Here is a 69,414-nt window from a genome sequence, read left to right as displayed (position 1 = left end):
CCAATTGCCAGGCCTCCCACAGTTTCACCACCCACCCCCATTCAGGTTTTTGTTTGAGAGACAGAACCAGGAATCTGGATACCTGGGTTCAAATTTGCACCTGCCACGCATGCGCTTTCTAGCGTCCTGCCAGTGTCTTTCCCTCCCTGAGTCTCTACTTTCTTATCTACAAAATGAGAGAGTTGGACTAAAGGATGTCAACTTTCTCTTTTCACATTGATATTGTAGGCAGCGTCCCCAAATCATTCCCTTTCCACTTCCCACTTTAAATAAAAACAGACATACAGACACAGAAGCAGATTTCCAATGGGGATCTGTGTTTTTTACTTAGACTTGCAGCCTGGATTGTCCTCATTAGAGCCTGAGGCATTCACCTACCCAGGAGTGAGTTCTAGCCTCATACTCTTGGCCTGGGAACCCCGAGTGAGAGTCTAAGCTCACATTCATCCTGAGCAGACTGGCCCAGGCCCCTCCAGATCCTAAGTCCCCTCTCCTCCCTCTGCTGCCTAGATACTTCTCTGTGCATTCTTCATCCATTGTAACCAAACCCAAACTTCCTCTTTTGAGCTCTTCAAGGGCACCAGATGTGATCGTGATCTGGGGAGGCCCGTGGAAAGTTTCTGCTTTGTGAAGATCACTGATAAGCAGCAGGCTCCACTGCAGCTTCTCCCTTCCGTGAGCTGTGTTTCTGCTCTGAGACTCGGGTCTGAAGCTGTTGGGCGACTGTGGCATGAGGGTGTGGGCTGGCTGGAGGGCCCTGCTCCCTATCCTGACTGGCCTGACCTACTTTGGCAAATCAGTGTGTCTAGTATAGTAGCTGTGCAGGGAACACGGGGTTTGGGAAACTTGTGTGACCTTGGGCCAGCCACTGCCCTCACTGGGCCTCAGTTTCTACATTTGTACAGTGAGGGGTTGGATCCAACAGCTTTAAGGAGCCCTGTCTTCATCTCTGCCATAATGAGGCTGAAAGCAAGACGGTTTACCTTATTCTGTCCTCCACTTCTTCCCTCCACCAGGCTGTGAGCCCAAATACCAGGAGGGTCCATTGGGAGGTTTTTGGGGGATTTACCCAACTTAATGTAACTGTTACCAAAAGATAAGTTAACAAAGCAGTTAAGAGCTAGCTGTGGAGTCAGACGTTTGCCGCTAAATGATCTTGAGTGTGGCATGTCTGAGCCTCCAGTTCCACTCATCTCCTAGCCTTTGAGGAGGAAGTGAGGTGATACCTGGAGTGCTCAGCAGGGGACAGCCTGCCTGCAATCAGCTATCAGCACCACCAGCCTTTAGGAGCTAATAAGTGGATCCCAAGATGGTTTCTGAGCTCTGTTGTCAAGAAGTCAGCTGTCTGATGACAGAAGTCATCCAAAGACAAGGAAGTGCCTTAAAAATACGTGCCAAGGGAAAAAATAGCTCTGGGGTGGAAAGGAAAGAGTGATAGGATCCCAGGGAATAGAAGCGGGGGAGGCCCCCTGAGGCCAAAGGGAGCACACAAGCAGAGAGCCCTGCGGTTTCTAGAATTCCAAGAAACCAGGAACGAGAGTTCAAACGGAGTTCTCACCAAGTACACTTAGTACAAGACTGTTCTAATTCCTCAATGTGCAGTTTTCACATTTCAGTTAAGGCGGATTGCAGTCTGGGATCGGCCTCAGTGGGAGGGAGACTCTCAGAGGGTGTGGGGTCGAGGCAGATGAGATTAGAAATGAGGGTTTGTATCACAGGGGCTGTCAGGGCCCTTACCACGCAGGGGGCACCTTTGGAAGTTCTGGATGGGGAAGGTATGCGTCTAGCCACGCACTTGAAAAAAACGTGTAAAGGGAGCATGGCCAGTTGGGAGGCTGTTGTAACAATCTCACTTAGGACCCAAGTGCCTGCAGAACAGATGACACTTTTTCCTTGGAGCTGCGGCAGAGGAGGGAGCAGCCGATGTTCCAAAGCGCAGGTACTCAGGCAGCTTATACTGACCGGATGCCTCCCCCGTGCCTGATGCTAAGGACTTAAAGAGTTAGACTGTCGGGTCCTGATCTTCAAGAGCTGATGTGTGAGTGTCCCTGCCACCCAGCCTTCTCCAGAACACGGTGCTAAGTGACACCGGAGATGGCTTCTGTGGCCCCAGTTCAACAGAGAGAAGTGGCAGGGACTAAATTAAAACTAAAAGGAAAGAGAAAGCAGAAACCCAAACCACCACTGTCTCAAAGCGGGAGAAAAGGAGGATGGTGGTGATGTTCTACGTGTGGAAGGGGCCCTCGGGAAGTCTCACCTCCCTCTCCCACTTACAGATGACTCTGACAGACAACAGTCACAGAGGAAGCAGCTGGCCCCAGGGCACTTGGCATTTCCACAGGCAGACAGGGCTGGCACCTCGCAGTCCTGCCCACCTCAACCTTCTCCCCCCACCTGGCTTCTTGCCCCGGCCTGGGGCTTCTTCCTCAGACAGGGATGGCACCTCGTAGTCCTATCCACCCCGACCTCCCCCAGCCTCCCTTCTTGCCCCAGCCTGGGGCTTCTGCCTCAGACAGGGATGACACCCCGCAGTCCTGCCCACCCCAACCTTCTCCCCCAGCCTCCCTTCTTGCCCTGGCCCAGGGCTTCTCCCTCCGGCAGCCTCACCTCTGGCTCCTGACTTCCACTCCTGCATTCTCCCTTCAGGGTGAACTCTCCTCCCGAGCTCTAGACTGGGATGCTCCAGCCTGGGACTTTGGGGCCACAAGGAAATGTTCCAGGTTGACTGGCTGGGAGAGGGTTGTGGGAACTGCTGCGGCTGCATTTCCAGCTGTTGAGAGAGTAGCAGTAGGACTGCTGGCTGTTGGAAGCCCCCTAACATTTACTGTGCCCCGGGCTTTGTTGAGAGCAACCAGTAAGCCCAGGAATCCTGTGGGAGTAGCTTATCCTCCACAGCTACTACTTTCTTTACGGCAGCACAGGAACAATCACCCTTATTCTCCTAATGACAAGGCCGAGGGACCAAGTGGTGAAGCAGACTGCCCGAAGGTACAGGTAACACATCATGGGGTGAGCTGGAAATGGTCTGAGAGCTCATCCAAACCAAGGCTCCTGTTTCATGAGTTTGAAAATTAACCATGGGATTGCTAAAGGCTAGATCCGGCGTTAGCGCCTGGGTCTCCTGACCCCGCTCTGCTATAGACATCTCCTCCTCCTCCTCCTCCTCTTCTTCTTGATTAACGGAAGCCAGAATTGCACTGAGAACGTGAGGGAGAAGTGGCAAATTGCCCAACCCGAATTTCAGAACCCCAAAGCAGCAAATCGGTGTTTCTAGCCAGCCTCTCAGACCCCAGGTTTCCCCACGCAGATTTCCCCACTTTACAGCTGAGTTAGACAGGCAGGAAATTCTAGTTCCTAACTGAGCCTTCTACTCAGCAGTTAATCTATGGAAGCAGGCAGGCCATCTGGATGGGGAGCCTGGCCAACCACTTAGAAGTGGATAGGTCGCTTGTCCTCTCTCTGCATTGATATCCTCATCTGAAAAATGGGAATCACATTCACAAGGTTTTCTGAAGATTAAATAGGGTGATGCATGTATGCCTCTGATCACACTATCTGAGACATAATGAGAATCCCATAAATACCAACTCTTTGGTATTAATACATAGGCTGGATCCCATTTCCAAAAGGAGATGGACTCGGAGGGGGAGTCTCGACAACCTCTGATGACCACTGAGTCCCTACACTGTGCTCCTTACCCCTCAGGAGCTAAGTTGGGAAAGAAGACAATGAGAAAAATACAACCAAGGTACATAGCAAGGGGTACCTCAGGCAAAGGCCACATAACCAGAGAAGGACTGAAATGGGATCCTTGGAAAAGGGGCTTGTGGGAGACACCTCAAAGATGAGGAAAGAAGCTTTCAATAGTAAAGGATATTGAAGGAGGAAGGAGTTCTAGGCAGAGGCCCCAGTGGGAGCAAAGGAGGTGGGAAGTGGAGGCGACGGGAAGTGCCCTTGGGGCCTTGGACCTCACATGCAATGTATGAGGACGCTGACTGGGAGGGTCACAGAGGCCAGGCTAGAGTGTGGACCTTACCCTCCAGGCCCCGGCCAGCCTCAAAGGTGCAAGGGATAAGAGCAGTGTGAGTAGAGATGTCCTTTAGAAAGACATCTCTGTGGCCAGCGTGGAGAAGGAAACTGGCTGGGAGACCATTGCATAAGAAATCCATTCCCCAGAAATGGAGGGATGAGGGTATGAGCCAGGGTAGAAAAAGCAGACATGGAGAAAAGAGAAGAAAGACTTGGGGGTGTGAGAAACCAAGCAAGCCGCCCTATCTGCCATGGGGAATTGGAGAGGGAGGCAGTTCTACAAAACCAGATGTCATTACCTGGGGCCCCAAAGGCAGGAAGTGCTTTTAAAAGGCGAATGTGAGGCCAGAGGCTTCTGGTACCCACCTCTCAGGTAAGAATTAAAGAAGCCCTAAACCAGAGCCATCTGAGAATGAGCCCTTCCCCCGAGCCCAGCTGTTGTAGCAGTTTCCGGAACATGCATTTCCTTCTGTGGGATGGACTCACCCCTCCCTCCCAGCTACCACCATCTGCCTATTGTGCTGCCAACTGTAGTCAAAACTGCCTAGTGACTATTCCATTGGGATGGCCATGGACCTTGACCTGGAGATAGCCATGGGCAGGGACAGGAGGGCCTGATGGGTGAGCAGGGAAGGGGAGGAATGAACCTAGAGATCCCAAGCCTGTGCTGAGCCAGTAATTCTGTTCTCCCACACATCTTGTGTCCACTCAAAGCCCATAAATACTGTTTGTCACACATGCAGAATTCCAAATCACTGCCAGCCATACCCACGGGGACACACTATGTATATTCAGGATCAGAAGCACACTGCTGGTAACACACACACAGAAATGCACACTGTGAACCACATGGGGCAAAATAAAATGATTGGACCCACAAATAGACTGCTCAGAAATACAGATACTGTCGTCCATCTATGTACTACTGGCCATACAGGTAACTCTTCATCCAAGTATCTAGACTTGCCCCTCACTCACTCACTGAGGGCGTGTATACACTCATACTTTTCTTGGCACACAGCCTTAGTGTATAGCACACAATTCCAGAAATCAGCGGCCTGCCTACTCTCATGTGCATTCTTCAATAGGAGAACGAACAACCAGGCTCTATGGGGGCAGACTTTGCCCCCAACTGCTCTGGCTTGAGCTCTGCTCCTACTTGCAGCCCTGCTCTGAGGAGGTGAGACCAGCTCCTCAGAAAACCAGGCTGTAAGTGGGGGATCAGCCTTCAAAAGGAACAAAATCCCCGAGGAAGTCTTCCTGGAATAGTGAGGCTCCACGTGAGTGAAATGTAAAGAGGCGAGAGGGAGAGATTTTCCTTCAAAAGCCCCCACTCCATTCTGTTCACTTTTCTAGAAGTGTTCCAGAAGCTGGCAGTGAAAGGGTTAATGGTGCCACTGCCAGACACCCCACCTAGGGTTTTGGGAAGCCTGAGTGCAGGGATTTGCCCAAGGGAAGTCAGGGTCACTACCTCTCTATTTTGCCTTTAGCTGTCCCCAGGATAAAACTCCCCAGGTGAGTGAGATGGAAACCCAAAATGAAACTGCTAGAGGTCTCTGACTCTAGCCTTGTTACTGTCACTCTGGTCAGCAGGCAGCAGCTCCAAATCCACCTTCATCACTGCTCTCCCAGGCCTGGTCTCCCCTTGGGTTGTACTGCATTCTCTTGGGCAAATGGACCTTCCCCTCACCGGACCTCAGGCTCCCAGCAGGCCTACTTAGGAGGCCAGTGCAGGGACAAAATGAGATGCAGCATACAAGGAGCCTGGCACGTTGCTCTGTTGTCAGGCTCCATCACCTGCCTTCCCCATTTCCCAGTCTCCCAATCCTAACTCCTCTGGGCTCTCTCCCATCCTGGGGTCCAGGTTAATCGCAGCGCATTATTTGCATAGACATGAGACCTCACCCCTGGGAAATTCCCCCTGGTGACCAGGCTTCCTTTCTGAGGTCAGGCCACATCATCAGACTCAGCTCCTTCCTCTCCAGCTTGCCCCAGCCTCCTGCTGGCTTTGACCCCTCTTATCTGGCAGGTGGAGATCCAGGCTCACAGATTTAGTCTCATCGTGTGACCTGGGGTGCTGTTCTAGAGAATGTGAGTGTAGACGGTGGGCTAGGGGCCTGGAGCAAAACCAGAAGCGGATACTTGAAAACTAGAGGAAAGGCAGCAGGCAGGAGGTGGTAGAGAAGACTAGTAGTGCTAACTCTGTCAGCAACTCCCGGCCTGACATTGGCCCCATGCCTTGCCCTCCCCGGGCCTTAGTTTCCCTTTATGTACAGCCAAGGGAGTGGTCAAGATAAACTCTAAGCTTTGTTCTAGATCGAATGAGCAAAAAAGCCACTTCCTTTAGCAGCACAGTCTTGCAACATTTGTCCTTGGATCTTCTTCCTTTGACAAGAAGCTTGCAACATACTGCCCTGTATCCATTTCCTTTCCTTTCCTTGGAAAGCACAATTTTGCAAAATGCATTCCTGAATCCCATTTTTCAGATCCTGACAGAATTACATGTACATCCTCTCCTCATAGTGACTTGGTTTGAGGTTTAATTTTTCCTTTCATAGCCACTAGGTATAATGTCTTGTGACCCACAAAAAGTGGGATAGAGCTCTCTTCTCTCCAATTCGAAGATCTGGTGTCCTCTTGGTCTCTCATGCTAGTACTGAAAAGGCACTTTCCCTGGAACAAAAAGCAGGACAGTGAGGTCCTGGGACCATCTGCATCAGAACCAACTGTTAGAAAGGCAGCTTTGAGAGCAGGAGTCATGACTTTGAATCACCTGGGGAGCTTTTAAATGAAAACCCCAGGCCACACACCCCATCCTGGAAGATCCTGATATAATTAGCATGGGGCGGGGCCTGAGCCTCTATTTTTACAAAGTTCCTCAGGTGATTCTAACATGCAGCCAGGATTGAAAATCATTGATCTAAGGCCCCACGCAAGACTAAATGGATCAGATGACTCTGGCAGACGCTAAAACTGATGAACCCCTGACCTATGATATTCTTTATGAAATTATCTTAAAGGGCACTTTTTCTATGCCTACAGGTATTCCCAGGATTGTACGAGGGGAAAGAATTGACCCTTCTTCACAGATGAGGAAGATGAGGGACAGAGAGGACTGCTCATGTCACACAGAGTGTTAGTAATAGCACTGGGCCTGGCACCTAGTGGAAGCTTCTAGACTCAAAGCATTTTTGCAAAAGTCATGGATTTGATGCAAGGGTGATCCAGAGAAGTACTAGCAGACTAGGCACCTCCACTGGTCCATGACAGTGAATTCTTGGCTGCTTTAATAAGAGCAAATAATTCTCACTTTGCAAGACCCAGTTATTAAGCTTAGGCCCTCAAACTACGAAGTACTAAGATAACTGCTGAGAGCTTACTAAAAATGCTGCCTCTAGGGCCCTACCCCCCAGAAAGTATGATTTCTTAGGTCTGTGGTAGGATCCAGAAATCTGCCCAGAGCCCTGGACTAGGTCCCCATGGCATGAGGAATTCCTCCCCTTGGGGAGCATTCAACAGACTTGGTGATTTGGGGAAAACCAATGGAGTCATATCCATTCATTTGCTAAATAAATATTGACTATTATTCGACTGGCCCAGTGCTGTTCCCATAATCTCAGTGAAACCAGAGAGGTCAGGGTGGGAGAGATGGGGTTGGGCAATTAGTTAACAAAGGAGTGGACCTGTGAGAGGTTCCCTGTGCATATCCAAATTTCGCCCATCTTTTGAGGTCCAGCGTGGATCTCATCTCCCCCAGGTGAGCTCTGCAGACATGACCTGAGTTTGAGCTCCAGCTGTGTGCTATGTATTAGCTGTTGGCTTAAACCACTGTGAGCCTCAGTATCTTCATTCATAGGACAGTAGTACCAATCTCATAGGATTCTGATGAGGATATGCATGAAACAGTTTAAGGAGCCCTTAGTATCATGCCTAGTACATGTTAATCCTAAATATTAGCTATTAGTGTTATTATTTCCTGACCATCTTGGCCTGCCCTGATTTCTCCTTTCTCTGAACTTTCAGACTTCCTTCCAGTGTCAAAATGGAAGGTCCCTTAGTGATCATCTAGTCTGATTCCTTCACATTACAGAAAGGGAAGCTGAGGACCAGAGAGGGGAAGGGACTTGCCCAGGCCACACAGCAGAGCCAGAACTCAAACTCAGCTCCTCTGATACATAGTCCAAGGGCCTCTTCCTCCTCGATGTCCATTCCACGGCCTGAATAAGGAAGGCAATTGCAGGGACTCCATGGCTGGAAGAAGAAGAGGTGAGAGAGAAGGTGGGAGAAGCTAATTGTGCTCAGCTTTTCAGTACAGAGAGCCCAGAGCTGATCTTCCCCCGGGATGTGCAAGACAGCCACCCAGGGATCCCCAAGCATTCCTAACTGGAGATTCCAGTTCATGTGGCTCCAGTGCCTTGAGCCTCCTCAGCCCTTCAAAGTCCTTCCACCATTTAAGATGTCATGAGCAGGAACCAGTCCAATCAAGGCCTTGTGAAATCAGAGATCTGATGACTACTATAGCCTGTGCAGCAAAAGTATCACATTTAGAGGGAATATTGCAATCTGGGAACGTTAGGACTGAATTACACACTATACTGATGAGGAATCTGAAACAAAGTTTCCTCAAGGAAGGGGCATTCTTCAGTTCCACAGAAGGCTCTGGTTGACCCAGATGGCCTCCTAGGCCACCAGGAGGCTTCCCACAGGGAGCCAGGGACAAAATCTTTCTCCCTGAAATCGAGTCCTGCCACCATCCCCAGTGCCTGTTTCTGCCCCATTGGGGACATGGCTGAGAGAGGCCCTGCAAGCTGCTGTTAAGAGGGCAGAGACAGAGCACCTGACGCAGTCAGCTGAGATGTATTTTTACTCCCTGCAGAGAAAAGGGTCTCTGTGCAGGGAAGTGTATCATCCTTTGCACCTGATCTAGCTCAAGGACTGGTGCTGCTGGTCCTATGGAACTCTCTGTGTTGATGGACATATCTGCACAGTCTGGTATGGTAGGCACTTGCCACACGTGGCTATTGGACATTTAAGAAGTGGCCAGTGTGACCAAGGGACCAAGTGCAGTGTGGGAAAGAGCACTGGACCAGGAGTCAGGAAGTCCCTTTGTTTACTCACTTGGAAAGGCACTTCCCCTGTCTGGCCTTCACTTCCTCATCTGTTGGGCCAGGAGGTCTCTCTAGCATTCCCCATGGAGTTCCAATCTGAAGGATGCAGAAGCAGCAGAGGATGGGATTCCATGGACTCTCCCCATCTCTCACCCCCTATCCTCCACCTCCCAACTCCCTGCTCAACTGAGTATGGCCTCTTGTGACCTGGCCTTGCTTGTTTCTCCAGGCCCATCTCTCTTACTTCCCCCTTGCTTCAAACTCCAAGCTCCACTCAGAGTGAACAATTTTCAGTTCCCTGAATGTATTCTCTCTTTGCATATTCTATTCCCTTTGCCAAGAACACTCTTCCTTGTGCTCTTACTTGGCTGCTTTCAGCTCTCAACTGAAGTCTCAGGAAGACTTCCCAGATCCCCAAATCCTGACTAGACGCTCCCCTGACCAGGCTCCTGGAGCTCCCCATGCTCCTCCTGTCATAACACATCTCTACCACACTTCATTATAATTACCTGTTAGCCTATAGCCCCAAGAGGAATGCTATGCAATAGAATTTTCTGTGATGATGGAAATGTTCTATACATGTAAAGCCTATGGTGATAGCCACACGTGGCCACTGAGCATTTGAAATATGGCTAGCATTACTGAGGAACTGAGTTATTAATTTATTTAATTTTAACTAATTTATTTTTAAATAGCCATGGGTGGCTTATGGCTACCATACTAGACAGGGCAGCCCCAGAGTCTGTGACCTCTGAATGGACAGGAAGTGGGTCTGACTTGTCCATTCCTGTATCCTCAGTGATCTATAAAGTTGCCGTTAAGAACAAAGAAATTCCAGAACCTGAAATGATCAAGAAAGGTCAGCTCATCAGCTCACACCAGCTCATCCAGAGCCAGCCCATCCCCTCCGCAAGCACCTTTGCTATGGGTAATGAACTAAAATCTTATGTTTGTAACGTACTCAATAGTTTTGATGTCTGCAAATCACTCTGTTTTAATTACCACCACAGGACACAGGCCCAGCAGGACTCATTATTCCCTTTTTACAGCAGGGGGAATCACTGAAGCTCCAGAGGGGGAAGTGAGGCTCCGGAGAACCAGCTGGTTAGTGTAGAGCTGGGCTGCTCCTTGGTGGGTAGGTCACTAAGGCCCCCACTTGACACCAAATTGAGACCCAGCACAGAGGGAAGGGATGGGCTTTTCCTTCCCTGTGGAGAGTCCACAGACACTAAATGGAAACAGATGGATTAGGAATGGGGGATGGAGAATGTGGGCTGGGCATCTGGCAGTTTCCTGAGGGCCCTGGGGGCTGGAATCCCCCACCTTTGGCAAAGGAGGAATTAGTGGTCTTTGGGAGAGCCTGGGGGTGGGGCAGGGTGGGCAGACCAGGTTGCTCCTGCCCCTTTCCAGTTCTAGTCACAGAATCATCGGGCTTCCAGCTCCTCCCCAGAACTCCCTCCCCTCCCCGGAATGCTTGACAAGTGATAGCCAGTCTGGGAAGTGACAGGTGGAACTGACAAGGGCCCTGTGCTCTGCCAGGGGGCAGGATGGGGCCTCAGCTGGGCCTTGTGGGGCTGCCTGGCGGCTGGCTCCTCCATCTCGGGGAATTCCCCTCCTGCCTAAAAGTCAGCCCAGCCCAGCCCTCCTTCCTGCAGAAGCACAGTGAGCGCTGAGTCTTCGCAGGGTGGCAGCCCCTGCTGCACCCACCCTTGTCTTCTCCTGCCCCAGGTAAGTGCCTCAGCCCAGTGGCAGGGGGAAGGGGGGGCAGGAAAGCGGTGAGGGCTCACTGCACAAGGGTGCCAGGGCCACCAAATCACCCCCCAGCTCTGCACCAAGAGCCACCTGGCTTCCTACTTTCCTGCCAGCTGGCCTTGGCTGCTCCCTTGGGCCGGTTCCCTCTCCCCCCACCAGGGCTTGGGCTCTGGGCCTCTCTACCTCCTTGCCTGGCCTCATTCTCCTCTTGCCTCTCTCCCTCCATTTCTTATTTCCTCTTCCTGCCCTCCCCTTCTTGCCCCTTCCTCAGCCAGTGTTTTTCTTTCTAGTCGCTGCTAGTTTTTCCAAAGGGAAAGAAAAGTCTAATTTTGTCTTATCCTTCCTTGAAGGGAAGGGATTTAGGTTCACCAGTGTGAATGTGGATTTGTGTTGGTGACACAATGAGAATGTGCATCTGTCTATGTTTGTGGGCATGTGTCAGGTCTGTTGAGGCATACATGTGTATGTCCGTGTGAGTACAAGTTTGCAAGCACATCTATGGGTTTGCCAGTGTGTCTGTGAGTGTTTGGGTCATTATGTGAATGCATGTGTCTGTGTGTGAATGTGAGTTTTTGAGGGTAGGTGTGTGCATGTTTATTGGGCACTTTAGTGGTCTATAGCTAGGTAGGAAGAGACCAGGTGGGAGTCTAGCTCTGCCTCCCTTGGGAACACGATGGAGGGCTTGGACCCTCCTCAGCGCTGGAGCAAATGGATCTCGGGAGGGCTCTCCTCACCTGCTTTCCTCCTAGGGCTGGCTGGACCCTTCTGTGGCTGAAGCTTTGATAGAGGGTCTGAGGCACTGGGAGTGGGTTGCCAGACAGTGGTAAGGCGGCCTCCTTGTTAATCACAAGCGGTCCTGATTTTCCAGAGCTGGTCAGAGGCCCAGCCCAGGGAAGTCCCTGGTGAGGAGGGGCAAGGAGTAGAGAGACCAAGTCACTGTCACAGCAGCTTCTGGGCCAGAGAAGAATGGAGGGAGAAGTGGAGGGACCCTGGAAGAGGGAGTATGAGAAAGGACACGGGGTGAGGCTGTAGGAGGATTGCTCTCTGGGCCCTGTCAGGGCTTCCCAGGATTAGGAAATGCCTGTTTCCCGTGGGGCTGCCTCCCTCAGGGGCTGGGCTTCGTTGCCCACTCCCCACTTCCAGGAGGATGACAAGGAGCAAGCTTGGATCCAAACTTAGATCTGGCTGGACAGCCTGACCTAAAGACAGGGAGGCCAGAGGGACAGGAGGTGCACTAGGGGAAGCCTGGGGCTCCCGGGAACCGTGGGAGGTGCCTGGCCACATATGCTCTGAGGCCGGGAATTTCCCCCAGAGTCACTTGGCTCTTTCCTCTTCACCAGTGGCGTCCTAGAAACACTAGTGAAGCTGGCAGGCCCAGGGCAGCAGCGGAAACAGCTGGGAGGGAGAAGAGGCAAACAGGAAAGACCCTGGAGAAAAAATCGGGAGAAATGCCTCCTAGGCCTGGTTCTTCTGAGAACACTTTGGGAGGTCTAGGGCAAGTTCCTCCATAGCTCTGGGCCCTGGGCTTTGCTGCCTTTAACTCATTCCAGGCCCTGTGGCACGTCATTCTTCCTCTCCACTCAGCATTGGACTCTGCCCCTCGAGTTACTGGTGAGGAAACAGGCAGAGAGGGAATATAAGATGTAAGGGCAGGGCTGTGGCCTGAACCCAGATCTCTATGACTCCAGAGCCCATACCTTAACCCTTACATGGCATGCATGCTCTTAAGGAGGGACAAATTTGTGAGTATGATATGGTTTAATTTACCTTAAAGTGCCTAATGGACATGAAAACTTATAGCTCAGAGCCGGCGGTCCATCCCTCATGCAGTGATTGGGGAGGCAGAGAGAATTAAAAATGCTTCTGAGGCCAGGGGTGGGAAACAGGGACCATACATAGGTTCTGCTCACTTATTTATTTCTTATCGAAAAATATGATTACCTACTACAATTTCAGTCAACATCATGTGCTTGACATGCATTTCTCATTTAACTATCACTAAAATCTCTCTCTCGTGTGCACACATAATATCGAAAAGCACCTAGAATCCACCATGGGTTTTATATTCCCCAGACTGCCTCAGGCTATGGAGATGGGAGACTGGATGGAAGGAAGGGACCCAGAGCTGGGATCTCTCTTTTCCTAATTCATTAGCTGCTCACCTTGAGTTTCATTCACCTTTAGCCAAGACCCTAACTCACAAATTCACCTAATAGAGTGAGGCTGAGCTTGTTGGCTTTAGAAGCTCCACTTCCCATCAGTGGGGTGTGTGGAGATAGCAATGCTCTAGGAGCAGGAGCTATGGGCTCTAGCCCTCAATACTAATCACAAACTCACTGTAAGACCTCCTGCAAGTCCCTACCCCTCTCTGGCCCTCGATGGCTTTATCCCTATGAGAGAAGGGCTGGGTCTGATCATTTCTAAACAAGGCTTTAAGGACAAGCATTTTGAGCTCTGTCTCACTGGCTGGCAAGACTGCATAAGCATCAGGCTTAAGAGGGGAAAGAATTTAGGACTTGTTGCTATATAAGACCTTGGGCAAGTCATCTAACACCTCAAAGCCCCAATTTCATCTGTGAAATGGGGATGACAGTGTTAATGACCTCAGGGTGGTTGGGAGATACCGTGTTATGTCAAAGTGCTGACCTAGCATACGGCAAATGCTCTGTAAATGTTACCTCTTAATGTTTTTAATATGCTGCCTCCATGCCTTTTTAGGCACTTGATTTAAAGTTCAGTCAGTTACAGGTGAATTTTTGGTATGTTTTCTATTTCCTCCAAATGTGGACGTAGGTCTATCTTTGGAGCATCTTTAGTGGAGGTGGCGCCGAGGGAGGGAGTGGCGGAAAGGAGATAGGGAAGTTGCATGGTTTAAAACTAAAACAAAATAAAACAAAACATAGGCCTTTGATTCTCCTCCCAGGTGGGGCTTTATGCAGGTGCTTGTTGTCACTCTGGAAGAGCAAGAAGTTTCCAGCTGCCTGAGTCACTCAGCTCCTGGCTTGGACATCTTCTTCCAGATGCAGGGGTGGCAGGGGGTACCAGTCTAGGTGGCCTATTTCCCACCCTTTCAGGGTCTAGGGGCCTATAGAGGATGTGAATGGTGACATGGAACTTAGGGAGGGGGGCATTCCTGGGTTTACCAGTGAAGTTCTGTCAGGGGCCTGCGATCCATGTCTATACACCACTCTCATTTCTCGAACGCCTACTGTGTGCCAAGCTTTGGGTTTTACTTGCATTATCTCATTTATCCCCATGATCAGGGGTAAGATACAATTTTCTCCATTTTTCAGGGAGGAACTGAGGCTTAGGGAGACCACCCAGGTAGCAAGTGGTTGAGTAGGGGTTAGAACCCAATTAGTTAAATCCATAGCCTGTGTTCATAACGAGCATTGAGTTTCTGTAGGAAAAATCATGACACTGGAAAGACAACATGGTGCAGTGGAAAGAGCACATATGCCTGGAAACCAAGGTCCTGGGTTCCAAACGTGGTGGCATCACTCAATGTGTGTAGCCCTGAAGGAATCGTTTACTATATTTAGGCCTCAGTTTACCTATATGTCAAAGAGGGGATTAAGAACAATGGTCTGTCTCCATGGCTTCTAACATGCCAGGAAGTTCTGAATTCAAACTAAGACTTGAAAGGATAGAGGGGTGGGTGTGGTCATGACTTTGAAGAGCTAAGTTTCCTCATATGTTAAGAAGAATTATCCCAAAATAGGGAATCAGGCAAAAAAAAAAAAAAAAAAAAAAAAAAAGACGACTATGTGACCTTTTCATGTCATACCAGAGCACTGTCCAACAAGACCATCCAGGGGTCATCAGGGATGTTAAGGGGTGAAGCTATTTGCCTAACTTTCGAAGGTCAGACGTCTTACAAAAACAGCTGAAATAGTTGGGAAACAAAATGCAAATTGTTGGAGATGCTACATTTTTTAAAAATACATATCGGTGTTCAGGAGAAGACTTTGGTTGAGCTTAGGAAGATAGCATTCCAGAGGAGGCAAATTGGGAACTGCTGACAAAGAGCAGAAAGAAAACCGATTTGGGGAAGCCTAATGGGTGGGAGTGATGCCTGGGAGCTGCCTGTGAACCAGTCCCAGATTCTACTCCTTCCATACCCTCCCCCGTTGGGGACACTCAAAGGGGCTTTGCTTGGTCTTTGCATCCTCCCCCTCCCCCCCCCCACCCTGCCTTTAAAATCAGAGTATATGAGTACTTCTTTTCATAATTAAAACGAACCAGAATTAATATTGTTTCGAGAATTTGGTAACACTTTTGAAGTAACTCAAGGAATCCCAGAATTTGAGGACACCTTTGAAGCAACTGAAGTCGCAAAGTCTGAGGAGAATCCTGGGGTTAGATTTTAACCTGGGTAGCAGTGAATGTGTGACTTTTCAGTCATAATTGATTGTTAGATCTCTCCAAAAATGAGGGCCTGGAGGAATGAGCTCTCAGAATCTATTCTGAGCATGAGGACCTGTCAATGATTAAGGTTTTATCAGCTCTGGGGAAGTGAGTCTTTGGCAATAGGTTTTTCATAAAGCTCTATTTACCCCCATTTAAAGAGCTGTCCCTTATCTCCAGTACAGGTCCTTCTACTTTTCGAAATTAAAACTCTCTTTAAAAAAAAAAAAAAAATGACGGGCTTAAAAAGAGACCAGAGAAAGCGTTCCTCACGGTTAAACCAAGCTGCTCCTTAAGGGTCTGGGAAATCCCACAACTCTTCGGATGATCTGGCTCACAAATATGCAGACAGGGTGGGAGGCCGGCTCTGGATCTGCCCACTTGGGGGTTTGAATCTTGGTTCTGACACTTACTGTCCACTAACCTCTCGTGCCTGTTAGATTTATTTACGGTAAACAAGGGGACAAACCCCATTTCACTAGGATGGCCCAGTGAAAGAAATAATGTAATGCCTGCAAAATGCTTGCAGGGTCTGGGGGGCAGTAAGTATGCACAAAAAGTTCTTTAGGGAGGGGATCCCTGGGTGGCCCAGCGGTTTAGCGCCTGCCTTTGACCCCAGGATCGAGTCCAGCGTCGGGCTCCCTGCAGGGAGCCTGCTTCTCCCTCTGCCTGTGTGTCTGCCTCTCTCTGCTATCATGAATAAATAAATAAATAAATAAATAAATAAATAAATCTTAAAAAAAAAAAAAAGTTCTTTAGGGAGTCCCTGCAGCACGAATTTCTGGGAGCTGTGCGGAGTTGTCCGGGAGTGCCCTGAGCTCGCGCTCTGGCTCAGCTCCAGACGTTTACGTGCCCAGGGCAAGTCTCCCCGGGCCGCGAGGCAGGGATGGGGTGGTCTCCGCGGCTCGCCCCGGAGGCCGCGGGGGGGCGGGGGGGCGGGGGGGGGGGGCTCGGGGCCGGCCGGCCTCCGGGCTGCGGCTGTTTACCTCGCGGCGGCCCACCCCCGCGGCCGGCCCGCCCCGAGGGCGCAGCGCCATTGGCCGGCCGGCCTGCCAATCGCCGGGGACTTTCCCAGGGGTAGGGCGGCCCTGCCCCCGGCACTTCCTCGTCCCGGCGCGCTCCCCCGCCCCGGCCCCGAGTCCGCCGAGCGCTGGAGGGCCAGGCCTGGACCGGGGCTGGGCGCGGAGAGCGGGGCGGCGTGTGCCCGGGCCCCACGCGCAGGTACGCGGGCGGCCGGGGCGGGGCGGGCGGGCCAGGCGGGCGGCAGGCGCCCTGCGCGGGGGCCGGCGCTGCTCGGCTCCGCGGCCCCGGCGGCGGCGGCGGCGGCGGCGGCGGGTCCCTGCCCCGCGCGGAGGGAGGGCGGCGGCGCGCCTGCGCACTGCGGGAGGGCCGGGGGCGGGGGGGGCGGGGGGGCGGGCCGGCGCGGCGGTGTCCAGAGGGTGCGGGACCCCTCGGGAGCAGGGTGCGCATGGGGTGAAGGGGAAAATCATAAGGTATTGGCCGCTTTCCAAGTGCGGATCTAAACTCTGCGTGTGTTAAAGTCTTGTAGTGGTGACATCTTTCTTTAAATGAGTATTATCATCATCCCCATTTTACAGTTGAGGAAACCGAGGCGCTTGGAGATTGGGGGTCACACGGCTAGGGAGTTGCAAAGTCGGGATTCGAACCCCGGCATTTGGCTCTAGAGTTCCAGCTATACGGTTTCTCTTCAACATACGGTTGGAGGCAGCATTTGTGTGCAGTGAACTTCTGGGAGTGATTTGGGGTGTGATGTTTCTATATATGGGTGAATCTTCCACTGTAGAACGTGTGTGTGTGTGTGATGGTGCATTTGGAAGTGATCCCATTATACCTTCATTAATTGTGTGAGAGATTGTGTTTTGATTGGGGGTGGTTTGTGGATGATGCTGAGGAATCAGCAACATCCTTCCCCCCCCCCCCCCTTGCAGAATGACGGTACAGAGAAATCTGTGGATTCCTAATGCATCATTTTAACTTCACAGTATCACCAAAGTAGAATTTAATCAGCACGTATTTTCCAAGCAGTAGGGTATGATAGAGGGGAATTCAGCATCTGTTGAGAGGTCAGAAAAGATGACTCTCAATTTTTTTTTCTTTACTCCTAATCATGGATACTGTATTAGGAGGCTGGAATATTGATTAGTACAAAGGCATAAGAATCTTGTGTTGTTGTATTAATATCTTTATTTTACAGCAGACAGAACTGAGACAGTGAAAAACCAAGAGCAGTAATGACAGCGTACACTTAATGAACACTTACCTGTGCTAGGCACAGTGCTTTACATTCAGTATCTCATTTAATCTTTAAACAACCCTAGGAGATAGTCACTAACAGTAGCCTCAATTCTCAAATGAGGAAATTGAGGCCCACAAAGATTAAGACTTGGCCAAGATCAGTAAGCCTTGAATAGCATAGCCCTGTTCCCTTTCCACTGACCACGATTTCTGTCCTCTCTGTGTCCTGGGAAAATAATGTAATCAGGAACTGGCACTTCATGGAAGCACTTGATCATATCCCCCTGGGAGCTACAGTTGTGAGTGTTCTGTATTCCTTATACTTCTGTGATCCTGTTTTCCCCCACCCAAGGGGGTCCTGGGTATGGTGAGGCTCTCATGCTGAAGGGTGGTAGCTGCCCCTATGCCCACAGCAGGTCTTTTGGGGCCCCAGGAAGCTGTGGGGTCTGACTCATACCCTTACCCCTAATGCTGCCTATGAGTTGGGGCCCGGATGTCCTGGGGTGAGTCGGGCCGACCTGATTTGAGCACCTCACAATTGTAGGAGGTTGTCTGTCTGTCTCTCTGAATACTACTGGGTACTGTTTCTGCTTGCACTGCAGTTTAGCCACGGCAGCCTGCTTTTGTTTTTTTTTTTTTTTGTTTGTTTTTGTTTTTTCTTTCCAATGTGCCAAGCTTGTTCTTGACTTGAGGCCTTTGTATGTGCTGTTCCTCCTGCCTGGAACACCTTTCCCATTTTTTTTTTTTTTTTTTTTTACATGGCTGGTTCTTCCTGAACTGTTAAGTCTCAGCTCAAATGTCACCTCCTTTGAGGGGCCTTCCCTGACCTTTCTATGCAAAGTGGCCCCTTTTTTCACTTTCTGTCATATTACTATTATGTTTTTATACACTCATCATGCTCTGAAATAATCGTGTTTATTTGCAAATGAGAAAGTATATGTATAGAACTTAGTGCCTAGAATATAATAATGTTTAGTGTTTCCTTGTTTGTTGCCTTTCTCTTTTCCTGGAGTACAAGGGTGAGAGCAGGGACCACTTTGGTGCATGTGCATCCCTGATACAAGATAAGAGTGTTTGAGGTAAAGCTCTGCTGGGTTTGTTCAATGGACGAGTAGCATAGAAGAAACTAGAATAAGGGTGCGTTTCACAGATGAGGGGAACTGGGAAGGTACTTGTCCTAGGAGGTAGTGGCAATGTCAGGTTGAGAACCAGAACTTGCTCCCGAAGGGTTTTTTTTTTTCTTTCTCATAGCCAGCAAATTTTTCCTGATTGCCTTTGTGGCCAGTGCTTGCAGAGGAACATGATGCCAGGTACATAGGAACTATGCACCTGGCTATCTAGGAACTTGTAGTGGAATGGAGAGAAATTGTGCTCTGAATGTGATCTGGAAGGCATTATGTGGGACGCCTGGGTGGCTAAGTGGTTTAGCATCTGCCTTTGGCCCAGGGTGTGATCCTGGAGTCCCAGGATCGAGTCCCACATCAGGCTTCCTGCATGGAGCCTGCTTCTCTCTCTGCCTATGTCTCTGCCTCTCTCTGTGTCTCTCATGAATAAATAAATAAAATCCAAAAAAAAAAATAAATCTTTGATTCATGTGGAGGGCATTATGTGCCTGCAGGTGCCTGGTATAAGTCTCACTGGAGTACAGGACAGTTGGGGGCAGCAGGTAGTCAGGGGGCTTCCTGGTAGAGGGGGTGACTCCAAGGCCAGGCTCTAGAAAGATGGTGAGTGCAGAGTGGAGCCTGAGCACCTTCTGGAACTTAGTAGACTGGATAGAGGATTTGAGGTAAGGCTCTGCTGGGTTGGGGGAGCTGACCAGCTGGACCAGGAAAAACCCTAAGGTCTTTTACTGCCGGGCAGAGAAGTTGTGGTTTCTCCCTGTGTGCAGCATCGGGAAGTGATTAGAGCAGTTGGTTGACAAACAAGCACACATGTGAAGCACCTGAGTGGCTTGTCAAACACGTATATGACTGTGTCCCCAGAGGGGCTCCATCCAGTGGGTGGTGGCCATGCGGCTGCCACCGCCTGTGTGGTGCACTTTGGGAACCTCTGGTGGAGAGCGTGTGCTTCAAAGTTTGGCTCACTTGAGTGGGTGTGGCCCCTCTCCCTCGTCTGTAAGATTCTCTGATGTCATCACTATCTTCTCCAGTGCTGTGAATTAATGAGACAGCACAGGGCTGCTGCTGGCAACCAGTCAGTGCTAGCTGCTGATCTCGTGAGTGATGACAATCCTGAGCATACAAGGGATTTCAGTAGGAGATGGTGGGGACCGTGCGATCTTCCGAGCATTGGGATAACTTGCCTTTAACCCCTCTGCCACCTGTGTCCTCTCTGGATGGATTGTCCTTTGTTCTGTGTCAGATGTCTTTCCATCCATGTTTGGAAAAGCGGACACTTACAAGTGGGAGGGGTGCACCCCAGCAGATGATCATCCAGTCTCGGCTTGACTGCCATCCCCAGGGTCAGGGAGTGCTCTAGCTTGTAGGCAGCGTCTTCCCATGTTATGGATGGTTAGCTTTCATGGGTCCCCCTGGGTGCAGCTTCCTCCTTTCTCACTCCCCTTTTCCCTCATTGCCCACCTGACCACTTGGAGGGAGGGCAGGCGTGGTGCCTTGCAGTAAGAGAGTGCACTGGCAGGAGGCCTAGGTTTGCTTCCCCCTATGTCACTGTCATCCTATGCAGCCTTGGGCAGGCCTTTTTCGTTTGCTGGCTTTGGTGTCCCAGCTGCAGAATGAAGGGATTGCACTGGCTGGGGTCTTAGAATGTTCCCTCTCAGCTCTAAAAACGCTGTTGCCCAGTAACTGGGCTGCCGTTTCTCTGGCTCCATCCAGTCCTGAGCTCTTCCTACTGGGCCAGGCCTTTCTGTGCCCACCCTCCATCCCCACTTCTTCTTGCTCCTGCAACCCTGCCTGCCCACAGTGCCTGCTTCTCTTTTCCCTGCCCCTCTTGGAAGGGAGGGTGGCTGGGGCCCTCTGGAGAGTTGCCAAAAGGGAGACACAGGGATAGCACAAAGAAGCTTCCTTTGTTCAGCGGAGCAGAGCTCCCCAACCTCCAGAGATGGACGTTGGCAGTCACCGTAGCCTGTTAGTTGTGGGAAGTTTTTGATGTTTTTCCCCCATGACTGGCCCAGGACAGTCACTCTTCCAAAAGGAACAGATGACTGGCCTGAGGAGCAGCTGGCTCTTTGTCCCCAGGCAGGGCTGAGCTCTTGTCTCCCCAGGGACCTCACCCTGAAGCTGTTCCCTGTGCCCTTGAATACTTACAGGGTGGACAAACCGGGTGGCCCAGCAGATGTATGGTGTGTGTGTTGCTGAGGGGAGGGTGGGGGTGCTGTGGGAGTTGTGTCACCAAGGAGTCATACTCAGAGGTCAGAGCTGGTATTTTTAGGGCGGGTGTGGGGGGTGTCCCATGAGTCAGGGGCCTTTGGTTTGGTCTCCACCCACACTGGAGAGGGCTTGCTCCACTTTCCACTGTCTGGCAGGCCACCGTCCTGGGCCTTCATCGTGGCCAGCTTTATCAATGGGCTGAGGAACCCTGGTCCCTCCACATCCCCACTTAGGCTTCTGCATGTGTTCTTCCCTCCCCCTGGCCCAGCCCCTGGGAAGAGCAGGAGTCCAAGGACAGCAACACTGACTTTTAGAAAATATGAAGAAATCTTCCAGACATGGAGGGCAACGTGTGCACACCAGGCCCCTACCCAGCCCGGCTTAAGAAGTCACACATTTTCTGTACACCTGAAATTTCTCCTTGATCATTCCCTTTCCCTCCCATCAGGAAGTAGCAAGTGTTCTGAATTTAACATTTATTCTCTTATAAATGTCTCTAGTTTTGTTATAAACATATGAATCCTTACATAATAGGTAGTACTCTTTTGTATGTTTAATAATACTCTTTAAATGCTGTCCTACAACTTTGTATTCGACAACTTCCTTGTGCTCAGTATTATATTTGTGAGATTTGGCCTGGTTTGTATCTGTGGCTATAGTTCATTCATTTTCACAGTTGTATCGTACTCCTTGGTGTGAACTTACCCTCGTGTATTTATTTGTTTTCTTCTTCATCAGGGAGTCTCTAGCCTTTGCTGCTAGAATAGGAAATCTTTGGCTTTTATTTGAGTGGTGTTACCCCTGTCTGGTTGTCCCCTTAGTAGCCACTATGGCACCTGTTGGGTGGCATTTTAAGGTCAACAGCTCTGTGGCTCCTAGTGGGTCCTCCCAGCGTTTCCATAGGGAAGAACATGGAAAGTGAGGCCAGGTCAGGGTCACGTGGCAAGGAGCAGAGAACCAGGATTTGGATCCAATGAGCCCTCCTTTCACCATATTTAGAGAAGGGGAAATTCTTTTTTTTTTTAAGTTTTTTTTTTTAAATTTTTATTTATTTATGATAGTCACAGAGAGAGAGAGAGAGGCAGAGACATAGGCAGAGGGAGAAGCAGGCTCCATGCACCGGCAGCCCAACGTGGGATTCGATCCCGGGTCTCCAGGATCGCGCACTGGGCCAAAGGCAGGCGCTAAACCGCTGCGCCACCCAGGGATCCCGAGAAGGGGAAATTCTTAAAAGTTGTCCTCTTCCCCCTTAGACGGGGCAGTTACAGGGTTGGAGAAACCCTTCTTTGGGTAAACCAGCTTTGGGCATATTGGGGACTGGGAGACAGAAAGACAGCCAAAGCCTTCATCCCTTTTGTCTAAGGGTGGCCCTAGTACCCTGTGTCCCCACAGCTGATAGTCGGGGTCCTCCTTCTGGGCCAAGTGAGGTCCCAGCTGCTGGGAGGAAAGCCGGCTTCTGGCATGGAGCGTGTATACCTGTGGATCGCAGGAGCTGAGAGGAGGCGTGCATGGGGCAGAAGGAAGGTGGGCTGGGGTTCCTGGGGCTGTCTTCTCGGGGAGCTTTTGGCAGCAGGGAGTACAGGGTGGGACCAGTAATGTGATGATCAGGTGTGGGTTCTGCTGCGTCTCTTGGGAATTGTGTGGCCTCAAGCCAAGCTCTGCACCTGCCTGGGCTCGGCTTCCTCTCCAGCAGAGCAGGTGTGCCTGGTGTGAGGACCCACAGGCAGTGGGCGGGGAGCTCTGTACTTGTTCCCCAGTTGAGGATGGGTATCCAAAGTCTGCTACTTCTCTTCCCATCTTTATCACCTCAAGGCCAGCCCTGGCCTTCCTGAAGCCAGATCCTCTCTTAGGTTGCCAACTCTCCTTCCAGTGACTTTCCTGACTAGAAAACTTGCTTCTGGACTTCTTCTTTTTTTTTTTTTTTTAAGATTTTATTTATTTATTCATGAGAGACACAGAGAGAGGCAGAGACACAGGCAGAGGGAGAAGCAGGCTCCATGTAAGGAGCCTGACTTGGGACTCGATCCCGGGACTCCAGGATCATGCCCTGGGCCGAAGGCAGGCGCCAAACTGCGGAGCCACCCAGAGATCCCCATGGACTTTTCCCTCTTTTTTATGATCAAATCCCTAAGCCTTGTGTGTCCTTATGAAGCAGGTACATAATGCGCTCTCACCCCTGCCCGTAGCCCTCCAGTCTCATTTGGTGCCCCAACAGTGTGCCTTCTGACCTTGTCAAGACACTTAAATTTTAAAAAAATATTTTAAAATATCCATTTTTAAAAAGTTACAAAATAACATTCTCATTTGAAGAGCCACTCCCAAGGAATACAAAAGGTATAAAGTAAAAATTGAAAGCTATCTTCTCTCTTCTCCCCTGACCCTGTTCCACTATATATATTTTTCCCCCCACTATATTTTTGTTAATTTTTTCAATGGAATAAGACTAGATTTCCTTGTAAAGAGTTTAAATTTTTGTAGGTGAAATAAATGTTTCATTTGTTTCCAGCCCATATCCCAGGTCCCTCTCTAGAGCTGTCTACTAGTAGGCATTTGGTGTGTATGTTTCCAGACCTTATCCTACGCACATTTATGATTTTATAGACATATGTATATGCACGTACATATGTACATGTATGTAGTTGTGTGGTTTTTTTTTTTTTAATAGTATCCTTGGGTGCCTGGCTGGCTCATTTGGAATATTGTATGACTTTCAGTCTTTAGGTCATAAGTTGGAGCCCCACACTGGGTGTAGAGGTTAGTAAAAGAAAAAATAATAAACTTAAAAAATTAGTATCCTATTATACTTGGGCTTTTTATCCTTAATGGTATTCTATGGACATCTTTTTATGTCATTGCAAAGCAGTGTGCCCCATTCTTTTTGATGGCTGCATAGCATTCCAGTGAGTGAATGCACTGTGGTTTATTAAACCGGTGCCTCCCTGGTGGACATTTAGGACATTTCTGCTGTTAAAAGCATGTGGCAGTACACATCTTTGTTCAGCCCCTGTGGGCAGTGACGCAGACATTTCTAGATTCTTAGGTAGAGGATTACTGATTTGGGCAGTAAACCTCTGGCCCTGTAGTTAACTAAAACTTCAGGGCATACTTCTCTGTAAGAGAACTTTGTTCTCAGCTAATCAGACGTGTAAGCAGGTATTGACATCATTGAGAAAGGGCATTCTTTGCTGCCAGTGACTCAGCTATAAGAAAAACAAATGTATGCAAGGCTACATCAATAGAAACATAATGCCTAAAAAGGTGGAGGTGAAAGTTCCTCTGTTTGTGAACCATACCTGGAGTGTTGTGTTCAGTTTTAGGACCCATTACAGATAGGTAGAGGTAGAGGGGTGAGGTGGGGGAGGGCATAGGGAGGGGTCTGCAAGCCAGCCCCTCAAGGAACAGCATAGGGAACAGGGTCTAACTAGCTACAGGAGAATGCTGCAGGTTGCAAATGTCTTCAGGGCTGAACTGGAGAAGAGGGACATCGTGTTCCTTGTTCCAGAGGACTCCAGAGGGCAGAGTAAGTGCCGGTGGAAGTGGAACTAGGAGTACTCTGACTGCAGCCAGTGTTGGCTACCCAGGGGAGGGTCCTTAGGGAGGAAGTTGGGTCACTGAAGATGGTCATCGGAGTCCCTTGGCTCCCCTGGGGACTGGATCAGCACAGGACTGCGTTTCCCCTGAGCTTCCTTCCACCTGAGACTCTAAGCCCTGGTGGCTGCAGGTGATCAGAGGCAGACTGGGACTTGATTGCATACCAAATTAGAGATCCATTGAGGCAGGGGCTGGGAACTTGGGAGTCTGGTCCAGCCAGCCAGGCGGCAGGACTGGTTTCCTCACACTGAGCTTCAGCCCGTTGTCTCAGGGGAGCAGGCCAGGGGAGAGGGCAGCGACACTGCAGCCTCACAGATTGGGCCTGGATTATTTGTTCTATCACTCACCAGCTGTGTGTTTTTAGGCAAGCGACTTCACCTCTCTGAGTCTGCTTCCTTCCACCCCCTTGTCCCCCAGGCAGGTGGTATGGATCCTGAGTCTTGCAGGCAGAGGCCGTGGGGCTCTCTCGGTGGTGAGTCAGCGCAGGGGAGGGGAGGAAGGAGGACACAGAGGAGATGTGTGCCGTGTGAGGGACACAGTTCTCAAGCTGGGCTGGAGCCAGGGTGCATGCTAGGGAGTGGGGGGCACCCAGCGAGGGGCTGCAGACACCATCTGCGGGTTTCTGACTGCCCTTGGGGGAGGTAAAGCCACCCCGATAGTACTTGTAGGAGGACTCTTGGTTCAGGGGAATCCACTTGGGCCTTAGGGATTATTGCTGAGGAGAGCAGCCTTCTCGAGGTCTGACAGGTTGTAGGAAGGGGTGAAAATTAATGGCAAGTTCTGGAATGTCAGAACTAGAGGGGCCTAAAGATCCTCTAGTGGATTCTCTCTGTTATATTGTTGCCAGTGTTGTGAATACAAACCCCTCCTTTTGGGAAACTGAGGCCCAGTGAGGGGAAGATGTTTGCTCTGGGCCTGGTTCCTTGTATTACATGCTACACCTATAGCCTCTTTATTACTGAATTGTTGCAGACCAAGTAAGTCCTTGGCTCACTGGAGAGGATGCCAGGGTGGGATCTTTTTTTTTTTTTTTTTGGGGTGGGATCTTTTTTAAAAAAATATTTTATTTTTTTATTCATGAGAGACACACAGAGAGAGGCAGAGACATGGGCAGAGGGAGAAGCAGGCTCTCAGCAGGGAGCCCGATGCGGGACTCCATCCCAGGACCCTGAATGTCCTGAGCAGAAAGGCAGACCCTCAACCACTGAGCCATCTAGGAGTCCCTCAAGGTGGGCTCTTTGATGGATGGCCCTGGCTCCATAGTTTTCCTGACAATGGGGTCACAGGGGGAGGGCTGGAGATCATCATAAAGTATGAATATGGAGAGATTTTTTACTTTAGTTTACAAAGTGCTTTCATGGCTTCCTGTCACCCCTGGGGAGTATTGCAGGATATTCCCACCTACAGTTGAGGAGAAGGAGGCTCAGATGCTTCCCAGGCTTTCATGAGTGCGGTTCCACGGCCCATCGGCTTCTGGGATCTTCACTGACTGTGGTTGTACCAGTGTCCCTGCTTAATGTCTTTTTGCAGTTACCAGAAATTAAGTTGGTGTCACAACCTAACTTGCCGAGATGGCAAAGGAACCTAAAAACTCCATTAAAAGGGGGGAGTAGAAGGGAGTGGGGAATACGCGGCTCTAAACAGTGTGGCAGAGTTATGGGGCTGCCCCAACCTTTTACTAAGAACCCACGGCATGCCAGACATTTAATTTCGTGCTCTACACACATCATTATTACTTCGGAAATTTTATTATTATAAAATGAATATGTTTCTTGTTGAGTAAATCAAGTAATCAGGAAGTAAGAAGTAGAAAGTGAGAACACCCTTGCCGCTGTACACATATTGTTGCATTTCATTGCTTTGGTCAGAGGGCAGGTCGGGCTGTTTTGCAGCAGAGGCAGCCGAGGCTCAGAAAAAGCCTGCAACCTTCAGGGGGGACAGGGCTGGGACCAGGGAGGGGCAGACACCGGTGAAGCCCCTGGGGTGCCGCCCACGAGGAGGGCTCCTGCTCAAGGTCCCGTGCCTGCACTCGAGTGACCCTCTCAGTGTTGTCCCGTGTGCCTCACCTGCTTCACCCCAGACCCTGCGTCACATGGGGACCCTGTCTTCCTGACTCCATGGCTGTACTGCTCCCAGTGTGGGGGATCCCCTCTCTTTCCTTGCCTCGCTGCTGGCTCCTGAGGCTTTGGTCTCCTTTGGTCCTTAGGCCAGCTCCACGACATCCCCGGGTTTCTCTCCAGCCCAGGGTCATCGCTTTGCGCACGAGGGAACCACCGTGCAGTGGGTGGCCGGGCTCTCCCGTGGCCCTAAAAGGCCGCAGAGAGGATGCCAGCACCTTCTTCTCACTTTCCGTCCTGGGCCTTCTTTCCTAGAGACCTCTTCCCTTCTGCCCCTACTCTGCCTCCGTAGGTGGCCCCTGGCTGCTTCCTGGGCCCCCCCAACTCCGACTCTGGTCGGAGATCTGCTGAGGCTTCCCCCTCCGCAGCAGGGAGAACTTCATCTGCCCCGGAGCGCAGCCGGTACCCAGTGGCCTTAGTTCGAGCTCCTGGACGTTCCCTCCGTTTCCTCGTCTGTCAGTTGGACGTCAGCCCTCCCTGCTTCCCGAGACTTATGGCAGATTGAATGGACAGACAGAGCTTGGGAAGATACTGGGTGTTTTGCAGCTGTTACAGGCTGTGCAAGCTTATCTCCTCTGGGGGCCTCGGAGCCCCCCCGCCAGCGCCAGCCCGTGGCTCACCAGACGGGCCAGGGCTCTTCAGTGGGGAGCTGGGATGGCCGTTCAGTTCCAACTCCAGCCTCTTTCACTTCTTTTCTTCTCGGATGGAGGTTGCGATTTGAGCCCACTCTCCTGCCCCCCTCAATCCCCGTCAGCCACTCTTCTGTCGCTTTGTCACACCACCTCCTCCTCTTTGGGGCCCCTGGCTCCTCTGGGTTCAACGGTATCATTTCCATCCTCACAGCCTGGAGTTGCCGCCTGGCCTCCCCCCTCTGGGTCTGGTTCCAGCGGGTACCCCTCAGGGGGCCGGGGTGGGCTGTGGGAGCTCTGGTCACCCCTCTGCTGAGCTCTGTGATGGGAAGGCAGGCTGGTGTCCCCCTGCTGGTGGGTTGCCTGCGGGTCTGTAGCTGGACGTGGGTTCTGGCCAGGTCCTGGAAGAACGTGGGGTGGGGCCTCTGCGTTGTCGTTGGATCTTAGCCCAGGAGCGGAAAGTGGAGGGTAAGGGCACTGGGCAGATGAGAGAGAGAGAGAGAGAGAGAGAGAGAGAGAGAGAGAGAGAGAGAGGAGCGAGAGAGCGAGCAAGGACCTTCTGGTTCCAGCTCCATCCTGACTTGTTGGGTGAGCTTGGTCTTCCTGTTCCGGGCCCTGACTCACTGCCCTCACACCGTGATGGAGAGTCAGAGGAGCTGATGCCCAGGAGGCCTGGGCGCTGAGCTCCGATACTGCCCCAAGCAGGGTCTGGGGTCCGCACCCCTTTGCCCCCTCCACACACTCTATTGCCTGCCTAGGAGGCAGGAGAGTGGTGCAGCGCCCCCCTCAGCGGGCCCCTGGGTGCCTGCTAACGGGTCATCCTGTTGCCCTTGGGGATTCCCTTCCAGTTCTGTCATCCTGGGAATGAGTCCCCTTTTCAGGAAAGGTTCTAGAAAGCACACTGACAGGAGAGTTCCTGTCTGCCCGGCAGTCGTCCTGGAATTGCCGCTGACCATCTGGGCATGAGGTCAGCGGGACGTGGAAATTCCCTGTTTCTGTTTTTGTGTTTCTTCCCCCCAGAAGTCCAGGCCCTCCCGCTGATGGCTTCCCTGAGCTCCAGAGGGTTTTCTCCCATCAGGCTGTTCTGTGTGGGCTCTGTTGGCCTACTGCCTGGCAGCCTGTTCTCTTATCCTACCCCAAGCTCTGCCTGCCAGGCCTAGGGTCGGGGACAGTGGCCCTGCTTGCTCCTTCCTTGGCTTCCCGGGCCCCCTTCCATGTCACTTTCCCAGTGCTGAGGAAGAACCCGAACATCATACAGTTTAGAGGACACGGAGGTGGGATTTCAGTTTCCGTATTCCACATCCTACCCTGTTGCTTGGCTGTATGTCTGGGCTTCTCGGAGGGAGCAGGACTGTGCTGGTTCCAGAAGTGTATGGTTGTCCAGAGTATCACTGGTCAGTGGGTCCCAGAGAAGCCCTCAGGATGCTTTCGGATGGCCTCTCAGGAGGCAGAGGCAGGTCACTGGCTCCTTTCGTCCTTCAATGTCTCTGATTAGAGGCTGTTCTGGACCACTCTGAAGATAGACTGGTGGACAAGGTGGACTCGGCCCCTGCTCTTATGGCGCTCCCAGTCTACTGGGCAAGCCAGATGTAGAGTAAAAAATGTCACGTCAAGTCAGCGGTGAGTTCTGTTTAGGGTGAGTGTAGAGGGGTGAGCAGGATCCAGGACACATGGGGGCTACTTATCACCAAAAGTGGCTGTAAGCCTCTGCCAGCCCTCGGCCCCCCCATCTGTGCATTCAGCTCTCAGTCATTGGCTCAGCTTCCAAGCACCAGACCTGTGCTGCTGACAGATGCATGGAGCATGCTCCTTCCTCCAGGAAGTTCTCCATCAAGCACACACATGCTTACACCAGTCACCCACATTGCATACTGGGCGGCAGTGTTTTGTTGGAGAGGCATGTGAGGAGCGTGGGGAGTGTGGAGGAAGGGCTCCCCACCCCTCACGTCTACCAGCATTTTCGAGCACCTTGCTGGTCATCAGTCATCGTGCTAAGTGCTCTATCCACACTGTCTACTTAAGTACTCTCAGTGCTCTGCTGTGTCACTTTGACCTTTTCAAGTCGAAAACAAGTCCCCCCTAAACTAAGTGATGACTGCTGTGTTGGGCGTGTGGGCAGTTGTCCTTTGCTTCTGCGGGCCCCAGCCAGGCGTGGGTGCCTCTCGAAGTGGGTGCTCGTCTTCTGTTTCTCAGTTTTGAGGGGGAGGGACCCCGCTCCTCTGGAATTGATTTTCTCTCCAGCCTTGTCATTCCGTGGTAACATGGACCCTCGGGGCAGGATCCTTGTTATTTCATGTGCCGCAAGGCAGGGAAAACAGCCCAGAGGGTACCTGGTAGCTGGATAGGTGTTACCCCATAGGCTGGAACTCACTGTCTGCCCCTCGGGCCTGAGTCTTGTTGGGGGAGCAGAGCCAGTGTAGCAGGGGGCTAATTGAACTCACTTTCTTAGGCACAACTGATTTGCACCTTGGCTCTCCTGTGCTGGCCCTGTAATCCTGGCTGTGTCACTTCACCTCACGGAGCCTTCCTCACATGGCGAGGATAACGTAGCCCGTAGGGTTGTCACACAGCTTCACTGAGGTGGTACCCCCAAAGCAGTGGGTGTGGTGCCTGGCCAGTGGGGCTCTCATTATGAGTCCTTATTCACTCTTTTCTTCCAGTGAGCCCTGTGTGGATGCTCATGGGACCCTTGAAGATTCCTGACCGAAATAGTTTTTGCCCTGGGGGTGGTGATCTTGGGAGGGAGGTTGTTGAGGCCCCCAGTGGAGCCCTTTGGAGCTCTTTCTTGTTGGCCAACTCTTTGCTGGATCAATTTTTCAACCTCAGGGCCTTTGCATTAACTATTCTCTCTGCCTAGAATATTCTTTCCTCAGATGGCTGGTTCCTTTGCTTACTTCGAATCTTTGCTAAAATGCCTCCTTCTCTGTGAGGCCTTTCCTGACAGCTCTACTTAAAATCAAAGTCCCTGCCTCATACTTCCCTGCTTAATTTCTGTCCATAGATGTTTTAATCACCCCAAATACCATGTTTATCTACCCATCTATCATCTGTCTTGACCACTAGAATGCGAGCTCCATGAGGGATGTTTGTCTGTCTTACTTGCTCATCATTTCCCAGCACCCGGACTGGTACCTAGCACAGAGTAGATGCTCAATAAATACTTGCTGAATGGGGACACCTGGGTGGCTCAGTGGCTGAGCGCCTGCCTTCGGCTCAGGTCATGATCCTGGGGCCCTGACGTTGAGTTCTGCATAGGGCTCCCTGCATGGAGCCTGCTTCTCCCTCTGCCTATGTCTTTGTCTCTCTCTCTCTGTGTCTCTCATGAATAAATAAATAAAATATTTTTAAAAAACTTACTAAATGAATGAATGGAAGAAGGACATTTCTCTACTACGTTACAGAACTGGAATTCTGAAATCATTTTGCATGGTGGAGTCAAACAAAATAAAGCGGACAAAATTGAACAGATTGATGCAAAACCCTTGCTGCTCAAGTAGATCGTGGTTGGATGGAAAATTCATCTGTGTTCATTAGAACTGGAAGGGACAGGCCATACACAATATGAGGCTGAAGAAGAGGGTGACAGTGTCAATTAGTATATTAAATATTAGTCAGGGTTTTTTCTTCTTCTTTCATTTAAAAAAGATAACATATATATAAATGAAACTTTGGATTGGGTTGACTTGCATATCCCTTAGGGCCCAGGCATTTTAGTCTAGAGATCACTGATTTAGTGTAAGACTTTCATTTCCCCTCAGAGTTGGGGCAGGGACTGCCCACGATCCCACAGTGAGTTAATGGTGAGACCATTTATTCATTCAGTAAGTGTTCACTGGACACTCCCTTTATAGCTTCACCGAGCTATGCGCTGGGGCTGCGGGGCTGCAGGATCCTGTCCTGGACCCCACCAACAGGACGTGAACTCAGGTTTTTTGACTCCTGAGCCCATTGCTCTTTCTTGTACTTTATGTGGCACTTCTAGTGGATTGCTGTCCCAAATGAACCAGCAGTGCTGTGAGGCTGCTTACGGAAACTGATGCCCCTCTTGGGTTGTCTCTTCAGAGAGACACAGTGTCCAGATCAGAGGAGGTGACTGTGCTGCCCTGCTGTACCGTGGCCAGGCCAGCCGCAGGTGCCGCATTTGCTCCTGGGTTATGGGGACTGCCTTCTGGGGGCCTTGATGGACTAGGATGCGTCAGTGGCCTGGCCAGCCCCCTCACATACTGCTGTTGTCCTTGCAGCCAGGTGGGCACCACGGCAGGGCTTGAGCCACCCTCATGGAAGGGAGAGGACCATACCGGATCTACGACCCAGGGGGCGGCGTGCCCCTGGGAGAGGCTTCCGCAGCCTTTGAGCGCCTAGTGGAGGAGAATTCCCGACTGAAGGAAAAAATGCAAGGGATAAAGATGTTAGGTAAAACAGACCCCACGCTCTCCCCGCAAGCCTCCTCCCTGCGGCCTGCAGTGCCACCTGGCATGCGCCTCCACCCAGGTCATCCCTCTGGCCCTCCTGGCCCAGCAGTGGCTCCTGCCTCACAGCTGTGTCTCTGCACTGTTATAGCATGATGGCAGCGTTTCCAGCCCCGATTCTGAGTCCCCAGCACCGTGACGACAGGGCTTACAGTACCCAAGGGATGTTGAAGCAGGCAGGGGTGGGGGAGGGAGGAGGACCTAGAAGGTCCAGGTCTGTGGATGTGGAAGCAGGATGGCCTCTTCTTCCAGAAGCACCAGGAATGGGAGAGCTGACATCAGCAGGGCGACAAGGGCACAGTCCCCAAGTGTTGGAGCGGGGACCTGAGCTTGGCTTGAAGCAAAGCGGGAAGAGATCCCTTGATGTCTCTTTTCCTGGCTTTTGCTCTGGCTGTCTCCATTGCCTGGAGCAGGTCCCCTTACCGCCCCATGCCTGAACCAGCCCAGATGCCATTGCTTCCCCGTGTGAAGGATTCCTTGATTCCCTGTCCAGAGGAGTCTCTTTTGCTCCACGCCCCTAACACTCTTCCTTTGCCCTGCTGCCACCTTCTCTGGCCTTAGGCTTTGGGGATGAGCATAGCTCCCCGATTTTCCAGCTGCTTACTCCTTGCTTGGCAGATCTCCGCTTGGAATGGCAGATTAGGGAAGGGGGAGTGGCATTCCTCATTCTCCACCTCCAGAAGGGAAACTGAAGCCCAGAGGGGTGGTGGTATTACCAAGGGTCTCCTCCCTTCTGGCAGCCCCTGACTGGGGGGTGGGGGCTGGGGGTAGCCGCCATGTGCCATGATGGTCAGTCTCAGAGAGCCCTTGGCTTTCTGCAGAGTCCCTGGCCGGATGTAGCTGGAGGCCAGAAGTTCATTCCAGGTTCCCCTCTTCTTTTTCCCTGATTGTGGGGCCCTTCTCCACCTGGCCTATCTCTGCTTGGGGGCTGGAATGGTGCGTGTTGCACTCAGCCCACAAGGCCGTGGTGGGGGCCCAGCCCAAGGCCTGTGACATCAGAAGCCCCACACAGAAGCAGGCTCAAGGGCGTGGGCCCGGGCCAACCGGTGCACTCAGCTGACTGACTCATTTGCTCCCTGTCATCTCCCCAGGGGAGCTTTTGGAAGAGTCCCAAATGGAAGCATCCAGACTGCGGCAGAAGGCTGAGGAGCTGGTCAAAGACAGCGATCTGCTCCCACCACCGTCTCCCTCTTTGACCTCCTTTGACCACCTGGCTGAGCTCACAGGTATGAGGGGGGCCCGGGTGGACCACTCCCTCCCCCAGACTCCTAATTCTCTAGCCCCTGAACCGTGTGGTCTCCCTCCACTTGGAAACCCGCATCTCCTCCGTGGATCCTTAGGCCACAAACCATCCTCCTAGTCATGTTTTGTCTACAGCCTCCCTCAGAAGGTCAGGTTTGGAAGGGACTTCAGAATAATTCTGTCCACAAATGGCTGATGATGCAGCCCTTCTGAGGCCCTTGCAGACATAAGCGATGGATCACAATTCTCTGCACCCAAGATGTGGCCTCAGGATCTGTATCAGCGTATTTGTTTAGCAGATCTGTAATGAGCAGCTACTACGTGCCAGGCATAGAGTTCTTGGCAGTGACTTCGAGTTGCTCAGAGTTGGCACCTGGGTCAAAAGCTCTCTGGGCTGGCCCTACTTTTTCTACTTTACCCCAGGGGAAGCCAGGCCCATGGAAGAACCAGGGTTTCCTGTTAGCCAAGCTGCAGTGTATTTCAGGTGTGAGGGGCACACACTACCCATTAAAGGGAAGCATTGATGGGGAAGGATTATAGTACTGGTGTGGTTGCCACACATTCCTCGGCATGTGTCCCTGAGTCCAGGGCAAGGTTGGAAGACCTGGTCCCCGCACACAAGGCGCAGGTGGCTTCTGCTACAGCCCGCCTATGGTCTTCATCTAGGCCGCTGTGGCAGCCTTCCACTGGCTGGTAGTTACATTTGCTGAAGGGGCAAGTGGAAGACAGTGATGATCCCAGAGTCCACTGCGCTGCAGTCAGTGGGCACATCTAGCCTCCACTTGTCCGTTCAGCAGCGATCTCTGAGTCCCAGCTGGGTGCCGGGCCCACCCCCTGAGTGAGACGGGTACCCTCCAGCAGCTCCAGGAGGTAGGAGGGAGAGCCAGGGTTAAGTCCTGCTTTTGCGGTTGCTGGCCGTGTGACTGTGGGCCTCCTGGTGACCTCTCCATGCTTCCTGTTTCCTTACTTGAAAATGGAGATACAGAGCTGTCCTGAGAATTGGCTGATGTAAAAATACTTTGTTAATCATCAAGTGTCACCCTTGTTGCCGAGGCAGGTCCAGGCTAGCGAGGAACAGTGAGCACGTTGGGACCTTTTCCCAGCAAGTCCACAGAAGATGGCCTCTCTGCCCAGGTTCTGTCCCCATAATTCCAGTCATTTTCCTAGGCTACCTGGCCTTGGTGGGACCGTCTCCCACTTCCCCAGACTCAATGGAGGGAATGCTGAGAACTCTGCTGGCCCGGGCTGTCCTCAAGGGCGTGGTATCTGGGCTTTCTCCCTTTTCCTGCTGCTTATCCATGTCTTCTCAATTCTCTAGGAAAGGATGCAGGTGTCCCAGCACCTCCTGCTGACCCTGCACACCCCAGTGACAAGTCACAGCTGGTCCCAAAACCTCCATCCAGTGTAAGTTACATTTGGAGTCATGGCTGAAAGTTGCCTAGACCTCAAGGGCCCGTGGGGAGGCAGATACAAGAACTTGAAGAGAGAGGGTTGAGGTAAAAAAACTTGGGTTATGATTTGCTAGGTGGTACTGGGCCTCAGTCTGTCTGCCTGGGGCCTCAGTTTCCCTGTTTTCAAAGGAAGGGCATAGTTAACACTTACCAGGAAGACCCTGCTATGCACAGGGCATTCCTCCCAGCTCCTGAGTTGCATCATGCCAAGCATGTGTGGACCGTGCACAATCGCTGGGAAAATGGATAGATGTGACGTGAAACTCACATTCTCAAAGAGGGCTTGGAAAGTGTCTTTTCCAGATTTACCTTGCGGGGTTCTTGTCATTCTTGTTATTCTAGCACTGGAAAGGAATGGTGGTCATATTGTTTAGTGTCACCATCCTACAGATGAGGTCCAGAGAGGGAAGAGGGTTTGGTTGTGAGGTCTCACACAGACCACTGAGGAGATGGAGACTGAAAGGGAGACTTCCTAGGGCAGGGTCGAGATCCAGAGCTGGGGTCCTGGTGGCCATGAGGCTCAGCTGCAGCTGGGTACAGAGATCTTTCCACCTGTCTTCCCATTCCTGGCATGAGGGAAGGCTGGAATAGTCCTTGGAGACCAGGTTTAATAGCCAGAGCCAGTTCCTGGTTGAGAGGACCTACAGGCTTATCTGTTGGTTGTACAACCGGTGTATTCTACTTGGTATGGCCAGGAGATGTGAAGAATCTGGGAGTCCTTGGCCACCCTGCATTTGGGTGAATTCTGAAATCTCTCCAAATTTGTTGGCGTGTCCTTGGGACTTACTGCAGATTGTTCCACTGCTCTGGGATCTCTGGGACTGGGTTGGCGTGGTTGGCATAGGATGGCCTTGATGGTGGCCCTGACTGTGATCTGTATTCCCTGCTCTGGTGTTAACTAACCACATGCTTTCAGTTTCCGCATCTGTCCAAAGGGGATATAACCCTCTGACCTCGGTAGGTAGCTTTGAGAAATAATGGAATTTGTGAAGATGTTTTAAAAGTGCAAAGCCCTCTAGAAGAAAATAAGGTTTCAGAGTGCTAGTGGTTCAAGGGCACTGGTCCCATCATCCCTGTTTTACACATGAGGAAACTGGCCACGGAGGGGAAAGTGACCTCAGATCACACAGTGGAGTGCGGGCGGACCTGCTGGGAATCCTGCTCTGTGGTCTCACAGGAAGTGGTATGGAATTGCCCTGTGAGCTCAGCCTCTGCACAGGGGGGTGCCCTGAGTCACGAGGTCCTAGAGGAGGGGCGAGGTGTTTTTCTCTCAGGCCATCCCTAACTCCCTTTCTGTACAGGGCACCTCCTCTGAATTTGAAGTGGTCGCCACTGAAGAGCAGAAATCTCCACCCACGAATGGTGGCCGCACCAGGAACACAATGGTGAGTGGATGGCAGGTCCCTGGCACGTCCCATGTCTCCTCTCTGTTTTGGTCACCTGGCCCAGGCTGAGAGGCACAGGATCTGCTCAGATCCCTTGGGTACTCTGGAGTCACTGGGGATCCACAGGGGGCTGGGCAGGGGGTGCTTCTCGCTCACATATGCAAATTCCTGGCTGGTGACTTCCCCGACTTGGGCCATACAGGCACCCGACCATTGAGAAAGCTTGGGCACATTGCCAGCCCTGCTGGTCTCAGCCTTGTGCTGAGCACCCCCACAAACTGTGACTCAGCTTTTGGGCCTGTGGGCTCCTCACCGGTTAGAGTGGAAAGGGTCGGAGAAACCCAAAATAGCTTAAGGCAGATGCTTTAACCTTTTGTGTAGGCTCTCTGCTCCTCCCAGGCTCCCCTTCAGGGCATTTATGTGTACACACACGCACAGACACACATACACACTCCTCCAGCTCTGGGGGCATCTACCCAGCATCCTTTCTGTACCTTATTCTACTTGCTGCTTTTATTCTAACCGTGTCCCTCTCTGCTGTCCCTTAAAATGGTAGACTTACTGGAGAACCATTGCAAAAGATCTAGAATATTCCTCGTCAAAAGTCTTAAAGCCCTTTTCTCTCCTCCTTCCCTCTCTGTGTCCACTTTGAGATTTTTTTGGTGGTGGTTATAAAGGCAATAAGCGGCCTAACTCTTCCCCTTGGTCTCTGTTTCCTACCTCCCACCAAGGACTGGGAGGCCAATGTTGCTCCTTGGCTCACTGGTGACGTATCGCATCTGTCAGTGCCCAATGTGAGGTCCCCATCAGGTGTCATCCAGCTTCCAGTAGCATGTCTTCAGTGACAGGTGGCACCTCACCATATTAGTATCAGAAAGTTTCATGTTTTGTGTCCTGGGAGCTTTTGCCTATTTATCCTGCTCTATCGCTGAAGGCTCTGAGATGCTGGCAGAGGAGGAGAGACAGCCCCTATCCCCTGGCCCTGCTCAGAGAGTGTTTTACTTTATGACCTTGGACCAGTGGTTTCATCTTAATAGGTTCCTCCTTAGCCCCACCGTGTGCCTAGTCTGTGCCAAGCAAAGGCAGGACAGCCTCCCTGCCCCCTGGGAGATTGCAGGCTGGTTGGAGAAATTGCAGGGATGAAGCAATTTATGAGCCTTTAAAATAGAGCAGCAGTCACCACCTCTTGTGGGAAGAGGCAGTGGGGAAATGAATGCAGAATTGAAGAAGCAGCTTTAACTTCTGCTAGGATAAGGTGCTAGCAGTATTACATAGGCATTGACTAGATGCCAAGTTGTGGCTATAGGGCATTTCCAGGGCCACAGAGTGCAGAGACAAGGGAGCCCAGTGTGGCAGGGCACTGGATCAAGAGTCAGAAATCTAAGTTCCGGTCCTGGCTCTGCCACTGACTCACTGGGCAACTTCAGGCAAGTTCCTTCTGCCCATACTATGGTTTTCCAGCCTGAGCCCTGAGGCTCCCCATGGCACTGACGTCTGTAACTTCCATAAATATTTAGGGGAGTCTTCTAGAGGAGCTGAAACATGGACAGGACTGAGAAGGTTGAGCGGAGGGGACACTGTGGGAATGAAACCTGAGGAGGCACAGGGCCTGGCACATGGAGGCTCAGGCAGGGGAAGGTGGGGACTCATCCCTGGTAGGGGAGCCAAGCTCGATGCAGTGAGTTATAAGGTGCCAGTGAGGATCCTTGGGCATGGTATTGGCATAACTAAGGCACCATTGTCTTTGGTAAGAATGTTCCAAACAGAGGAGAGGTGGCTAAAGAGAGAGAGAGAGACAGAGACAGAGACTGATTAATTATTAAGATTGGACTGTTTTGCCCATAGTATGCTTCATTTCTTGTATACTCTACTAAATTGTATACTCTACTAAATCTACTCTTTGATCCCTCTAGAGCAATGTGGTTTTTTTTTTTTTTTTTTTTTTAGAGCAATGGTTCTTGACCTGTTTTAACTCTTGGCTCCTCTAAGGAGTTGTTGAATGTTTGGACCATTACCCCGAAGATACACATAGAGACATAGAAGTCAGATGCTTCTGGTCTCTGCATGGTCACTGGTCAAGAGTCCCCGAATCAAAGAAGCAGTGCTGTAGATAAAGTGACACCCCTGTCCTGGGCTTGCAGTTTTCACATGTCAGTTCACCCTCCTGAGAAACCTGTGAGGGGATCCCTGGGTGGCTCAGCAGTTTAGCACCTGCCTTCGGCCCAGGGTGTGATCCTGGAGTCCTGGGATTGAGTCCTGCATCAGGCTCCCTGAATGGAGCCTGCTTCTCCCTCTGCCTGTGTCTCTCTCTCCCTCTCTCTCTCTCTCTCTCTGTGTCTCTCATGAATAAATGAATAAAATCTAAAGAAAAGAAAAGAAACCTGTGAGGTAGATGGGAGGGGAGGGAGAGTGTGTACATTTAGTAGAGGAAGATTCTGAGGCCTAGTGGACGAGTGGTTTACCCATAGACAGTTAGTGAGGCCCAGAGTGTGGGAAGAAGGTGGCTCTGCTGCTGGGAAGCCAGCCTATGGCCTGGGAGTCCCAGGTCCTGCCCTGTGAGTCAGCCCCAGACAGGGAACCTATGTAACTGGAGAATTTCCCTGGGTTGAGCTGGGTTCAGAGGGGAAACTGAGTCATGAGGCATGGGGAAGCAGAGGGAGAAAGGCTGGTGATGAGTGGTCCATGTGCCCTCCCTCCCACCAGGAGTTGGGTCCCCTACCTCATGAGGACAGCAACCTGTTGCTGCATCTGCAGCGCCTGGAGACCACGCTGAGCGTGTGTGCTGAAGAACCGGACCGCAGCCAGCTCTTCATGCACCTGGGCCGCATGGCCCTCGAGTTCAACCGGCTGGCCTCCAAAGTGCACAAGAATGAGCAGCGCACCTCCATCCTGCAGGTGAGGCTCGCTGGGAGGGTGGCCAGGTATGCAGGTGTACTCCCTCTCTGCATCCTCCTCCAGCTCTTCTTGGGAAGCCAGGGGTACCACAGGCACCTCTGAGGGTGATACTGGGGGCTGACTTATCGTTCAGGGTGGCGAGAAAGGTGAGGAAGTTGTGGGAAGGTATGAGGAAGAGGAAGGAAATTTGGAAAATGTGGCTGGCCAATGCAAATTTCATGGTTGGGGATACCAGCGGGCGTGGACGTGGGCAGGTCGCATCAACCCTGCCTCTAGTGAGTGCTACAGTTGGGATTCAGACCTCAGTTCTAAATCCCATGTTCTAAGCATCATCCTAATCTGCCTCCCAGCCCTCCCTGCATGGTGGGAGTGAAGTCAGATTCCTTCCTAGGCCAGGCCAGGCCTTGGGATAGAATGGTTCTAGTAATGACTTTTTCTTTTTTCTGTATGACAGTGAACAGGTCACTTACTGTCTCTGCCCCACACTGTTCTTCTGTAACATGGAGCTAGGAATGCCTCTCTCATGAGATTGCTGTATTCGTGAAGCTCCCAGGGCAGCCTTAAACATAGCCAAGTGGTCACTGTTAGGGTTTCATGGGGATTGGTCATCTGTACTGGACAGGGGATCTTAAACCTCATGGGTCTTGGGTAGGGAAGGACTCCCAGATATTGAAACTTGGTTCTAGGAGCACCTGAGCACCTGTCACCTTAGTGACAAGGCTTAATTTGAAGTCTCCTTCCTTCCATGGTACCAGTCATTGATCTGTGGTCTCATTCATGTCAGCAGACATTCAAGACCTTCCAGTTGATGGGGAGTGGGGATGAGGAGCAGTCTACTGTGTGCGACTTTGGGAAGGGCTGGGTTGACGAGAGCAGGAAGGGCGTCCAGGTGTGAGGAGAGATGTGAGGGACAGAGGACTCCCATCCCACCGTTGGGGAGGCACACGTTGAGGGGAGTGAGGGGAGTGACTGGAGTCTACTGTGAGGGTCTTGGGGGCGGTGCAGGCTAAGGGAGACATCCTTCTGATATCAGAGAGGCTTTGAGGCATCAAGCCAAGCTCCGGGGAGGTGACTGTGGTACACTGTGTGGCGTGAGATCCCTGTGAGTGTCAGCTTCTTGGCTTTGAAATGGGGATTGATACCAGGCCTCATAAATGAGGGTCCTGCCAACCTCTAGTATTTTTTATATATTGAGCTCCCTTGTGTGTTTCCTTCTTCGCTGTTCTTATAGTTTGTCATCATTTTATCTTGTTAGGTGGTTTACTTACACTGTGTTTGATCTCTTTCCCTTGCACTCCCCGCTAGAACATAAGGCTCACAAGATGAGGTAGGAACCTTGTCTGTCATATTCACCACCACATCCCAGTGTCCAGCACTTAGCAGTGTTTCATGTGCATTTTTGAGGGAGTGAGTGAATGAATGATCAGATCACTTCCTAGGTAAGCTCTCTGGCCCCTTTGATAGAAGGCGATGACCTTGGTGACATCCCCCAGAGACTCGGAGGAAACAGCCTTCTGGACTGGAAGGTAGACAGCACATGAGATCTCGTCCTGACCTTCACTTAGTGATGGGGAGCAGGACATTCTGTTCCTGCCCAGGGCCACAGCATCCTGGGTATTTGCCTACCCTGTGGGTGGAGGCACATTAATCCAGTTCCTCCTCCTTTATTCATTGATTTGTTTGTTGGTTCACTCAACAAACAGTGTCAAAGGCAGATATGGTGCAAGGCCTCTGCTAGACCCAGGAACCAGTCACAGTAGTATTTTGTCCTCTTGGCCACAGATTCCTCATGTCCTACCAGCCTCTATTTCTAGGCTGTCTCCTCCATGCAGCCTTCCCAGGTCTCCTCTGTGTTAGCCAGAAAGAGCTAGGTTTTGCTGTGGAAACAAACAATTCCCTGGCTAACATAGTTTTCCCTCAGATTACATATGGCAGAGGCTTGTTTCTGCTCCTTAATTACTGAGAGGCCCAGGCCAACAGACACTCCAGCATCTCATGCCCCTTGGGATATGAGGCAGCCACAGCCATAGGGGAGAGAGACCAGAGAATGTGCCCAGGGCCAGCCCAGAAGTGAACACGTGTTGCTGCTGCGTACTTTTCAGGAGAGTCTGGGACATGGAAACAAGATAGCGGGTGGAAGGCAGGGAATACCACTGGCTGTGCATGAGCCAGCTTAGCTACAGGCTTTTCCTCCCCTCTCTGCGCCTGCCTGTGGCATGAGGCAAGGCGGGGGCATGCAGGGGGACACGCCAATTCAGGTCTGCCACATGGAGTGTAATCCTAGTGGTGATTCTTAGCAGCTGTGCAACCTCATGCAAATTATTTCACCTGCACCAGCCTGCTTTGAAAACAGAGATGAGTTATGTAGCTCTGGGGAAGCCCTGCAGCTCCCATGAGGCAGCGAATGGAAGAGCACCTAGCTGTGGACACAGCATGTACTAGGTGCTCACTAAGTTTTTGTCGAAAGAGTAACTTCATATGGACACGGTGTGTCAACGGTCCTAGGAGGCATCTCCTGCCCTCCCGTCTGTGAGGCCCTGGGCCTGGTCAGCCATCTTCCAGGCCCCCTCACCTCGCGGTGCTTCCAGCAGGAGTCCTCAGGTATCGCCAGGTGACTGGCAGGCCACAGGGTGCTTACACTTTGATGGTCTTATTTGTCCTCCATCATCACTCTGGGTTTGGGATGCATCCCCCTCCCTCACCTCGCCCCCATCTGCCTCTCTGCCTTGCAGACCCTGTGTGAACAGCTTCGGAAGGAGAATGAGGCCTTGAAGGCCAAGCTGGACAAGGGCCTGGAACAGCGGGATCAGGCTGCTGAGAGGCTGCGGTAAGTCCAGGCTCCTCTGGAGCGAGGAGTCAGATGGGCAGGAGAAGAGGGTAGTGCCTGGCACCAGTGGGCTGAGGGCCGAGGGTTCTGAGGCTTTGGATGGCAGGTCTGTTGGTCCTTCTCCTTGGGTACCTTGGTGTTTCCTCTCTGGGCCTTTTAATGCCGTTATAGAGTGCCCTGAGAGCTTCAGAAGAAGGGCTGTGCAAACTGCGCTCCTTCCTGGGGAACTTGCCACCCTAGCCTGTCCACGGAGAGGCCAGCCTGCTGTTGGGACAGGGTGCGGGACGTTGCTGCCATCTGCTGGTCACCGTCGAGGCCTGCTCTTTTCCTGCTAACAGTCTGGGTCCCTCATGTGTCTCCTGGCCTCAGGATCACTGAGGGTCAGGGAAGGTGTGACCCGTTCACACCCCCACCGCTCCCTCCTCTGCTGAGATCCTGAGTCTGTGGGTGTGAAGCAGGCCTAGGCATTTTCCCAAGGGCCTCCGTGATTACCACGTAGGTAGACCCCAGATCACACTTGAGAAACACTGCTCTTGACTGTCGGAGTTTCAAGGGCCCTTCGGGATTATGCAGGCCAGACTCCTCATTGTGCAGAGGGGAGACTGAGGCCCAGAGAGCGTAATGTCCAACTAGTGAGTCACTGTGCCATTTTGAGTCAGCATGTGCCTCTTTACTTCTGGGTGGCCAAACACTTGGGAGTTTGGGGGCCATCATGACTCCATCCACAGGTCTGAGACCCAGGCTAGAGGAAAGACTCGTGACTGGGAGGCAACAGTGCAGGTCTTTGCTGTGTGACCCTTGGGAAGGCCACTTTGCTTCTCCATTTTTCTATTATTCCATGGACACCTAGCTGGCAAATAGAACATAAAGAAATATTTTCCCTATTTCAGTCATGCCTGAACCCACATCAACACTTTTATTATGTCCTATGTCACCTTATTGATTTAAGAATTTGCTTTGATATTAATCACATTTTTACTTAATGTTATTATAAAAAGAAAACTTGCTCTGGACTTAATGGAATACCTATAATGAATTGAAGATAACTCCACTGATAAATACAATGAAAATGGGTGTTAATAAGTTCTGGCAAAGTGCCGCCGCCCATGGAAGGGTCTGAGCCTGCAGCCTACACTTTACTCTCCCTGCAAGCAGTGGAGACGAGCAAATCCTGGAGGAGAGCTCCACACCCGTTAGCACCAGCCAGGACTGTTTCCATGCTCTACACAGGAGGTTTGAAGCTCATTGGAAAGGGTGTAACTTTCTCCCTGGAGTGCCATCAGGGTCGTGTAATACAGGTTTGGATGCATCCTAGAGATCTCATGTATGCAGACCTCCCACAGTTGGGAAACCCTGCCTTTGATGATCAGAGACTTCTAGAGAAGCCCACATTGACAGCAAAGTGGCCTAAGGACACCTTCCCGCCGAGGGCTGGTTTCAGGATCCTGCTGTATTCTCCAGGGCGCAGCTACACTTCACATGAGTAGTAGGTCCTCGAACCCCAGCCTCAATGCAGGGCTAGCAATGTGACCTCTCTGTTTGCTTCTGACCCAGGGAGGAAAACATGGAACTCAAGAAGTTGTTGATGAGCTGTGGCAAAGACGATGCTTGTGGGCAGCCAGGCTCACCAAAGATAGAAGGCGTAGGCAAGAAGGGGGTGGCCGGACAGCAGCAGGTACGTGCCCAGAAACTCCTCCAGCATCCTCCGTCCCTGGTGCCTGACCTCTGCTGCCACGTCGTGTGGCAGTGAGCTTACCACCTCCTGTTGCTGCAGTCAGCTCCCCTGTTACCAGCTTCTCATCAGATGTCTTCTCCTTAGCTCAGCCTGACAATCTGCCCGTGGAGCTTCCACTCCTCAGCCCTCATTCAGCATCTGATTCCCTGGGATACACACACGCAGGTTGCTGGCCATGACCTTGGCTGGTGCCCTCCCGCCCCCCCCCCCCCCCAGGCCTTCTCCTCTCCAGGCTGAGCAGCTCTGATTCCTTTGGCCACTGCCTGCACAAAGTACTGTTGAGTCCTTCACACACTCTGGGCACATTCCCTAAACATGTTCTCTCAGGCCCAGAGAGGAAGTTTGTGAAGGTTTCTGATGGGTGGGTTTCAAAGGTCAGTTTAACATCCTATATTCTTAGTAGAATTAGGGTGTTGGGTTGAGAAAGCCCCTCAGGGGACCCTGGTAAGCTCCGGGGATTACGCCCTGGAGCCTGTGACCTGGAGAGAAGTGGGGGTCAGCTGACACTGCTGTGGCCTGGTACCCCTTCCACGGCCCCTCCTAGCTGTGGCTCACATCCAGTTCCCAGGCACCTGCTGGCCCTCCTCCCTTGCCCAGTCTGTGTCTTTCTCCTCCCTGCAGAGCTGAGTCCCAACTTCTTCCTGACACATTTTTCCCTTTTAATGGGGTTTAATGACTGCACAGCGGGACTCCACATCTTTAACAAACCCCACACCTATGTAATGGCAGCAATTATCCTAATAACTTAATTCCTTGTTACTACGTGGCAATGTAGAATTTCTGCGGGACTTGCAAAGCTGTCATCCTGTTTGGATCTCCACTCTACACGTAGGCTAGGTAGGGTCAGGTCCATTACTCCATGAAACAGCTGTGGCAGGAGGTGTGGGGAGGTCATGTGACCTCCTGTCATCAAGATCCCTGCATCACCTGCCATCACACGGACAAGCCGAAGCCAGAGCCATAGGTCAGCAAAACGTGCTGATAAATGGTTTTCTGAATTCCAGTCTGTGAAACCCCTCCCTTCCTCCATTTACCCCTCAGGGCAGAGCCTGCCTTGGCTCATCCTCCTGGGGAAGTGACTGATGGAGCCCCTGATCTCCTGTGGGTTCCCTGGCCACCATGGGTGTGGGATTCTGTGGGCAGGCCTCCTCATTTTCCCGGGCCCTCATCTGGCTTGATTCCCTGAAGGCCCAGCTCTTCCTACCAGGCTGCCAGGGAGGAAGGTCCCAGGGGGGCATGTCTTACAGGCAGCGGCAGAGCCAGTGCCCTGGAGCCGCATGTGGGTTGAAGGCTGGCTCCTCCTGCCAGCACTGCCACCTTGGATGAGTTACCTAAACCAACTGTGGCTTCTGTTTCTCCCTCTATAAAATGGAAACTGTAACAACACTTGCCTCAAAGAATGGGGGGAGGATTCAGGGATGTGAGTACCTGTAAAGTAGGTTTGGTGCTGGGCGCATGGTAAACCGTGAACTTTAGCTGTTGCTTTTAATGGCGGTTCTGGTGCCAGCAGCCAGGTGGGCTGACTCTTCTCTTCTTTGTGGAGGTTCAGGGTGTACCCCCCAGGAGCCCCGATCCCCTCTTACTCTTTGCCCTGTAAGGAGGCAGCAGACTTCTAGAGGCAGGCCTGTCCTTTGCCTTTCTTAAAGGCGAGGGTCCCTGGAGGGCTCCCCCAGCCCTGGTTCTGTGGCATGCTGGTAGACTTTAGCCTGCGGGGGCTACTTGAGCCTCACTAGTTCTACCCTCAAGACCACCCCCCTCCTCCAGTCCCACCCCCAGCCCTGGGGGAGTGATGAGGGGACAGGAAGGCAAGGGATAGAGGGAATGTGGGCAGTGACCCCAGGACAAATGCTGACAAGCCCACTGGATGTCCTAGGTTAGGGCCTTCAGAGCCCATCTTGTTCGATAGCCTTGTACCAAGGCCCAGAGCTGGCGTGGGTTGTGGCTCCTGCTGGCCTGGCCTCAGACCTAGAGAAAGCACTCCACTGCCGGCCTCCGAAGCTTGTTGCGCCCTTTCGCCTCAATATTTCCTAGTTTTTTTTTTTTTTTAAATGTTTTTTAAACTTTATCTTGAGATCACTTTAGATTTACAAAAGAGTTTCAAAAGTAGTCCAGAGAATTCCCGCATCCCCTTAACAAGTTACATAACTGCGGTTCAATGATCGAAACTGGCAAATAAACAATACTATTAACTAAACTACAGACTTTGTTCAGATTTTGCCAGTTGCTCACTTGGCATCCTCCTCCTGCACCTTCTGTGCGGGCGCCGCCAGTTGGGGACCCCACATTTCCTTAGCGTATGCCAGCCTGTGACCATTCCCAGGCTCGCCCTGTCTTTCACAAGTGTGACGCTTTGAGTTCTACTGGCCAGTGATTCTGTAGCGTGTCCCTCAGTGGGGTTTAACCGATGCTTCCTTGTGATTAGATGAAGGGTGTGCACTTGGGCGAGAGCACCATGGGAGTGACGCTGTGAGCTTTATGGTGCGTCACGGCAAGGGCGTCTGACGTCAGCATATCTTATTACTGCCCACAGTGATTTCTTGGCTAAGGGGGTGTGTGTGTTGATTTCTCCAAAATAAAGAAACCAATTTTCCCCTTATCGTTAATAAATACTTATTTTTGAGGAAAATCTCTAAATCCATGCATATGTCCAGTTTCTCCTTACATTTCTCACTAATTTTAGAATCCATAGTGGATCCCACCTGCAGAGATCATTACTATAGTAGATTTTGAATTTCCCTCATTCCTTCCATGTTCAGATTTCTTCTGTAAGAGGGAGTCTTCCTATTTCCCCCCACTTATTTATTTATTCAGCTATTCCTTTCTACCAGTATGCACTCAAGGATATTTATTTTCTTTGGGCTTTAATCCAGTATGACCATGAGTTATAATTTTGTTCAAAGTGTTCCAGTTTGGCCATAGGAAGCTCTTTCAAATTGTCTCCCAGCCCATTAGACATGCTTTCCTTCTTTTTTATATTGTTATTATTGAGCACTTTTTAAGATTGATTTATTTATTTTAGAAGGGGCGGGGGCAGAGGGAGAGAATCTCAAGCGAGAGAGTCATAACCCTGATATACGACCTGAGCTGAAACCGAGAGTCAGATGCTTAACCGACTGAGCCGCCCAAGTGCCCCAGCACTTTCTCACTTTTTGGCACAAGATACTCCAAACTCTCCTTGTTTTCCCTTGTCCCTGGAATCAATCACTTCTCTAAGGAACCCTATTTCTTTTTTTGGAGAATAGCATTTAGAAACCAAGATCTGGACACTAGGTGTGCTCACTGCTACTGGAGTATCACTGCTCTAGGCTCTCTCAGAGGACAGAGCTAAGAGACACACGTATATGTACTAACTACACATACACATCTTTATGCCATGTCTTTCTAAAAAGCTTTTTAAGTAAACATTTAATAAAATGTTAAAAAAAAAAAACCTCTTATCACTCTTGCCTTCTAAGGTCAGGATTTTTGGTTGATGCTGCAGGTTTGGGAAGGTGGTGGTGCCTTAGAGAGAGAGTCTGAGCAGAGGAAGAAGTGGCCATGGGAAGGAGAGCAGTGGGCAGAAGGGCAGGGGTGGAGGAATAATGACTGGATAGACTTTCCAAAGCAGGCTTAGTCATGGCTGGGATGTGTAGTAGTGTCCTGGCTGGTGGATAGATTAGAGAAGTGGGAGACTGGGGGCTCGGTAAAGGCCTTCGGGGAGCACTGAGTGGATGGTAGAACTGTTTTTTGAGGCTTTGCTGAGGGCCCTTCTGTGGTTCTCCCCAGGCTTGTGTGACAGCAGCTAAGATCCCAGAGGTGGGGGCCTTGGGTGCAGCTGAGAAGAAGGTGAAGATGCTGGAGCAGCAGCGCACCGAGGTAGGCAGCTAGAGGGAGTGGTGGTGGTGAGAGAAGACCCACCTTCCCTCCTGGGCTTGGTAGGACAAAGGCCTTCCCTGGTACCCTGTCTCATCCCAGGTCACCATGATGAATTACCATGGTGACCACGGAGCCATCTGCTCCTTGAGGAAACCTGCTGCCTTGTTCTGGGCTCTTGTTTTTTTTGGGGGGGGGGAGGGGGCTCTTGTTTCTTAATCAGTTTTGCCTACGAGGGTCACTCTGAAAACGGGGCATTTGGGGCATAGCTTAAAATTGTTGGTGAGGGGATAATTTTGGAAGGTACACTCTGGGTGGTGGAAGGAGGTTGTGATAAGGTAGGCAAGTAGCAGCATCTAGGATGGGGAGCCTGGGGCTCCTCTGTCACCATGCACCTGGGTCGAGGAGGGACTGTCACAAACGGAGAGGATCCGACACCTTCTTGTAGCACTGCATTTCACCAGCTGGAAGTCTCTAGAATTGAGGTTATCCCCCTGTGCCTCCTCTATCTCCCACGCCAGGCCAGAATTTCCAGACTGGAGGTGGAAGCCCAACTCCTGTTCTCTTCACTGCTCCCCTCCGTACAGCTCAGCTGCTTCTCCAGACTCCTGGGCCTTGCTGCCATCCCTGGGCCTCCAGCATATTTGCAAGTTAGGCCTCCATCAGTCTTTTGTTTACATGTCTATCAATTTTAGGTTTCTTTTTTTTTTTTTGTATTGCTATAAAGTGTTTGCTTTGGTGACAAAAGCAACATAATGCTCATTAGAAAAATAGCCAGAATCTCACCACTTAGAGTTGCCCACAAGTTGGCAACAATCCTGTTTTATTGTGAACTTACTAACATAGAACCTGTTTTTTAAAATAGGCAGAAAAAATTATATCCTTGTTACTGCATTATTACAGGTTACTGTTTTTCTTTTCTCCTTCAAAATTAGCTCTCTTTGAGGGTATTTATGTATCAAACATCTACTCTATTTCTTCGCTTCTGAGTTAGTCTTTATCTTATGGTAACGTGTCTGAAAATGTGATGCCTTTTCCCCATTGTTTTATGTATTTAATGGTGTAGATTGTTTTTCTTCCCTGAGAAATTGTTGTGTCATGCATGGCAGATAATTAGGGTCATCTCAGTAATAACGCAGCCGTGTATCAGGGGCCTGATTTTCTTAATAAGTGCATGGGTGCCTCATTTTCAGTTTCTGCTGTAATTTTCGTAACCGACCTCCTACGTGCAGGTCGTCTCCTGGATTTGGCTGTGATACAAACACTGCTGGGAGGGCCAGCCTTGAACAGGTGCACTCGCACACTTGTGCAAAGCGCTTCCTTAGGTTTCATCTTCAGAGACAGACACTGAGTTAAGGAAAATGAGAATGTGAAGCTTTCATACGTAACTGCAACTCACGTGTGTGTTGTGTAACGACACACGTGCCTTTAGCATTAGGCTTCGATAGGATATAGCAGCTGGTGAAAGTTCCTGCTTGGAGAACCCCGAGATTTCAAGAAGGAGTTCTGAGGCAGTGTCCATGGGCTACCATTCCCCCCCACACACCATGTGTACCCTGGGAAGCTGGTCTTTGTGCCTTAGCTGCTTAGCCCCTGCTCACCCCCATCTCTCCCTGCAGCTGCTCGAGGTGAACAAGCAATGGGACCAGCACTTCCGGTCCATGAAGCAGCAGTACGAGCAGAAGGTAGTGTGGGGCTGCGGGAGCTCAAGGCTGAACCCCAAATTCCCGGCTGTGCAATCCGGGCCACCCTGGTCTCCGGCCTGCGGCTTCCCTCCCAGGAGCTTTGAACTGTGGAGGTGCGCCCCTGCCCTCACACACCCCCCTCTCTGCCCTTGAACCCAGATCACCGAGCTGCGCCAGAAGCTGGCGGACCTGCAGAAGCAGGTGACCGACCTGGAGGCCGAGCGGGAGCAGAAGCAGCGTGACTTTGACCGGAAGCTCCTCCTGGCCAAGTCCAAGATTGAAATGGAGGAGGCAAGTGGACAGCTGGTGCCTGCGGGCCCAGCTTGGGGGCCTCTGTCCCTGTCCCATTAGCCGAGGGCTCAGTGTAGGAAATAGGCTGTGGGCCCAGGTCGGGAGACCTGGGGGCTCCTGCGCTGGCCGTAGGGCAGAGGGCTGTGTGGCCCTAGGCAAAAGCACTTCCTTCCCTCTGTTTCCCATCTAAAAATAGAGACTGGATTAGCTGTTGCTTCATTTTATTTATTTTATTTTATTTTATTTTTATTTTATATTTTATATTTTATATTTTATATTTTATTTATATAATTTTATTTTCTAAATTTAATTTAATTTAATTTTATTTTTTTATATTTTTTAAGACAGAGGGAGAGCACAAGTAGGTAGAGGGGCAGAGGAAGAGGCGACTCCTGACCGAGCAGGGAGCCCGATGCAGAATCGAACCTAGGACCCCGGGATCACGACCTGAGCCGAAGGCAGACGCTCAACCACTGAGCCACCCAGGCTCCCCTAGCTCTTGCTTTCTGTGTTTTCTTGTTTGCATGTAGAAGAGCTTTTTGTTTAATTAAAATGTTCTGGACAGGGGCACCTGGGTGGCTCAGCAGTTGAGAGTTTGCCTTTGGCTCAGGTCATGATCCCAGGTCCTGGGATCGAGTCCCACATCAGGCGCCCTGCTGGGAGCCTGCTTCTCTCTCTGCCTATGTCTCTGCCTCTCTCTCTCTGTGTCTCTCATGAATAAATAAATAAACTCTTTAGAAAATAATAAAATGTTCGAGACAAGGAAACCATCCAGGAGAGCACAGAATATAAAAGAGAGAAAAAAAAGAATATAAAAGAGACACATGTAGGTTGCTCTGGTGCTTGATGGGAGTGGGCTGCTACTGGACATTTAGAGTAGTGATGGCTGTTTGGGAGGGACTCAAATGTTACATGGAGCCTCCCTTCTCCACCAGCCTAGCCACCGTGCAACAGAGCATGCACTTGGTTCCGTGCTGGGCACAGAGACTCAGCAGGGAACAGACCAGCCCTGCCCTTGGCGGGGAAGAAACACAAAATAACTCATTACAGAAGCAAATATATAGAAGTATGTACCAGTATCACAGGAGGAGTTACAGGGAGCAAGGAGAGGGTGTAAAGGGGAACCAGGTTCAGTCTGAAGGGGATCGGGAGCCAGTCCTCTGAAGAAATAGCATCTGATCCATCACTGACAGCAGCCTTCCAGGATCCAGGGACAGCTTAAAGAGGAAAGGCCACTGACCCTCAGGCTCTTGGAAGATTGTATTTATGTCCTAGTGTCTTCCCCTTCATGGGACCTAGGCACAGGCTGCTTTTGCCTGGCTTGAAAATGGACATTTTCAACACAGATTGCATTTCCAAGTTCCCTCTGTCAGCATGTGACACCCAGGAGCTTTATCTGAGGGATCAGCCTGCCCGATGATCGTGCCTTGCCCTGAAGATGTGTGTAAGGACACTGCCTGGCTTTTCTCCGAGTGTGGTCACATCTGTGACTGTCACTAGACCCCTGGCTCTTTGGTCCTTTCCCCTAGCTGACATTGGTAGGTGAGATAAGTCTCTGGGATGGGGACAGTCCTCCCTATTAGCTGGGGAGAGGTGGGATGTCACAAGATGAAGTGTGGCCCCATAAGGACACGTGGTAATAGAGGCCATGCTAATGCTGGAGCCACTTACATGGGCGTCCAGAACACCTCCCACAAGGTCTGCCCAAGGCTGCGCTCCCCAGTTTATGGCTGACTTCCCCGATTTGAAACATTTCCTTTGACTTGCGAGGGGAGAAGGAGCACCAGAATTAGGAGACCTGGGTTCTAGCCCCAGCTCACTGTGTGACCTTAGGTAAGTCACCTTCCCTCTCTGTACATTCATTTCCCATCACATAAAGGGATTAGGATTTGATGCTCTCTAAAGGCCAGTCCAGCTATGGCCCTCGGCAGTGAAGGAGCCCTGTGTGTTCCATAGTAGGCATGGGAGCAGGGCTCCCACCTTGAAGTCTTCCCTGGTTTCTTCTCAGCTGGGGTGCTCTTTCTTTTGCCTCGCAGTGCTTTGTTTCTCTGTGGAGGGATACTCTTTACTTCGTTTGCTGCATTTATTTCTTTAGTGTCTTCTCTCCTAGGTTTAGAGACTGTAAGAGCTAAAAGGTCCTTTAGATATTCTCAGTGGTTTACCAATTCTGTGCATCACAGAAGATCCCTGTGCAAATCTTAGGGAAACTATGACTCCTCTCCTTAAAAAATTGCACAGATTTTGCATCCCATTGTGGGGCTCACAGACCTCCTGACGCCCATCTGTGACTCATGTTAAGAACCCCCTACCCATGGCAGATAGGTGAGCATTGACCAGGGGGTACTGTGACCGTGGCTGAGGTCTCAGCTCATTGGCAAAGGAGCTGGTGTCAGAGCCCAGAGTCTTTCAGTGAACCGAACTGCCTTTTCCATGAGGACAGGACATTGTGGGCATATGGCTCTAATGCCAGGTGCCTTGTGCGGTGTCTTCACGTGAGCATTGGGAACTGCTGAGGGAGAGGCAGAGAGGAAGCATGGCTGACTGGGGTGGAGGGGAGGGGGGAAACAGTGCAGGGAGCTCAGGCCTGCTGGAGGGGCTCCCTGCCTAACCAGCCCCTGCATCCCCTGCAGACCGACAAGGAGCAGCTGACAGCAGAGGCCAAGGAGCTGCGCCAGAAGGTCAAGTACCTGCAGGATCAGCTGAGCCCACTCACCCGGCAGCGGGAGTACCAGGAAAAGGAGATCCAGAGGCTCAACAAGGTGGGCGCCTTGGCCCCGGTCGCTGGAACAGGCAGGACTTCACTAGCCTAGCTGCAACACCCTTCTGTCACCAGTGTCCCGACCCTCAACTCAGGAGAGGGGGCATTTACTGGATCAGGGAGCAGGTGCTGAGAGCCTCCATGCAGGCTCGCGGTTCCCCCTGCCTCTGCCTTTCCCTCCCAAGTGTTCAAGTGCCTGTGGCCAGCCCTGAGGTACATTTGTGCTTGTTCCAGCCTTTGGCCACAGGCTGCGCTGTCTCCTCACAGGGTGCCACCCCCCTCATCATTCAGGTTCAGTGTAATACCTCTTCCTGAGCAAGGCAGGCCTCCCTGGAGTCTCATTGAGGTACCCCTGTTCCATGCTCCTAAGGCACCAGAACCTTCTTTCCTTCCCCTTCTTGTGTCTTCCTGTGATTGCCTGTTTGATGATCTGTCTTCCCCTCTGGCAGGTGCAGGGGGGGAGGGAGTGCTCCTCTTTACCAGTGTTATGTGCCCCCTGCACCCCACACAGTGCCTGGCACAAAGCACATGCTCGGCAAACACTTGCTGGAGGGAGTGGGTAAACAGAGGCCTGAGGGTTCCTGCCCTTGAGAATTGGGACCCAGGGAGATAGGGGTGTCCAGTGGAGGCTGGATTTTAAGGCAGAAACCTGCCACTTGGACCCAAGGCCAATGGGTAGGAGTGAGGCCGGCTCTGGGGGCTGGTTCTGGTCCTAGCTTAGCCACTTCAGCCTCTCTGAGCCTCAGGTTTGCCATCTGAACCCTGGTTGAACTCCTTCCAGCCCTGCCCACGCTCCAGCACGGGGTTAAGAGAGAGAACAGACAAGAAGAGGCTCTGAAAGGAGCCAAAAGCCTGGAGAAGTTTTCTGTGGTTCATCTTTGCCTCTTTTCCCATCTGTCTGCCTCCCCTCCGCCCCCCAACCTCCTGACCTTGCTCATGGCAGGCTGTGGCATGAGTTTGGCATATTCCCTGGGCCCCACCAGCCCTTCTAGGGTAACCGTTTCTCTTTGGTTTTGGGGTTTGATAATCATTGATTTTGCCAATTCTGGGGATCCTTGGGACCTGTTCTCAGAGAAAAGACCTGTGCTGAGCTGGGGGACTGAAGGGCCCTAAATCCAGGCACAGAATTGTACACGATGCTGGGTCTTAGAGAAGTGACTCAGGCAGGATCACTGCCCTCCCGCTTTCCCTGGCATAGCCGGGGACAGAGACACACGTGTGGGCGCCTCATAACAAGGCAAGTGATCTGCTTTGCTTATGACCTCAGGCAAGTCTCCCTGTTCCTGGACTTCAGTCTTCTTATCTAAGAAATCGGCAGATAGAATAGGAGGATAGAGCAGGGCCACAGCTTCCCCTTGCAGCATCCTGGGGTTACTCTTGGCTCAGCAGAGTTTCTTGGGTTTCTGGGAAAGTCAAGGAGACTAAGTAGGGGCCCAAGTCTAAGTTGGGGGAGGTTTTCTCTATCCCCCCACCATCCAGGGAGGCACTAGGGCCGCTGCTTGCCTAATACATGGCAAGCAGAAGCCCTGCCATCCCGGGGGCTAAAGTCCAGGTGGTGATGAGGGTGGCCAGTCTTGAGCGGGGTTCCAGAGTTCTCAAGTAACATGTTAACTGAGCTGGAGGGGAAAACCGGTTAATAGAGACCTTCTGAGAAGCTGCGAGCCCATGGCTTACCTAAAGGAAAGTATTTTGTGAACATGGTAGGGTAGAGGTGCTTTTCTTTTCTTTTTCAAAATGTTATTTGGTGATGTTTCAGCCCATTTTCAGGCTTAGAAAGGCAAAATATTATATAAGTCAAAATTAAATTCCAGTGTAATCTAACTACCGGAGGAGAGTTGGGGATGGAAAGGTTGGCTTGGTAGCCATGGATTTGGAAAAGCCAAAGAATCTGAGGGCAAGGTGGTTGTCGAGGCCATGGAAGCTTCCCCAAAGGGCTTTAATACTCTCTCTAGGTCTAGGTGCTAGAAATTGAGCTGCACTTGCTCAGGGAAGGGGAGATTGTCCCTTCTATGTGAAGACCCCCAGTTAGCCTGCTTTTAAGCCATGTCACTTTGGACAAATCATGGTTTTCTGAACCTCACTTTTCAAATCTGTCAGATGAGGGTGATGATCATAGTCTTTTCTTCATAGGACAGTGGAGAGGATCCAATGCGGTGATGCGCGTATAGTGTAAATAAATAGGGTAGCATTTCCTTAATAGTACTGGTGGTGTCAGTTATTATTGTCACTAATGTCAGGGGTATGGTCACTGAAGATGACCTCTCTAACGGGGCCGACCTTCTAGGGGTTCTCCTGATGGGCCTGTCTCCTTTCTTCCCGATCTCAGGCCCTGGAGGAAGCACTGAGCATCCAGGCCTCCCCCTCCTCTCCATCAGCATTTGGGGGTCCAGAAGGAGCTAGTGGCCTCCTAAGGAAACAGGAGCTGGTCACACAGAACGAATTGCTGAAACAGCAGGTGAGCCCGAGAGGAGGAGGTCAGGTAGGAGGTACTGAGTGGGGAGCTGGAGCATTCCTGAGGGCCCAGGACGGGCTTGGAATCACATGGAAGATCTAATTAGGAAACCACATTCTGGCTGTCAGCCAGGTCCCATGCCCGGTTATAGGTTTATCCTTCCCAGCACTGCATCCCTAAGTCATTCCTCCGCCACCTTTTTGGTTTAACCATCTCTGTACCCCAGCTGCGCTATTAGTTACCTAGTATTTTCAAAATAAATTTTAAATAAATTACTTTCAACAGATGTATTTAAAAAGGAACTTTATATCACTACTCGAAATGGAAAACACTGTTAATTATTTGCCACAAAATAGAAAATAACTGTAAGCAATAAATACAGTGAAAGAAAAACAGGATGATTAAACTCTAGTTGGAAACTCTTGCCTGTTGAAGACGCTAACCTTGAGTCCTCTTTGAGGGAAGGGAAGGGAAATTAGTAAGTACTGGAAGGATGTTAAAGACATGCTAGCACAAATGGGGACTTTGTCCTCGAGGGGCACAGAAGGGTTGGAAGGGAATTGGAAAGGCGAGGGCTCTCCCGTGTGTTCCTATTGGATGTGAGGCTTTGGAGCCCCCTAAAGCATCTCTAACCTGGCCGGTGTCTCACTGGTCTGCAGCAGGATGTGAACTGCAGGCACAGAGGCAGGGAGCCATCCCAGCACCTTCCATGCCAGGGTGCCCCCGAAGCCTTGGGAGAGTTCTGTAGGTCCTCCGCCCTGGGAGCTGGGCGACCACCTCCAGTCCTGCACCCATGCTCTGGCCCTGGCCTCACCTCTCATGGGCGCCTTAGCAGAATGAAAGGATTGTACTGGTTAGCGGCTTGTGATGCCCCCACGCTTTGTTTTTAAGTCATGGATACCTTGTTTAAATAAAGCCATATGTTGAAGCTCAGAATATAAAATACTGAACTACTCTGTTTGAAGATGGGGGTGGGGAGTCAGAGGTGCACCTGTTCCCCTCCCCCACCCCCTCTTCACAGTGATGTGAAGATGGGGTGAAACCAGCAGGAGGCCAGAGCAGTCTGAGCCCCTCTTCCCTCACCCCCACCCCTGTTCCCCTCCAGGTGAAGATCTTTGAGGAGGACTTCCAGAGGGAGCGCAGTGATCGAGAACGCATGAATGAGGAGAAGGAGGAGCTGAAGAAGCAGGTGGAGAAGCTGCAGGCCCAGGTCACCCTGTCCAATGCCCAGGTGAGAACAGCTGGACCAAGGAAGGGGAACCCCCTTGGCCTGTCCTCATGGGGCAGGGGGTGTGGATTGGAGGATCCCTGATGCGACCAGAAGTGAGGACGCTCACTGGTTCTTCCAGTCCTGCCAGCAAACTTCTGAGTCCCTATCCTTCTCGGACCTCCAGTCAGAGCCACCACCCTCAACAGAATGGAACTAAAGCATGTTAACAGGGACGCACAGCAACAGGCCTCGTGTGAACCCTCCTGACTTGGGTTCAGACCACCCATGGTGAGCAGGCCTCACCTGCAGCAGCCAGCTTGGGCTGTGCTCTGCCCCACGGGGCCTTCCCGCCCCCTCAAGACCCTTCCTTGGGGCTGCGCCAGGCAGGCAGCCGAGAGTGGTAGCCCTGTGCACTTGCTTTTGCCTTGGGTCCAGGCCTGGCCAGGGAGCACCTATGCCAACAGTCTTCTCCCCCTCCCTCCTCCTCTCAGCTAAAAGCATTCAAAGATGAGGAGAAGACAAAAGAAGCCCTCAAACAGCAGAAGAGGAAAGCCAAGGTGAGGAGGCTTGATGGAGGAAGCAGCACTTACCTCAATTCTACCTTATTCAGGGCTGGAGGGGAGAGTCAGTGTCTGCTCAGGTATCCAACTAATTAATGAAGGAACGCAGGTAGAGCATTTCAAATAGTACTTGGTGTAGAGCAAGCGCTCATGACACATTAGCTGTCATTGTTGATATTTTGTGCCCTCGTCCCAGCCGTCTGTGCCCCTGTCCCAGCCATCTGTGCCCCTGTTCCAACTATCTGTGTCCCTGTCCCAGCCATCTGTGTCCCTGTACCAGCCATCTGTGTCCCATGTACCAGCCATCTGTGCCCCTGTACCAGCCACCTGTGTCCCTGTCCCAGCCATCTGTGTCCCTGTACCAGCCATCTGTGTCCCATGTACCAGCCATCTGTGCCCCTGTACCAGCCACCTGTGTCCCTGCACCAGCCATCTGTGTCTCATGTATCAGCCATCTGTATCCATGTACCAGCCATCTGTGCCCCTGTACCAGCCATCTGTGCCCTTCTACCAGCCATCTGTATCCATGTACCAGCCATCTGTGTCCCTGTACGAGCCATCTGTGTCCCATGTACCAGCCATTGGTGCCCACGTACCAGCCTTCAGAGAACTAAGATTCCAAATCGAGAAAGAGATAAGACAGGTGTCATGTCACTGGGGGTGGCCTGTGCAGCCTGTCACAGGCTAGAGCCAGACATCAGCATCTCTTACAGGCCTCGGCGGAGCGCTACCACGTGGAACCCCACCCAGAGCACCTCTGCGGGGCCTACCCCTATGCCTATGCGCCCATGCCACCTATGGTGCCACACCACGGCTTTGAGGACTGGTCCCAGATCCGCTACCCCCCACCCCCCGTGGCCATGGAGCACCCACCCCCACTCCCAAACTCACGCCTCTTCCATCTGGTGAGTCTGTGCCCCTCCTTCGCTCCAGGACACACAGAGACCAGCCCACACACCTTCTAGAGGGCAAGGTCAAGTGAGGGGGTCTGAGACTGCATCCTTGGCTCTTTGCAGAACAGCACTGAGGTGTGCAGGGACCTGTCCAGAACCCAGCAGGACTCTCCAGCCCAAAACTGCTCAGGGTCCTGGGGCAGGACAGAAAAGGCTCAGAGGGCAGAGCAGAAAGGTGGGCTCCCTTTGGGTGCCCACTAAGCAGGCCAGTGGGTCAGAGTTTGCTTTGACTTTTTCTTAGAACATGCACGTGTAACCAGGTATCGGGCCCTCACCATGCGTTCTCTCCTAAGCTGTCCTTCTGTCTTCCCCTTCCCTTCTCTCCTCCTGTCCCTTTTTCCTCTTATTTGCTTATTATTCTTTCTCCAAAGAGCTGCCATCACCTGTCCCATCCTCTCCACCTTCTGCCAGGGTCCTGTTTCCGCATCCCCACTCCCACCTGGACAGGGACATGCCTCCTGCCTGGCCTCTCTTCTAGCTTCTCCTACTAGTCCTTACACACATCTTCTTGGGGATTTACATTGGAGTAGAGTGTGCGGCTTCAGACATTGGCTCTGGGGTTACAGAGACCTAGAACCGAAGCTTGGCCACTTCCTTAGCTAAAGGACCTTCAGCCTCAGTTTCCTTACCTGTAAAACAGGGATGGCAACCTGGGTTGTAGTAAGGATTCATTTGTACTGGATTAACACACATTCAGTGCTGTGCTGGCGTGGCAGCTGCTACTCTAATTTTTTAGTATAGTTGGTTTTTGACTACTAAGCACCAGTTTTGTTGCAGCCAGAATACACCTGGCGGCCGCCCTGTGGAGGGATGCGCAATCAGAGCTCCCAAGTGATGGACTCGCCCACAGCCAGGCCTGTGGAACCAGGTGAGTGTGGTCTAGTCCTGGTCTAGACCTATCTAGTCCTATCTCACTGGGGGAGATAACTTTTTTCCTACTGGAAATGCCCCAGTTTGGGGATGATGTGACTACCTTCTGGTCTTGGTGGAAGAGAGGCATCATGTTCCAAAATAGTGTTGAGAGGATGAGGAGGTGACTGCAGAGTGAGGGGATTGAAGTCATTCGTGTATTAATCTGAGTGTGGTGTTTCAATGCCAGGCTCTGTGCTGGGTGCTAGGGAAGCCACATGGTAGAAACAGGTAACGGTTCCTGCCCTTACAAAGTAGGGGACAAAGAAATGACAAAAAAACACACCAAAAAAACCTGACACAAATGGGCTTCAGTTGCACTCAGGTGCCCTGAAGGAAGGAGAGCAGCTAACAACGGAGCCCAACCTGGACTGGAGGCGATGATGTTGGAGTTGAGACCCTCAGAGTGTGGCATTAGCCGGGTAAAGAGGTGACAGTGGAGGATGTTCTTGTAGAGAAATGAAAAATACAAAGGCCCTGGTGGGAGGGAGGGAAGACAGAAGGCCAGAGAAGACTGGAGGAGCCAAGGACAAGGTGGGGAAGGAGAAACGGGCGAGGCAAGATCAGGGAGGTAGGTGAGTGCAGGCTGTCAGGGACTTGTGGACGGATGGCAGGGGACTGGCCTTTTCCTAAAGATGTGGAATCCTTGCACATATTGACAGCAGAGTGGCATGACAGATCAGATGTGCATTTGGAAAAGCCCCATCAGGTCACGCATGGTGTTGACCATCAACAGCTGGGGACCAGAGGTCTAGACGTTCACTGGTCATAGGAGGTCCCTAATGATGACCCTGCTTTCTGCAAGGCTCTGTGGGGCGGAAGGCACTGCCTTGCTGGTGTGTGGGGGCATCAGGGAAGCTGAGTCCCCTCAGCACAAAGAGGGTTCTCTAAGGGTTGTGGCTTTGCAGAGATAGAGCCAGCTCTGCCAGGAGGTTAGAGGGCCCTCACAGGGTGAGGGGTGTGCGAGCAGAGGCTGCAGGGTAACGTGGAGGCAGCGTGGTTGGGAGGAGGCCTTGCGCTTATTGGCCATTTTCTCCTGGCTCCTGGCAGAGCCCTGGAGGTTGTATGGGGCCCTTCAGATGCTGCTGTAATGAGGGGTGAGTGGGCAGGGCTGTCCCCTCCCCCAGAACTGCTCCCCCTCTGGGACCTGGAGCCAGACGGGCTCAGCTCAAATACCTCTTAGATCTGGCACTTGAGGCTAATTCTTAAAAATCTCTCTGTGCTCTTACTCCCTCTCCCATAAAGGGATACTAATATGCCTGCCTTATAGGGCCAAGCAAGGATTGAATGACAAACGTCCCTAAGGTCCTAGCCTAGGGCCTGGTGCTTGGCAGCACTTAACTCTCTGATTTCCGTTGTTACTTGCTGGTTTCCGTAGGCCTTTGAAGTCTACTGTACTCCATCATCTTTAAAGTCCTCAATATTTTTCTTTCTTTAGAGTCTACGAAAAATGACCGTGAGGGGCCTCAGTGAGACCAGATTACGTCACTTGGCTCCACCTTAGTCATGTAGAGCCACCTGATCCCAGATTATGGAAATCCAGAGGCTGTGTTCTCTGTGTAGCCAGAGCCTCGGCTGGATGGGAAGCCAACGGGCCACTGGGCTGTGCCCCAGCCCAATCTGAACTGTTTACACACTGGAGAGGCTCCACCCAGAAGGCTTCCATTTGGGCCCCTCCTTTGGTGTGACCAGGAGAAACTCACTACCTTGCGACCAAGTGGAGAGAAGCCTGCCTCACCCGACCTTGACCTGCCATGTTTGTGGAATCACAAGGACATCAGTCTCAAGAGTAGGGTAGCAGATGAGACCCCTTCCTTTCAAAACTTCCCTGGAAATGGTTCCAGCCCCTCTGAGGAACACGTTCAACTCATGTGTGTGTTTAATTTTTGCTTCAAGCTCTGTAGTAGCAGGACCTGCCCCATGGCCAACCCTTCCCCTCTGAGGAGCTGTGGGAAGAGCGGGTTTGCTCCCAGAAGCAGAGGAGAACAACAGGGTGTTCTGTTGCAAGGCCCTCTGCTTCCACCCACGGCAGCCTTGCCAGCGCTATGGCAGCCTGGGATGGAGGCCATGCTGGCCGCGTGGTCTGAGGGACCCACCGTGAAGCCACCAGACCCTCGGCCCCGCAGCTGGAGGCCTGTGTGCCAGAGGCCCAGAATAAGGTGGCTGGCTATGCCTGGGCGGCTGTTTGCACGAACCTTGGACATAAATCCAAGTTGAAGATCAGTATTCTGTGACTTGTGTTCTTTTATGCCCTGGCTAATGGCGCCTTCCCAGTGAGTGTGCTGCTTTCCTTGTCCCTCTGTGCCCTGTCCCCACTAGTCCACCGAGAGCATCGCCAGGACTCGTGGCTGATATCCCCTGGGCCCTGCTCCAAGCCTTCCCGTGGTTGGGGCACTCAGGGGCAGTGGAAGGGGTCTGGGCTGAGAGTCAGGTGACCCAGGTTTAAATTCCAGTCCTGCCCCCCACACATCAGGAGAGACCGGGCAAGGCTGCCCCTTCTGTGAGCCTATTTCTGCACCTGTCAAATGAAATACTTCATCTCAGCCCCAGCTGCCTGGAGAATTGCAGGAGGGAATGGGAGTGGACCTGAACTGGCTTTATAAATTCCAGATGCTAATTAGAGAAGCAGAGTGGGCCTAGGTAGAAACCGAACAGCAGGGGCCCAAAGCATGCACTCCCACCCCCTCCCTTCCCCACCCCAGCTACAGTGGCCCCATGGAGGAAGCAGTAGGCTCGGGTGCTGCACAAAGGCCTTTACTGGGCAGATGGGGATTGGGGGTGGGGGGGAGTCTAATGCCAGGGACCAGGGTGAGGGGAGAGGGCACATCCTCCAGAGAAGCAGGGGTAGCATCCCTGTCCAGGGGCCTCAGCCTGAATGCACTAAGGGCCGGCCCTTCAGACAGGCTCAGGGGAGGTCCGCCCACGAGGGCTTTGGGCCCCTCCTTCATGGAGATGCCATTCCTGACACGGGGAACATGGCCTTTGCTCTCACGTCTTCCTTGGCTGCTTTCTGGGAGCACTAAGGGGTGTGTAGGGGGCTTGGGAGGGCCCTTCAGGAAGGAGAGCAGTTGCACAGTGGAGAGAAAGATTGGGCAGTGTGGTAGACCCAGAAACTTCTGGGCACTTCAGTGGTGGTATTTGGAGATAATGGGAGGTGCTGGCCTCAAGGTTGAGGTCTAGGTCAGAGCAGAACTGTTGGATCTAGAGCTGGTTTTGGGCTCAGCTAAAAGTGAATGGTTATCATTGGAACAGAGAACTGGAGAGAAAGGGGAGGTATTCCGTAGTACTCTCCATAGTACAACAGCTGTGCACACACCTGTGGCACACGTCTCCTGTATTCATGCAGGTAGACACAGGTGGCTGTACACTCATGCACACACGGTCACACACACCTAGGCATGTGTGCAAACACGCACATGCACAGCAATACAGACAATCATATGCGCATGTTTGTGTTGAGTTGGGGCCTTGTGTAATAGCAGGAGGTCTATGGTGGGAGTGTGGTGCGGTTAGAGAAATGGATTCCTTCCTGAATGGAGTCCCTCCCCAGCCCTGGTGTGGTGGACATGGGGTAGGGCAGGCCTGATTTACTTCCCCTTGATGGCCAGGGCCGCCTGCCGCCTCATGTAGGCCAGGATGTCCATCTTGACGGTGCTGACCGTGGTCCGGTGGTACCAGCGCATGATGGGTATACCATCTGGCCCCACCAGGAACTTCTCAAAGTTCCAGCGGATGTCATGGACCTTCATGGGTTCCCAGAAGAGGCGGCCAGGTGAGCCCAAGAGCTCCGAGGTGGGAGGACAGGAGTTCTGCAGCAGGGATGAGAGGAGTGTCAATGTTGCTTGGGGCCCTTCCCACCTTCCCTCTCCAGGCCTTCCTGGGGGATAGGAGGACAGCCTGGCACTAAGAAAAGGACACCCATTTTGGAGTTGAAAGTGGAATCCCAGGATCACCTTTGGTTCTAGCAGGTTGTAAGACCTTTACTTGTCCCTTCTGGGCCTTGCATGGGCCTTATCAATAAAATGGACTACTGAGATCTTAGGGTCTGCAAAGCCTTATGGTTGGAATGATAGATGCCAAGAAATCCTCCCAGGGGCCTGGAAGTAGGGGAGGGTGGCACAGGCCTTGCCTCTGTGTGGGCTGGAGCCAGGAGTGGCCGCAGCTCTGTCCAGGGCAGGTGTCCAGCGGGCCGAGTGGCTCCTGCAAAGGTGGCTATACCACTCACCTTCAGGAATGTATAGAACTTCTGCTCTTTCTCTCCATTCACATCCCCCTTCTCAAAGAGTTGGAAATTGGGGACAAAGCCCCCACCTGGTCGGACATACCTACAAGGAAAGTTCTTATGTGGGTCCCAAGGAGATGGGCATAGGGCTCAGAAATGACCAGAATGGACTGAACAGGGAGGGGGTGTCGGAAATCTGGATTTTATGCCACACCCGGCAGTGGGAGCTGATAAGTATCGAATGGGCATAGGTACAGTGTGGGCATAGGCATAGCAAGCTTCTTTTCCCTGTTTGGTACCTTCTCAGTAACTCTGTCCCTGCCTACACCCCCCCGCCCCACCATCGCACCGCACCACACACTCACACACAGTCATCCCTGTCACCCCTGTCTCCAACCCCTCTTCTGTTCATGCTAGCAACTGGGGTTCCTGGAAGGGGAGCATAATTCTTGGTGGCTAAGTATCCGTCATGTATAGGGGCCAATGCAAGAGATGCCTGGCACCCAGGCTGGGGCACCGGGGGGCTGAGCTTTCTCAAGACACCAAGCAAGCAAGCACTCACTTGAGGCTGGGTAGGATTTCCGAGTTCTCTCCTGGCTCCTGTTTTCCGAATTGGTTGCAGGGGAAGCCCAGAATGACCAGACCAAATGGCGCAAGCTCTTCCTGTAGTGCATTCAGTTCTGGGCCAGGGAGAAAGCAGAGAGGAAGGTAGCCTATCAAGGAGCCCTGCCCATCCGTACCACTCCCCCTGCTTACCCATCGTATAGCTGAAGTCACCGAGACCTGACAGGGGAGGGGCCTTGCCCAAGTTGCCCAGTGAGTGTGGCAGTGTGGGTATACAAGTCCCATTCCCCTGGCTCCGGTCTGGCTGGGTTGGAGGTTTGGGGAGGAAAGAGAACAATACCCTTTCTCAAATCAGTAGTCAGCTGCCCACCACCGCTGGGCCAGCAGGCTGAGGGCTCCTTCAGGACTCTCAAGATTGAGGGTCTTAGAGCAAGAGCGAAACATCCCTGGGCAGAAGGCAGAGGACTTCCTGAGGGGTGGGTGGGCTCCTCACCCACCCTATACTCTGGCAGTTTGGGAATCGATGGGAGGGCCTCCCCGGTTCCCTGGGTGCTAGCACCTAGCCCATCTCTTGCAGGAACACACTCTGCTCTGTTCCAAGGCTAGACAGCAGCATTCTAGACCAGAGCACCCAGTGCCCTCTCGGCCATCCAGCCCACTGTCCTTCCACTTTCAGGAATTTGCCTGAAACTGCCAGGCAGACATGCAGGGTCAGATTGCCCTTGCTTTCCACCCCACCCCACCACTCCCCCACCATCACCAGCCGACTGTGCTCAGCCTCACAGCATCTTCCTGTTCCCTCAGGCTGTTTGCTCTGCCCTGGCTCAGCAGGGAGGAGTGAGGATGCCAGGATCATGAAACCTGGGTGAAACACCTGGGATTGCCACTGACACACGTCCTCGGGACCTCCGCCTACCTGCCTGGTTCCCAGATAGGGGCCAAGAGAAGCATTAGGGCACATGGGGCTGCGGGAAGGTGGGAGATTCTCAGCCGGATAACGCTACCATTTCTTACTCCAGTGAAAGGATGCTCCAGGCACCCCCAATCTCCTCCATCCCTCTGCTTTCAGGGCAGTTGGGGGGCCCAGGGATGAAGGGTAACCGAGAATCTTGCAGAACATGTCCGAAGGTGATCAGACCTCAGGATTATATAATCATCTTCACCAAAATATGGAAGACAGTAGAATTGGGATACAGGGTTTGTTTTCTCATGATCACGATCACCCCTTCCCACTTGCACCAAAAAAGCTTCGGTGATTAAAATGTGCCCAACTGGCAGAAACAGCCCCAAAGCAGGGAAGCAAGGGTGGGCTCTTACCAACGTATTGGCCTGTCAGGCCTCAGTAGCTGGCCACGTTGACAAAGAGGATGTATTTGCCAGCGTACTGCTTAAAGGGGATGTACTCCTCCCCGTTGATGGTTAGGGCTCCGTACTCATAGATGGTGCCGCTCACACCCCCGTGGCAGTCCGTCTGGAACAGAGGAAGACCAGCAGGAGGGAGCTGTTAGAGCTGGAAGGGAAACTGGGCATCTCTATTTTCAAGATAATGTGAGATACCAACAGGGGGAGTGACTTGCCCAAGACCATTCTACGAACCGGAAATGGACCAGAACAAAGATCTACTTCCTTGTGCAAGGTAATGATTATGAAAGCACTTAATTGGCCAGTGACTGTATGGAAACCTGAAATACTGCTTTCTGTGACCATTACTTCCGCCTCCCATGCCCACTTGTAAACATTTGCCAGGCCTGGGGGAGACCGTGCTGGTGCCGGTGGTTGCATTATTGGACGCGTGGATGGAGGCTCCCAGGGTGGCCGTTGCCACCACCAGCCAGGCAGGTGATGCTGTGGGTGAACAACAGCATCGTGGAGGAGGAACTGAACAGAAAGGAGGAAGCGGTGGTGTGGAGAGGGGTGATTCAGATCTGGAGGACTGGAAAGCTGAGGCTGTCGCTATAAAATAGGGAAGAAGGAGCCACGAGGAAGGGGAAGGCCTGCCAGGAGGAGTCGGTGTGACGGCCAGGGCAGAGCAACAGGGCCTCGCCCATGTGAGACGGTCCCTGTAAGTGTGCACCTGGGACGACCGGTAGGCCTTCCTCTTTGCCCAGCTGCTACCCTCCCCCCATCAACCTCCAGAGCAAGTAGCCAACAATGGACTCTGAGGTGGGGGACCCAGATGCCACGTCCAGCTCTGCCACTAACTCCCTGTCTGGTCTGGGGCTAAGCCCTTTCTCTTCTCTGGGCCTCAACTTCCTCTTTGATGAGAACCTTGAACCGGACCAGCTGTGCTCAGCCATGATGGCTGGTCAGCCTCACTACTGGTCGGTAGGAGGACTGGGATCACGGCCATCCAGCAGGACATTGCAGCAGACTCTACTCTGCGCCTATCCCAGCTCTGGTACAGGCTACGAAAACCCGGGTGGACTCTTGAAAGGGTGTCTTGGCATCAATAACACAATCAGCAGCAGCGCTGATCATGATGGGAAAGGAAAATGTTGGCTGCCATTTTATCAGGTAATCTGAGAGATGGCAAGACACTAAAATGAAGTCCAAAAGCACATTATGGACCAGGAGAGACAGAGATAAGTGATTGGAGCTAGAGAAGCAAATCCACACCCTCTCCTTCGCATCAGTCCTGGAAGGCTTGCTGTTGAGGTGAGGTACGTGGGCCCAGCTGGGTGAAGGGAGTCATCTGGCTGGCAGGGTGTGGCCCCAGGAAGGTGTAGAAAAGCCACCTCTGTCTGGAAAATGTCGGAGGCCTACTGAGCCAGGCGAAGCTGCAAGCTCTCTTGGCTTTGATGCAAATTCCCTGTTTTCCATGAGACTGATATCCCATGCCCTGTGACTTTTAGTGGGTGCGGGAGGCAGGTCCAAAACCCAAGCTCAATATTCCTCTAGAACCTGTGTCTCCCTGGCCCTGGCTGGGGTGGCTCCCCCACAAAATATAAACAGCCCAGGGCACAACAAACACAGCCCCACTGGCCCTGAGGTCTAATAGCCAGAAGGCAAGGCCTCCCTGCATGTCCCTCCACCTCTTCTACTCCACCCCGATCCAAAGGCAAATTCTGGGAAATGAAGGAACAAAAGCCAAGAGGTTGTTCAAATAACAGAAGCTTGTAAACAACAGGATGATCCACTTCTGGCACAGCTTTGGGATGGGGGTGGGGTAAGGGGACTCTCCTCTCACTAAGCTTTTTAGCCTGTGCTGGCTCTGTGGCCCTGGCCCCGGTGAGTGAGTCACTTTTACTCTGAGCCTCAGACAGGCAAGGATAATGCCACCTGCCTCCCCAAATGGCTGTGAGAATCTATGCGCAGAACAAAACAGTCTTGAAAGCCTCTTGGAGAGAAATCCCCACATCAGGGGAGAGCGATTATTCTGTCTGCCACGAGGGTAAAGGGCCCTGAGGTTCCCACATTATTGTGAGGAGGGCTTTGATGTTCCCCAGCCAGTGTAAAGATGATGATGCGCTGCTGCGCAAGGTGTCTCGGGGAGAAGGGACGAAGACAGAGCCTCTGAGCTTTCTACTGGGGCCAGTGGGGCCAGAGCTGTGGGTTCAGACTGAGGGGGCTCAGAGGGTGGTCCATAGGGGTGGAAGCCATGGCCTGGACTCACCACTGAGCACCGCAGCCCCATCCTCATGTGAGCTGTGAGCTTCCTTCCCTCTCCCGGGACCCATGCATGCTAGAGCCCCACTCCCGAAGCAGGGAGGGCAGAGGAGGTGCCTCAGTCCCACTGTGGCTGGACAGTATGGCAGGGTGCTGGCGGCTCAGGAGTTGGAGGGGGTCTCAGCCAGGACCCTGGCTGGCTTGGGCTGCTGGCCTTGAATCTTTCCCTTCTCCCATCTACCACTGCCATGTATGATGCTGGGAAAGCAGGCTGGGCCTGGGGGGCAGGAGACCTGAGTCCTGGGCCCGGTCGCAACTCTGGCTCTGTGTGACCACTCCTTTCCCTTGTCTGGGGCTCTGGCTGCTTGCCTGTCAGATGGGCTCAGATTCAGTGTCATCTTAAGGGCTCTTCAGCTCTGTCAGTCTGTGGTTCCATGATTCTCTGCCTCGTTTAGTCACCTAGAAACCAGCGGTTACTAGGATCCCGCGCACGTCAGCAGTTGTTACCCTCTCCAGCTTCTGCGGAGTCCTTCTGCGCAGCAAGTACAGGTTGCCTGGGGAGCTGTAAACTGGACTGGTGGGCGGGGGCGGGGGACCAGCAAGGGAAGGAGGATTTCCTTCATTATCTGGCTCTTCCCTTTGACTACAAGGAGGCAGACGTCCATCCAGGACTGTAGCCTATTGTCAATCCCATTCTTCACCTGCCCCACCATCCTATCCCTTGGCCCTGAAGTTGGAGGTAAGGTAGGTGGTTGAGTCTTAGAATCCAGAGCTATGACATCTTGACTTGGAGGGCTTGGGAGGAGAGATGGGCCTGCCCAGACTGTCGTCAGCCAGCAAGTCTTAACTGGTTGCATCTGATAGGATCATACCTCACCCTAAGACTTTTCTAGACCATACCCATCCTGTTCTCTTTGCATCCACCTATTCCTCCCCAGGGTTCAGCAAAGAACACACAGCTATGATGAACTACTCATGGGGTCCACATTCTTACCTCTAGCCTTCTTGAGTCAAGACCCAATCTTCTCTTCTCTGGCTTTCCCCAAACTGAGAGTAAAGGGCTGACTCCGTGGTGCTGGCCTGCCTACCCCCACCTCTACCCCACACCATAGTCTTGAAACTCAGTCCCATCCCTGCCCTGGGAAATACCTTTTGAGTTGGGGATAATGAACAGGGCTGTGGAAGTTGTACCTTCATAGCTATCCAGTTTCTAGGGTTACTCCAAAGAGAAACAGACTGAGTAGGATTTAGCTGAGGACAGATGCGGGGAATAGAAACATACAAAAGGAACCCTTGGAATGGGCTGGTTGAACAGTGGATAAAACTTTGAAAATACAATTATGGACTCCTAAAATTTTCAAATAAAGACCTAGAAGGTTGTAGAGCCCCAGAAGCTCAAAGCTCCTCTTGAGCTTACACAAGCATGTAGGGAGTGTGTGTGTCTGTGTGTATGTGTGAATGTTATGAGTGTTGGGAGGGTGGAAATCTCTCTCTTTGGGTCTATACCGATGCCTGGCTTCTGCCTCCCACCCTGGGGAAGAAGAGAGGTCTACGTGGCCTACTTTGGCATGTACTATCCTAGGAGATAAGCTTGCTGGGTCACCCCACTCCTGGCCTCAGCATCCCCACCCTGCTGGGGATAGATGGAGTCTCAGGAAATTTCTGCCTCTCCTACTGAGCTCACAGTCCCCAACTTTCTCCAACTACCAGGTTTGCTCAGGCCACTACAGGCAGTGGGTGGGGGGTAGTGAGGCTGCCCCAGAACAGCCCTTGAAAGAACAGCATGTGGATTTTACAGCTTCTCCAAGAATTCCCCCTGAAGCCATCAGCTTCGTGGGGGAGGGGAGGGCCCTGCTCACCCGGCCCGCCCCCCCACCCCCACCCCCTCCACAAAAGGACACACTGAGGCCCAGAAAGGATTGAGGATCTAGCCAAGGCCCTGGGTGTTGTGCACTGCCAGCCCAGAGTACCCTCTGTCACAGATCTCCGCTTCTTCTACCAACGCCCTGGAATCCAAGGGGTCATTTCCACCTGCGTTAATTCTTGGGCTAGAAGAGGCCTCCTTGCAATTTATCAAGACGGGGACCACCCAGCTCCTTCCCTGTCTCCTGGCCCGTCAGTCTCCCCGGGGAATCTGCGCAGCCAGCCCCAGGCACAGGTGTCCAGGCCTTTTTCTGAGCCCCCCGCCCCCTTCAGGCCCGCCTGGAGGGGAGTAGCTGGGGACCGTCCTGGCATGCACGCAGCAAGGCGACACTGGGTAGCCGCGGGGCAGACAGGGTCAGTCCGGCGAGAGTGACCCCCCTCCCTGTTCATTCTGCCCACCCGGGGCACCAGATCTCCCAGAGATGCAACTGCGAAGATACGGGCGCTCCGGGGAGGGGTCCCAGGGGCGGAGAGGGGGCACCGGAGGGAGGGTCCTCGCGCCAGGTGTCGCCCTTCTGGAGGGGAGCCCGGGAGGAAGGGGCTCCCGCTCACCGAGAGGTGGCCCCCTGGGGGCCCTGCTCTTCCCGCCGGGCCCCCACCCCCCAGGCTCACTCACCTTGGACTTCTCCTGCCCCCGGCTGGGCGGGACGAAGCCAGCCAGGAGCAGGGAGAGGAGGCAGGACGCCCGCAACAGCCTGGCCATGGCGGGCAGGGGCGCGTCTCGGGCTCCCCGGAGCCGCGGGCTGATCCCGGGCCACCGCCGTCTGAGGGGTCCGGCGCCCTCAGCCACCTTTCAAGCCCTCAGCGATGACCAATCCGCGGCCGGGCCGGGGTCCCTGTAGCCAATCGCAGGGCGGCTGGCATCTCAGGGGCGGGCACAGTTTGCCCTCCTTCTCCTCCCTAGGCTCGGGGCGACAGTGACATAAGCATGTCTGGGCCGAATTGGGAGTAGGTCCTCGTCAACCCAGGAGGCGGCCCCCTCTTCTTTAGGCTCTGAAGTGCAGGAGGAGGCAGGCGCAATGTCCTCCCAGCGCAGCCGGGGCACAGGGCTTTAAATATCACCGAAGAACTGATGGAAGGCTCAGTCCTAGAAAATATTGCTTACTCCCAGGTTTTAAAACACCCTGAGATGTTCCCTCTTTCTTCCTTCCTCCATTCCAGTTGAAGGGATGTCGAGGATTAAAAATGACAGCATGATCTGAGGTGAGAC

General features: G+C 52.2%; 2 protein-coding genes across 4 annotated transcripts; one reads left to right on the top strand and one right to left on the bottom strand.

Moving 5' to 3' along the window:
* The first annotated feature begins 16,384 nt into the window (after positions 1-16,384).
* On the top strand, positions 16,385-60,112 carry TNIP1 (TNFAIP3 interacting protein 1). 3 transcript variants are annotated; one of them, XM_055325198.1, is made up of 18 exons: positions 16,385-16,517; positions 31,457-31,628; positions 32,776-32,910; positions 34,245-34,330; positions 35,679-35,762; positions 38,466-38,657; positions 41,390-41,484; positions 43,039-43,159; positions 46,985-47,074; positions 48,691-48,756; positions 48,916-49,047; positions 51,678-51,806; positions 54,132-54,260; positions 55,363-55,488; positions 55,959-56,024; positions 56,741-56,932; positions 57,762-57,848; positions 59,328-60,112. In XM_055325198.1, exons 2-17 carry the CDS (start codon positions 31,493-31,495, stop codon positions 57,813-57,815), a joined length of 1,833 nt encoding a protein of 610 aa, XP_055181173.1. In that variant the 5' UTR covers positions 16,385-16,517; positions 31,457-31,492; the 3' UTR covers positions 57,816-57,848; positions 59,328-60,112. The 3 variants fall into 3 exon arrangements, with proteins under 3 accessions (XP_055181173.1, XP_055181172.1, XP_055181174.1); XM_055325197.1 differs by having other exon boundaries at positions 57,758-57,848; XM_055325199.1 differs by lacking the exon at positions 31,457-31,628 and having other exon boundaries at positions 16,388-16,517; positions 57,758-57,848.
* Positions 60,113-60,627: 515 nt separating this feature from the next.
* Positions 60,628-68,980, bottom strand: GPX3 (glutathione peroxidase 3). The gene is made up of 5 exons (XM_055325201.1): positions 68,821-68,980; positions 63,993-64,146; positions 62,674-62,791; positions 62,115-62,214; positions 60,628-61,698 (listed from the first exon to the last, which is right to left on the bottom strand). Exons 1-5 carry the CDS (start codon positions 68,905-68,907, stop codon positions 61,477-61,479), a joined length of 681 nt encoding a protein of 226 aa, XP_055181176.1. The 5' UTR covers positions 68,908-68,980; the 3' UTR covers positions 60,628-61,476.
* Positions 68,981-69,414: the final 434 nt, after the last annotated feature.

The sequence above is a fragment of the Nyctereutes procyonoides genome, unplaced genomic scaffold, assembly GCF_905146905.1.
Source record: "Nyctereutes procyonoides isolate TBG_1078 unplaced genomic scaffold, NYPRO_anot_genome, whole genome shotgun sequence".
NCBI classification, from domain to species: domain Eukaryota; kingdom Metazoa; phylum Chordata; class Mammalia; order Carnivora; family Canidae; genus Nyctereutes; species Nyctereutes procyonoides.
This window is presented reverse-complemented; position numbering and strand designations above follow the sequence as displayed.

Bases quoted from the DNA above. Each gene is read 5' to 3' on its own strand.
- TNIP1 (XM_055325197.1), top strand. From the start codon at position 31,493: ATGGAAGGGAGAGGACCATACCGGATCTACGACCCAGGGGGCGGCGTG. The intron at 32,911-34,244 runs GTATGAGGGGGG...TCAATTCTCTAG, and splicing joins CCACCTGGCTGAGCTCACAG to GAAAGGATGCAGGTGTCCCA. The intron at 48,757-48,915 runs GTAGTGTGGGGC...CCTTGAACCCAG, and splicing joins AGCAGCAGTACGAGCAGAAG to ATCACCGAGCTGCGCCAGAA.